Source organism: Triticum aestivum, chromosome 2B (genome assembly GCF_018294505.1).
Source record: "Triticum aestivum cultivar Chinese Spring chromosome 2B, IWGSC CS RefSeq v2.1, whole genome shotgun sequence".
Taxonomy (NCBI): Eukaryota; Viridiplantae; Streptophyta; class Magnoliopsida; order Poales; family Poaceae; genus Triticum; species Triticum aestivum.
This window is the reverse complement of record NC_057798.1, coordinates 51,105,049-51,176,570: the sequence shown is the minus strand read 5'-3', so window position 1 is coordinate 51,176,570 and position 71,522 is coordinate 51,105,049. Positions and strand designations below refer to the sequence as shown.

Genomic DNA, 71,522 nt, shown 5'->3' with positions numbered 1-71,522 from the left:
ATCAGATAGCAAGTGCTAATAGGGGGACTCAAGTTTGACGGAGAGAACGTCAGAACCCAAAGAAACCGGGTGAGCTAATCCTGGACCGCTTATTCTGGGCATTCGCCCAGACTATACAAGCATTCAGGCACTGTCGCCCAGTATTATCAGTTGATGGTACCTTTCTCACTGGAAAGTACAAGGGCACACTATTGGTGGCGATTGCAGCAGATGCAAATAATCAGCTTCTTCCTATTGCATACGCACTGGTCGAGAGCGAGAACAAAGATAGCTGGTTGTGGTTCCTGGGCTGCTTGAAGATGGGTGTCGTGAAAGAGCGTTTAGGTGTTTGCATCATCTCTGATCGCAACACAGGATTATTAAGTGCTCTCGACATAATTAAGCAGTCGTCAGGAATAATTTTCCCCTCAATATTTTCCCGCCAACGCTTTCCCTCCATATGTTCCCGCCACCCGTTTCCCGCCAACGCTTTCCCTCCATATGTTCCGGCCACTCGTTTCCCGCCATAGATTCCCGCCAACCCTTTCCCGCCATACTGCACTCGTTCTTTCCCGCCATTTTCTCCTCTATACCTATAAAATCCCCTTCAGATGGAGGTGGATAAGCATTCGAGTGTAGTCGAGATATCCCATTATCCTTTCGATCGTAGTTTTCACCCTGGGATGAGCAGGACTCTTCTCAGGCTAGCTACCGATTTCAGGATGGACAATAGGATAGTTCCATGGGACGAACTCACCGGTAGTGACACCATAATGAATGAGTTGGATCACCAATTATGTAGGTCTGGGTGGCCTGAAAGGACCTACGAGGAGGTACGTAAAGAACTTCTTAGGTTGCATGCAAGGTGGAAGAATGTAGTGGAGCCGAAGAGTGAAACTTTCAGAAGGACTGCAGAAAATTATCCATTTTTATGGACTGAGGAGAGCGAGGATGAAGATGATATCTTCATGCCGCCGCTTCCGAGTGCTGCATCGTCAAAGGGCAAGAGTTCAGCATCGTCTAAGGGCAAGAGTACTGCATCCTCGAAAAGCAAGAGTTCTGCATCGTCCAAGGGTAAGAGTTCTGCATCCTCGAAGGGCAAGAGTTCTGCATCGATGGAGGATGACGATGATGACTTCATGTAGTATTTATGCTGTATTGCAGTTCTACCGTTTAATTCGGATGTACTTGCATTATTAGTTTGTACTCTCTTATTGTAGGGCATTATGTTCTATTTTAATTTTATTTTGTAGTTGTTGCACGATGTTCGATATTAGTGGAGGGAAAGAAAATGCCACTAATTTAATTTTGTAGTTGTTGCACGATGCCTTCATGTAGTTTTTATGTTGAAAATAAGATACATCGTAGGAATAAAGCTCCATTTAACTCCTGAAATAAAGCTACATTAAAGTGCAGAAATAAAGATACAAATGATTGCGAAATTAAAAATACTACCACAGGAATCTACTGAGTCCAGCGTGGATATTTTCCTTTTCCATCGCCAGCTTCTTCTGCTGCCTTGGCCTCACGAGCCCTTTCTTTCTTTCTCTGCCTCTCCGCCTCACGAGCCTCCTTTCGCTATCGTTCCTGCTCCTCCATGCGACGAGCCTCTTCCCTGTTTTTCTTTCCTAAATCTTGGAAAAAAAAACTCTCTCTCTTGCTCTGCTTTCTCCTCAGCTTCCGCCTTCTTGCGTCGCTCTTTCGCAAAGAAACTATTCCACGCACGGCGACTTCTTTCACGAATCTCAGTCACTGCCCCAGCCGGCTTCTCCGTGTCAATCCAACGATAGTACATGCACAGAGGCAGAGGAGACTACAACAAGAAACAAGAATGTTACTAAAGAATCAATCAAAATACCAACAATATCTATTCGTGATGGTTACAGCATACCGGAGGCTTGTTGAACTCCGAAATAGCTACGGCAGGATCTTCCTCATAATTGGCGCACATGAAAAACTTCATGCCCAACCAATCTGAAAATTCCGTCACCTCCTTCACCTTGCAAAGATCGCCACACTAACACCGCAGGACTGCCACCCCCGGAGGCAAACTTGCATTCTTCATTTTCCTCGGCCTAATGCTTTGATCCGAACAAGGCAAACTCATACCGACTGACAAATGTGTTACGCACTTTGCGCACTGGCGATTTCGAGGATGGCTGGACGAGAGCCTCGGTGTCTCCTTTTATATGCTCAGACGATAAATGATGGCGAGAAAATAAGCGAGAACAGAGGAAATTAGGCGGGATATTTTAGGATCCCTGTAGTGTTGGCACAACAGGGAACCTCGGATTCCCGCAACGAGTGAGTGTATTTCTGCAGTGCCATCACGTCCTCTCAAGCAATAGCCAGCATGCACGTGGGAATTAGCTAAGTCTGCAACAGGGAACCTGTCATCGCGCATGACTCAAGCAAAACAAGCAAAAGCAGGCACTCAGTATCAATTTTCGAATCATCGGAATGAGCGAAGTTTGTATCGGAATCAGCGCCGGCAGTCACGGAATCAGTGTCGTTTTCCCGCACATGCAGAAGAAAAGATGCCGCCAGCAACAGTGGCGGCGGGGCCCGCACCTCGCCTTCCGTGCAGCAGGCAGCATGCGCCAGTAGCTGCTGTTGGCAGGGGTGGCCGCCTCAGCCAGTGGCGGCGAGGCCCACTGGCGGGCCCGGGCGCAGCAGAGGCTGTCGGCCCGCCAGCGACCGCGCCAGGGTTGGCCGCCTCGCCCGGTGGCGGCCTGGCCCACCTGGCGTCGCCCGTTCCGTCGCGGCTGGGTGTACTGTGGGAAAGCCGTTTCGGCTGGGTTGCCGCCTCCGGCGGTGGCGGCAGGTGCCACGTGTCGCCAGCCGCGCCTGCCGCCACCGCTGAGGGGGTCCTTTTTTGTCAAATTCATCCGGAGGTAGTCTTTTTTGTCAAGTCATCTCGGCAGGGGGTCCTTTTGGACAAAAAATCCGGCGTGCCGCCGAACTCGTGGTGGAGGTTGTGCCTGCATCTATGTTGTTTTTTATTTTAAAATAAGAGAAGTTATGGCAGTGGGTTTTAGGCCGAGCTAGTCGGGTATAAATCCTTGTACTCTTTAGTCCTTGTACGTCCAGGTAGTGTACAAACAGAGTAAGAAACATGATGCCTATGTCAAAACGGTTGGTGGACCTATCCGGAGATTATGCTGTCATCCATGTTGGGTAAAAACCTCTGTAGCCACCTCCTCCAACCGCGTACACACCGCCTTGAATAGCGGTTGGTACTCCGCACGTTGTAGCATAGACCACATATGAAGCGAGTGCGTACAACGGAAGATAACTTGCAAAGGGAAGTATTTATGTCATTAAAAACCAAATCGTTTCTACATAGCCAAAGCGACCATATCAAGGCATACGCTCCCACCCTTATTAGCGTTTTGAACCCATTTGAAATATTGTCCAACCAATGACCAAAAATATTGGCAACACTTGTGGGAGGATACAAATTTGACGCTATTTGGATGACTGACCACGTAGAACGCACAAACTTGCATTAGAAAAAACAGGTGTTTGATTGTCTCGTCATGAATACAAAAACAACACTTCTTACTTTTTGGCCAGTTGCATCGTGCGAGGTTGTCTTTGATTAGCACAGCACCTCTATGAAGATACCACATGAATATTTTAACTTTTAGTGGAATCCTTGCCTTCCAGATTTTCTTGTTATTGCTCACCTGTACCTCAGAATGCATAAGCGCACATTGACGAGGACATGTATTGGGGGTAGGGTAAAGGCCTGGCCTAAATACCCTACCCATGGACACCGTACACTTTGTATTGGGTCCCTGGGCCAGATCACCGTCCAGATGTACCGCAGCTTGAAAGTCACTCGGACGGCAACAACCACTCGGAGCACGGCACTCCACTCGACGAGCTCATTCCACTCGTCCGTGTAACTCACTCGGATTTGCGAAGACCAATAGTCAGCATGACGGTTTTGTAGTGTGCAGGCATTATGGCATTGATGCTCCACCGTGTAACATAAGGGGTGATGGGATGGCGCACTCTATATAAGCCACCCCACCACTAGACTAGGGGCTCTTTTCTTCCACCTCTCTCTCTTTTCACCATTAGTCTCACGACTTAGCTCAGGCATGGGGATCCGTTCCTCTCTCACACACACATTGTAATCTCCGGATATATACTCAGATAGAACAAAGCCTCTCCGGAGCACGAGACGTAGGGTTGTTATCTCCACCGTGAGAGGCCCGAACTCGCTAAAACCACCGTGTCACCCATATGCATCTCGATAGAACATGCTCTGTTGCCTTATACCTTATTATTGTCGGAATCGTTCCCACGACAGTTGGCGCCCACCTTGGGGCCTGGCGTCTATCGAGCCATGGTGCAAATAGTTTTTCCATTTATTTTCGGCAACAGCTCAATGATTGGCTTGCTGGAATTCTGGGCATCGCGCCATTAGTACAAACACAAGGATCAGGGAAGTATCTATTTGATCTGGTCTTTCTTTGAATTAATTATCTAACAATGGGTTGATCTTTTTCTCCTGTAGGATCAGACATCACCAAAGCGTGATCAATCATTAAACGAAAAAGGAGGAGAGATAATTCATCCTTATTCAGCGCCGCAAGGCTCCTCCGCCCGTTCGCTTGCCCGACTATGGTTTTCATGCCGTGGAGGCGCCCGCCTCGCCGGCAGCGCAAGGCTCCTCTGCCCGGTCGACTGCCCGCCGGCGGCCTCCATGTCGCGGGGCTTCCCCAGCCGATCACCAGCTTGACGGCTGCGTCCGCGCCGTGTAGGCATAGGCTCGACCGACGACGCGAGACTCCTCCCTTTCCGCTCCGCGGCCGCACGAACCTGGCCGGCAGCGCGGAGCTTCTCCGCCCGGTCAACTGCCCGCCGACGGCCTCCACGCCACAGGACATCCCGAGCCGATCGCCTGCTCGACGACGGTGTCCGCACCGTGGAGACGTACGACCGACCGGGGACGGGAGATTCCTCCCTTGCTGCTCGGCAGAGAGACACAAACCTGCCCGGCAGCGCGGAGCTCCTCCGACCGGGCGCCTGCCCACTGGCGGCCTCCACGACGCGGGGATCCTACGTCGGGCTGCCTGTGGGAAAAGGAAACACCCATCGCATGCAATGCTTCAATTTCAGCTTAATTAGTACTGACGCCATTTGCATGCAGATTCTGGACTTGGGGCAACGCCTTCAATGCATTGGACATGGGGACAACTCCTTCAATGTACGAACAGTAAAGACGAGACTTGCCTGCTTCTCGCGTGTGCCTATCCGTGCTCTCGTGTACGTGGCTTGATTTGATTGAAATAAAATAAGGCCCGGCCCCACCCTCTTAAAATCAGGGGGAGATGATTAGATTAGAAAAAGAAAAGAAAAAAAACGCAGGATGAAGTGGGAGTACGGATGGGAGCATGGGGAGGAAGCAGGCAAGCTGGATCCGGAGCGGAGATGCTATAGATAGCGGTGTTTCTAGATTGACAATCGTGTAAGGATTCTAGCACCTTCAATCGTGGGTGGTCTGTCACTAATTGGATTTCCAGCACCACATATGATTGTTTCAAGATGTCAAAGATTTGCTACTACATGAGATGGAATATATAGTAATTTACTCATTAAAAATTTCACCACGCGGTAGGCGTGCATTGAGCTACCAGCAGTAGTTTATTCTTTCAATCGACACTGAGCAATAGGGCTAGTCCAACATCTACTCCTACTTATACCGTTCACACGCAGGTAATTAACTTTCCGCTAGCAGTAGTAATTTGCAAAGAAAATGGCCTCTACGGAAACCACTGGCAGCAGCAAGAAGCTGCGTGTGCTCCTCATCCCCTTCTTCGCCTCCAGCCACATCGGGCCCTTCACCGAGCTCGCCGTTAGCCTTGCGACGGCCAGACCACAGGCCGTAGAGGCCACCATCGCGGTGACGCCGGCGAACGTGTCGTTCGTCCGGTCGTTGCTCCAGCGGTACGAGAACGGCAGTTGCATACCGGTGAAGGTGGCGACGTACCCGTTCCCGGCCGTGGACGGCCTCCCGTGGGGCGTCGAGAACCTCGGCACGGCCGCGCAGGCCGATGCATGGCGCATCGATGTGGCCGCGTTGAGCGATACGCTGATGCGCCCCGTCCAGGAAACGCTCATCAGGGCGCAGTCGCCGGACGCGCTCATCACCGACGTGCACTTCATGTGGAACGCCGGCGTCTGCGACGGGCTCGGTGTGCCATGCGTCACGTTCAACGTCATCGGCGCCTTCTCGACGCTCGCGATGCGCCATCTACTGGGTCGCGTTTCCAGCAGCGAGCCGGAGGTGGTGACTACCATCCCTCGGTTTCCGGACCCCGAGATACGAGTACCCACGGTGGAGCTGCCGGAATACTTGAGGAGCCAAGGGAAGGGTGACCAATCCATCTTCCACCGGCTCTATGCGGTGCAAGGTGACTGCTTCGGGCTGGCCGTCAACACATCGCCAGACCTGGAGGAGCATTACTGCGGGATGTACGTGGGCAATGGCTACGCGAAGCGTGCGTACATGCTAGGCCCCGTGTCACTACGACTGCCGTCGTCACCGGAAGCCGACGACTCACGGTACACCGACTGGCTTGACTCGAAGCCAAGCCGGTCGGTGGTGTACGTGTGCTTCGGCAGCCTCGCCCACGTCTCCGACGCTCAGCTGGACGAGCTCGCTCTCGGGCTTGAGGCCTCAGGGATGGCGTTCCTGTGGGTGGTGAGGATGGACAAGTGGTCTCCCCCGGAGCGGTGGCGCGAGCGTGTTGGAGGCAGGGGCATGGTGGTCACCGCCTGGGCTCCGCAAAGGGCTATCCTGGGGCACCGGGCAGTGGGGGCTTTCGTGACGCACTGCGGATGGAACTCCGTCCTGGAGACGGTGGCGGCGGGTGTGCCGGTGCTGACATGGCCCATAGTGTTCGAGCAGTTCATCACCGAGAGGCTGCTGACGGAGGTCCTAGGGATCGGGGAGCGGCTGTGGCCGGACGGCGCCGGCGTTCGAAGCACGAGGCACGAAGAGCAGGAGGTAATCCCCGCCCAAGATGTGGCACCGGCATTGACGACCTTCATGCAGCCTGGAGGGCCGGGGGATGCAGCGAGGAGCAGAGTCATGGGCCTGGCCGCTAAGGTTCATGCCGCGGTGGCAGAAGGAGGATCCTCCAACCGTGATCTGCACCGCTTGATAGATGACCTCATGGAAGCTGCCGGTGTCGGTGCCGGAAGGACGACGATATGAAGTCAGACTTGTTCAAAATCCTTTCTTTTGCTGCTTTATTATGATTGAATGATGGTCGGTCAGTCTCACCAACTATCTTATCTCACCTGTATGCCTGAGTTCGTCTATTTTTGAAAGTTGTTTGCTTTTCTTCTTTTCTTTTCTTTTCTTGTCTTTACAATCACTTTTTCCCTTGTAACAAATCCGAACGAAGCCTTAATAAATGATGTGTCTGCCGCAAATGAATTGGCCGTGAACCAACATGTGGTTGGATGGTTATAGATAAGTTGCCATCCAAAGCATTCCCTTCCAAGGACAACTTTGAACAATTTGCTAAAGATGTAAGGAATAACCAGTTGTGTGCTTCTAGCAAGTTCCTCCCTAATACTAACTGGCGCAAGTTTAACAAGGACCCAAAAGATGGAATGGGGCCATGAAGCGAGTTGTTTGGAAGATCAAGCGCTTGAACATTTGACATATTGGCCAGCGAAGCAGGGATCAGACCTCCAGTCTGTTGCTTTCCGTAACCAATGTGAGATGGTATCAGTCCAAAAATGCCATTGCTACCAACACTAAAGTTTTTGAATAATTGCATGTTGTAAAGAGGAAACGGAACATTACCTGATTAACTGTTGAAACTTAGGTCAAGGTCAAGCAGTTTTATAATGCGACTCAAACTTTCGAGAATTAATCTTGATATCCTATTTTGGCCGAGCAATATAGAAGTGAGGGAATAAATATTTTCTATTGATGGAGGTATGCTTCCAGACAGGAAGTTCTAAAGCGCCCGAGCCTCCCCGTGTCGCTCCTGAGCGACTCTAGAGGCGCACCCAGCCGCCACCCAAAGAACCGTCGGCCAGAATTAGAATCCTCACCGCCGCCGGAGGAGGCCGTCCAATGGTAGACGACGGTGGCGGGGCACTGTCCCATTCCCTCCCAACCTTCCTTGGCTTCTGGTCTTGTTCGTCAGCACGCTCAGACCCGGATCCAGTGGGCAGGTCCCTACTCATGAATAGCCTTAGTGGCAGCCGCGAGAGGCCGACAGATCCCGTCCCCAGAGGTATCTTCTCGTGAGGTTTGGGCTGGAGATTGCTCCATCTCGTGTTGGTGGCTGGCCACGTCCTACCAGATCTGGCAACAGCCGGTTGGGATTAGTCCACAACGATCGGAGTGGCAACTGCCATCCCATGATGCGAAAGCCTTGCGACGGAACGACGATGCTTAGTCCATGTTGGTCCCTGTGGTGAAAACTTCAGGCTGCGGCAACGGCCTCATTCTGGATTGCGGTGGCTGCCGAAAGAGTCTTTGTGAGGTTTCTTCATCCAGATCCGGTGGTTGATTCTGGCGATGTGTAAACTACAGACAACGGCTTGAGAGCATCTCCAATAGCCACGCTTCGCGCCACGCGCAAAAAACTTGTTTGCCGCGCGCGCTTCGGCTGGTTTAGCGCGGCCGCCAGCGCTGGCTCCAACAGCCGCTAAATGCATAGCGCGCGCCGCTCCAGCAGCGCGCTGAAAATGCAGCGCGCGCGACTTGCCGGGCATTTCACATATATGGCATTTTGGACACAAAATAAGTTTGAAACATTCATCAAAATGCAATGAACATGTGAAATTTAACACAAACAAGTTAATGAATAAAAGTTCATGCCCACAAGTTCATCCAACCAAGTTCAAAATGCAAACTAAAGTTCAAGACACAAATGAAAGACACATCAATCCTCTTCCTCGTCTTCGTCCTCATCTTCTGAAGACGATTCTTCCGTCTTCGAAGATGAATCTTCCTCCCTCACCTCATCACGCACCGCATCACGTGAAGCTCCGACGGTGTTGGCAAGATCTTCAACGGCATCTTTATGGGAATGTGTGTGAGGAGGCACATCGAAAGACATTCCACCCATGGCGGCCGAAGGTGCACCCATGCCTCCCATGAGAGAAGCAAAACTCACGCCTCCCATGGCGGCCATAGCGTCGGAGGGTGCTCCAAAGCCACCCATGCCTCCCATGGCGGCCGGAGGTGCACTCATGCCTCCCATGGCGCCTAAACCGCTCATGGTACCTCTGAAGCCACCCATGCCTCCCATGGCGCCAAGGCCACCGCCACCCATGCCGCCAAGGCCACCGCCAATGCCACCCCCACCCATGCCGCCAAGGCCACCGCCAATGCCACCCCCACCCATGCCGCCAAGGCCACCGCCACCCATGGCGCCGAGGCCACCGCCACCCATGGCGCCAAGGCCACCGCCAATGCCACCCCCACCCATGCCGCCAAGGCCACCGTCAATGCCACCCCCACCCATGCCGCCAAGGCCACCGCCACCCATGGCGCCGAGGCCACCGCCACCCATGCCGCCAAGGCCACCGCCACCCATTGTGTGGATCATGGCTCTTTTTTGGATCAACACTTCTTCACGGGCAAGATTGACATACTCTTTTTGCGCTTCATTGAGGTTAGATGTGTCCAAGAAGAACAAGTGTTTCTCCCATTCCAACAATCTAGTTCGCTCCTCATTGCTCACCTTCCTCTCCTCCTAAGCCACCTTCCTCTCCTCCGCCACCACCCTCCTCTCCTCGGCCGCGGCATCTTGTAAGTGCATCTAATGCCCCTTAGTGATTTTGCTGTGTTGAAGACTTATAGGTTAAGAGACTGATGCATTTGTGAGTGTACACAGGTCTATAAGTCTACGAGGAGTTTGATATTTACAGAGAAAGTCAACCCCTAAAAATGAAGTTCTTCGACTGAAGACTTTGGATTTCTAAAGACTTTTTGAAGACTTTGAAAGTGAAGAAATTGATGTGACCTTGAAGACTTGGTAATCATTCGAGGAACATGAAGCGTGAAGACTCTTGTTTTTACTATTTCATTTTCTCTTTTTTGAGTCATAGGAAACACCGTACTGTTAAAGGGGGTCGAGGAAATACTAAGGAAAATTTTCCATGTGATGCTCAACTCAAAATCCTACACCTACCAATCCTTTCGAGTGAAGCCATTGGAAATCTCGCACAGTTCAGTCATATTCTTCAGTGATAGAGACAAAATTCTTCTGGTCTATGAGGAATTTGTTCTGACTGAGTTAGGAATTCGCCAGTGCGGATTGCCTACAAAGTGAGGAACATGATAGCCCTGAGGTATTTGAGAGTCAAATATTCCGACTGTTGCTGTGCTACGCGCCAGCTGTCCCAAAATATCTACCCACCTAACGGTCATATCAGACAAGAGCATTTATGTCTTATCATGTCGGGCTGCTCCCCGGCTATAAATAGCCGCCCCCTACAACCACTAGTTGGTTGGCTGCTCCAAGAGAAACTGACACTTGTCATTTGAGAGCAACCCATCCTCCGAGGACTTTGAGTGAAAATTATCAAGTGAGGAAATCCCAAACCCAAACCTACAAACCCCAAAGTGATTGAGCATCACTAAAGAGATTGATCCTGCGTGGATTCGACGCTTGTTTCCTTTGAAGACTGTGCTTCTTCCAGACGGTTAGACGTCAAGGTCTAGAGCATCCAAGAGAAATTGTGGATCGCCGGGTGACCGAGTTTGTGAAGGTTCGGAAGTCACCTGAAGACTTACCACGAGTGTTTGGGCGAGGTCTATGTGACTTTAGCTCAAGTAGAATACGGTGAGGACTGTGTGTCCGGGACTGGGTATCCTCGAGTTTAAATACTCAGCCGCTCCAACCAGATGTACAACTGAGACAGCAGTTGGAACTGGTCTACCAAATCATTGTCTTCACCAAGCCTACTAGTTCTATTTCTTCAACTCTTTCATTTCCTCATCTCTGTTGTTGTGTGCTTGTTCATATCTGTTTCAAGACTTTTGACTGAAGACTTTCCAAATTTCCTCAGTTCAATTTCTTTAGTCTGTCCATCTTCATCTTGTGTTATCATGTGTTTACGCTTTTTGTACTCTATGCTTGTCTTCATTTCATCATGATGACTATGCGTGTGTTCTGCTATGTTTACTTTTGAGTACTTATTCCGCTGCAAGTAGTTCTTCATTTAGGAATTTCCTCACCAGCAAATTCCTCAGTGAAGAATTCATAAAAATCGCCTATTCACCCCCCTCTAGTCGATATAACGCACTTTCATATCTTGGTTCCTTGCCATTTTCCTCACCTCGTTGGCTTCTTTTCTTGCCTTCACAATAGCTTCCATAGCATTTTTGAGTTCATCATCTCCTTTCCTCTTCTTCTTTTCGGTTTTGTCTTTCTTGCACCCATCCGGTCGTTTTGGCTTCGAGTATGAAACCGAGTTGGGTGTGGGGCTTTTCTTGTCGTCATCACTTGATGCATCATCCTCTTCCTCCTCCTCATCATCATTCAACTCAATTGTTCGCTTGCGTTTGTTGCTCAAATGCAAATCATCCAAACCATCACGCTTCTTCCATTTCTCATCATCCTTCAACACTTCATAGCAATGAGGCAACGTAAAGATCCTTCCTTTCTTGATCTTCCCCATCTTGGTTGTCCTCTCCTCTTCTTTGAACAAGTTTTGTGCAATGTTGTACTACATGAAAACAAAGCAAGTTAGCACTTCGGACACCAAAAACAAGTATGATGAACATGTATGAAATGCCACTTACTCTATCGTCCTCATTTGTGCCACTTGGGTTCAACTTGTCAACCGACTTTTGTGCGGCCGCCCACTTTTGATAATCCGAGTTGATTGTCGACCATCGAGACCGAAGTGATCTCTCGGAGCGGTCAATTCCACTCACGTTGTGAGCATCAAAGTGTTCTTTCATCCGCCGCCAATAAGCATCTCTACTTTGATCACCTCCAACGGATGGATCCCTCAACACTTGCAACCAAGTATTGCATAGTAAGATGTCATCTTTGTTGGTGTAATTGCCTGCTCTTCCTTTCGGCGCATCGACAATGCCCTCACCCTCCTCGTCCACCTCGAACTCATGGTCTTCGAAATGGATGTCATTGGTTTGATACCTATGCGAATTGTTGGAGCCAACACCCATAATTGGCATGTATGCATCATCGTTGAGAGGACAAAGTTTTTTGAACAATGCAAATAAGCTATCTATATGATGCATTGAAAAAATAACAAGAAAATAAAAGTTGGAATTTTTTTTTACCTTGGGGGAATTTCATCGAACACGTGGTGCGCGTCGGCGGCCGGCTCAATGAGTGAGCTCGCCGGCGCTTCGGTAGCCGCCGTGCCCGCCAAACGCCCTGCAAGCTTCTTTTCCCTCGCCTTCGAGCTGCCGGAGCCGTCCGCCGTCTTGTTCTTCTTCGTGGATGTTTTGCCCTTCTTCGGCCACGCTGCATTGGGGAGCTTCGATGGTGCGGCGGCGGCACGGGACAGCACCGGCGCGACGCCACCCGTCGCCGTGGTCATCCGCGGCGGCAAGAAGAGGCTGCGTGCGAGGCCGATGCTCGGCGGAGCTCCGGCGGTGGCGACGCCAACGCTCCCCGCGCTAGGGTTTTCGGCGGCGGCGGCGGTGGGGGGGTCACGGCTGTACAATGGGGTGAGTGGGGTGCCAGCGCGTCCGTCCATGGGTGCAGTTCGCCGGCGCCGGCGCACGCGGGGCATAGGAGGAGGAGAGGAGAGAGTGCGGCGCGAGCGCTCGAATGTGCCGCGCGCGGAACCGGGCGCCCCAAATACACCGCGCGAGATAGCGTATCTGACCGCGCGCCCAACTCCTTATACCGTGCGCGCGGTTATTGCGCGCCCGCTGGAGCCACTCGTCGGGTTGCGCGCGCGCTAAAATGGCCTATTTTGTGACGCGGCGCTTGTTTAGTGCGGCTGTTGGAGATGCTCTGACACAAAGGAATGGTTGTGCCGCGACGGCGGTTGCACATCGCATGTAGCTGCCGAGATCGTGGAAAATGGTGGTGACAACACATGAGCGACATCGTTGGTGGTGCTACTTGAGCACCCAGTCTCGAGCTACGGGGCAAAAGCCTTGGTCTGACCCGAGTTGGTTGTACCAGGCAATGACAACGTCTTAACGTCGTTACCTTCTTAGAGGCATTGCTCGAAGATGCTCGGACTGGTTCTTTAGGGTGAAAACTAGATTCTGACCTTGCGTGCTTGGATCCGGTGACGACAGTGCTTGAGCGTCGCTCCCTTCCTGAAGGCGTTGTTGTTGAAAAACTTTGTCATATGTGTGGTGTCATGAGATGGTTGGTGCGGATATTGTCATTGTTGTAGTTTACCGACCACAGATCTAATAGCTTTGGGTTTACTTTTTTTTTCCTCGCCTACTTATAGCTTTGGTCTTATATGACTATGCTATTGTTGGCTTGTTTTTGCGTGTGCGCGTTGGTATTGGCTGTGTGCATCCTAGATATACAGAGGCCGGGTGTATGCTCATTGTGTTTGTGTCCTCTCGATGCTTCATTTTAAGTCAATAAAATTCACTCTTTTTTGGAAAAAAGAGAGGAAGTTCTCTGTCAGGCAAAGAAATTTGAGAATCTGTTTTCTCACTGAGATAGCGCTTCAACGAGAAGTCAGAGAAAACATCAGGTTGAAGCAAATAATGATTTTGTTAAATCAATGACGATGACAACATTCTACACATATTTGCACGTTGTTTTACTAGACGTAACTGCACCATGTACCATCATAATAACAAATTCAAATACTACTGCATCTATGTTCACGTAGAATCATATGTTGAAACAAATGAAGAATGTTGGCACAACACTAGCAAAGATCAATACTAAGGATCGCCTACCACATCTAACTGGCAGAAAAATGGTCATGAAACAAATCTATAAAGTTATTCAAGAGTGGTAATTATTTCATCATGTTATTCTTAAGATTCTTCAGAACGTATATATAGTTAAGTATTTAGATGGATAGGTTGGTGTTCCTACACTCACATTTTCACTGACATTGCTATTGTATTTACAAAGAAAAGCAAACTATGCCCATTATTGCCCAACAAGACCATTATTGACTGCTTCCACATATTTTTGCAAGATAACAAAAGAGAAAACTTGCACTGGTGCCTACTTATGAAATTTGCCTTCTTTTGGGCTGCGGAGGAAACTTGCACTGGTGCTCAATGCTTAGTTGCCTGGAAAAATGTGTGTAAACCAAAGAACTGTGGTGGTCTAGGCCTAAAAAATCTTCATCAGCAAAACAAATGCCTACTTATGAAATTTGCTGTAAAAGCTCTCTTACCAGACACAACACCTTGGTTAGACTGGATCGCCTTACAACACCCAAATGCCCTCATTGCTCCACAAAATAGTCACTCCTTTATTTGTCGAACAATAAATCAACAGCTGTCAGCACTTCATGCCATCTCTTTTGTACTCACAAACTCTGGCACTAATACGTACTTCTGGCTTGATACTTGGATACACAACCAACCCCTTGCTACTTTATTCCCCTGCCTATATTCACACACCACTATACCACTAGCTCGTGTGGCTGCTGTCCTGAATCACGGTTTGGAAACAATCCTACGGAACCGCCTAACATCTGATGCTGCTACCGAGTTGTGCGTTTTGTTGTCTCTCTTGCAGGATTTCGGTTGTCGACAGGACCGGACGAGCGCTACCTCAACGGTGGCTTATGCTTCTCCACGAGGGCAGCATACGCGCTAACCATGGGCTCCCACGATGACGACGACGACGTGCATGCCGTTGCCATCTGGTCTTCACGCGTTCCAAATCGCGTGAAGATCTTTGCATGGCTCCTGTTTCGGGATCGACTCAACTCAAAAAGCAACCTTCAGCGCAAGCATATCGTCACCGACTCACTATGCCCGCGCTGCGGATATGATGGTGAAACCAGCTCACACATATTCCTAAACTGTCCACTTTCACAACGTATTTGGCAACGGATCGGCATCTCTCCTTCGACTACCATTGATGGACTCTGGAACTGCCGCCTACCTACACAGGTAGATGCGGTAATCTGGCACTCCGTCCTCCTCATCATCCTATGGAAGATTTGGGATTCCAGAAACGCTATGACCTTCAAGCAACAAAATCACCACAGTATCCTCACTCTCAGGAAACTCGTGGATGATCTCATGCTCTGGACGCACCGGATGAAGAAACCGGTGCACAAGCAGGCTGCCTCCTCCTGGCGTTCCTACCTCTTATCACGATTACACGTGCTTATGTAATTCCCCTTGTAATCAGTCTGACGATGGGTTACAAACTTGAGAAATATATTCAGGTGGGGAGCTCCCCCCCCCCCCCCCCCCCCGGTGATTTTTCAAAAAAAAAACAAAAGAGAAAAAAAATCATCTATGGTCACTGGATTCGAGTCCGTGTCTCACTTTGGTCATTGTACTTCAGAGTACCCTAAATACAATTACTAAAGTAGCTTAAGCGCCTCAATATGGTCGCTAGTATGACTTGACATACACATTTCACTTAGTTGGCATACAGTTGACCCGTGCAACTGCCACGTGGGCAACAACTATGTGGACAACATGGCCGGGCGACGTGACATTTTAAAAAATAAGCCTGACGGGCCACACCTATCAGATGGGGTGAGAAACAAAAATCAGAACTTATGTGCCCGTGGGGATTTGGTCCCACCCCACCTCACACTATTCATGTCCACATTATGGAGCGTTATGTTATCATACCGCATACCGACGTACTCCCTTCATTCTGAATTCTAAGATGTTCTATTTTTTTCTAAATCGGTTATATATAGACACATTTTAGTGTGTTTGTTCGTTCATTTCAGTCCATATATAATTTATATTAAAATATTCAAATGTCTTATAATCCGGAGCAGGTTGTACTAGTCACTTGGCTGCTGAGCGATTGAGCCAGTTAGCTACTTGCAGGTTTGAAGAAGACCTGGCGGTCAGGCAACCACTGGTTTCCGGTGATGAAGCGCTCGACGGTGTACTTGGCAGCATCACGCGCATGGATGACGCGGTGACAGCCACTCCACTTGACGCAACGCTTCACCTTGGAGGTAGCCAGGGGTCATAGCTGCTGTATTCCATGTATTACAGGTGAACGTCACGACGGCCAACTTCACCTGATCATCCTTGTTTAAGGGCGCCCAGCCCTTCCAATCCACCCAGCCCGTACCCTCCATGAGCTCGCCGAGGTAACTCTGCATAAACATGACATGGGTGTGGTTCATCCACGGGCGATCAAGCTACGTCTCAATATTGTTGAGGTCCTCGTTGTTGACATGCCCTCACGCTGCCAATGTCACGGTCTGGTCAATTGCAACCCTATCGGTCACCACATTGTAGTTCGCAAGCATCAGCTTGAGAACTAAAATGTGACAACCCTGGAGAACAGCTTGGTGTTGCCCCAAATGATGTCGGTGGTGTCGTGTACCTCATAGTCTTGTCAAACTGCGTCTTGCTCTTCACCAGTAGCGCGTCCTGAAAGCCAACAAACTTATACCGGTAGAAAAAAAAATGAACTTTTAGGCCATGCTTTAGAATTTTAGGGGGAGGGGGGCATAGGTCCCTTAGTAGCCAAATAATCTGGTTAATCTATACTCCCTCAGTAAATAAATATAAGACATTTTAAATTACTATTAAAACATCTTAAAGTGCGGCCTACTTTCACCCGTTGTAATCAACTGGGACAACTCACTTTTTGTGCCTAGTTACTTCTTTTATTCTTCTTGTTGGCATCTTCTCGGTCTGGTTTTATTTTATTTTTGTTTTGTTTCGCATTTTATTCTTCGTATTTTTTTCTATTTTATTTTTCTTTTTATTAAATTCGTGAAGTTTTTTTTCTTCCTTTTTTTGAATTTGTGAAGTTTTTTTTAAATCCGTGAACTTACTTTCAAATGAATACATGTTCTGAACTTCGCAAACTTCTATCAATAAATGTTCATAAACTGTTTTGAAATGTTTGCACAATTTAAAAAAATCATAAGATTTTGAAAAAGTTCAACCTGTGTTTAATAATGTTCATCGGGTATTAAAAGAAGTCAGCTTTTCCCAAATGGTCAACATGTATTCAGATAAATATTCATCATGTATTTGAAAAAAATATTTAACATGTGTCTAGAAAATGTCCAGCCTATATAGAGAAACTGATTAACTTGAATTTAGAAAGTTGACATGTATTTGAAAATTTGAAAAAGAAAAAGAAAAGAGAAAACTGAAAAAAAGTAATTCATTATAAACTGATAAAAACATAAATAAAAAATAAACTTGCAAAACCTTCCCAATACTGGGCGGAAGGTTCCTACACCGGTCTGTGCCGGTCCAGGGAAGCTTCGGAAAAAAAAAACACGTGCACAGCTCCTAATGGACTAGCCCACTCGAGCGAACTCTATAGGCGAGCGCTAGTACCGTCTCAGGGTAACTAGACATAGCATTTACTTAATTTTTTAAAAAAAATCACGGTGTATTAAAAAAAGTGTAGTGCAAATTTGTTAACTTAATTTTAAAAATATTTCATATCATCTAACCAAAAAAATCGTATATTTACAAAAATGTTCACACGTTTAAATATTTTGTGAAATTTTATAAAATGTTCATGAAAATATAAAACAATGTTCGAATTATTTGTAGAAAAGTTCATAGCATTTAAAAAATTGATCGTGATATTTGAAAAAGACTCGCATGTTTAAAAGTTGTACATGTTTTTTTAGAAAAATGTTTATGAAATGTAAGAGGCGACTGCATCACTCCCGTCGGGCACTTGTGGGGGCGCCCCAAGCATTCATGGATTTAAAAAAAGTTCATCAATTTTCATAAAACAAATTCTTGAATTTGAAAAAAATTGCGGGCTTTAAAGGAAAGTTTGTAAAAGCTGAAAAGAGTTCATGTATTTGAAAAAATATTGACGGATTTGGAAAAAAATTCACGGATTTGAAAACAAAGTGCAGGAATTTGAAAAGTACACAGATTTAAGGAAAAATTCATGAATTTAAAAAAAAGATAAAAATATAAAGAAAGAGAAAAATAAAAAATAGAAGAAAATTGGACAAACAAAAACCGAAAAAATCCAAGTAGACTTGTGTTGGTTAGGGTTACAATTAAAGAAGAAAAAAAGAAGGTGACCAGACACAACAAGAAAATAGTGTGGTTGGTTACCACGGTTGTACTAAGGGTATAGGTGCCGTGTTTGAATCTCGTTGGGCACTTATTTTTTGAAGGTCTTACAGAAGAGGGACAAAAATGTAAAATGGGTTGGTCCAGGGGCGTTACATGCATAGGCCGCGTATCGAGCTCGGTACGGACTGCATGCTATTAAAAAAGACCAACCTAGCCTTTATTATGACGGGGTATGAAGAGATCTCCACCGTTGATGTGTTTAGCACCGGGAGGGGTGTACCGAAGCAGAAGTGATCACTTTATGGATTCAGTTGTTACCTATCTTTTTGGCAAAGTAGCATTTCTTGTGTAAAGAAATCACCGTGTCCTTTTTGCCGTGCAAATCTGAAATGGTTGGCATTCAAGCTTCTATTCACTATATGGATCTTTTTGGCCAATTCATGCTTATTGGAACTGCCCACAGTAAGTAATCAACCAATACACCATTTTCCAACTATAATTACATCATATCATTATAAATATTTTATCCTAATCATGTTTGCATATATGTTGTGTAGCTTTGTAAATAAACGTAACTACAGTTTGGATACTCAATGCAAGACTCTTTAACTCATGGATGAATTACAGGAAATTTATGGAAGTGTATATTGAGGGCGCTTCCACAAGAAGCCGGAGTAAACAACAGGTTGAAAACAGAACATGTTATGCACTTGCACAGTATCCCCCCCCCCCCCCCCCCCGGGCATGGCTTGCGTTAATTAAAACTTTGGTAGGGAAAAGGTCGTTTCATATGGTTTTTGAAAAATAGCGAGTATAAGTGCACACACTCACACTTCGCCTACCGAAGAACAATGTCATGGAGACTCAAGATTGACTTAAATGAATGCCTTGGCAGTGCAATGATGGATCATACAGTATTAATTTATGTTACTATCTTTTTTTTTCAACAGTCTTTGTTGTCATCTCCACCTAAAAAAAAGAAGTTTTATTTGTCTTGCCCATACTTGTCTACCTATTCAGTAATTTCATCCCTTTCAAGTAACACCATCATGGGCCTCTTTAGTGTTCCTCTCCTGACGTAAAAAACTTATTCAGGAATTTCATTCCTTTCAACATTTAACAATAATGGGCCATGGACAACTCAAGCATATGCAACCTCATTCATGCAAGGAGATAACAGTTTGAGAGCAAAAGAGGATTGTTCGTTATGTCATATGAATATCTTTCTTTACTTTATAATTGGCTACTGAAGGGGAGCCTTGGCGCAGTGGTAAAGCTGTTGCCTTGTGACCATGAGGTCACGGGTTCAAGTCCTGGAAACAGCCTCTTGCAGAAATGTAGGGAAAGGCTGCGTACAATAGACCCAAAGTGGTCGGACCCTTCCCCAGACCCTGCACAAGCGGGAGCTACATGCACTGGGGCTGCCCTTTACTTTATAATTGGCTACTGATGCAGGATGCAATACCTTAAGACATATCATTCGAATATTACCCATCAGGCTGTAAATTAAACATATCACTTCATCGGAAAACACCTTTACATACACCCTTTGCAAATAAATTAGTGCAAGAATTTGACAATACATACACGTCAATATCAAAATTAAAAATAATCAACAAATCTGGAACAAAGAATGGTTGATATTTCCAATATCCTACTATGACTAACTGCAAATCACATCTCTGTCTCCACAGTTTGTTTCAGATTGTCAAATAGATTGGGTACAATATGCACTGTACCAGTAAAAAAACACATTCTTAATACAATGAATCAGTATGCTCTAACATAATTGATATATTCATTAATCATCATGACAGTTAAAGAAAAGAGGCTCTAATGTCAGAAAGTTTTGCACAAACGTCTTTCATTCCGGGCCTATCCTTTGGAGATTCCACGGTACATGACAGCCCAAGGGCAACCAAGGGGACAATATATCTCTGAATCCATCCTTCTGCGCACCCTTGATGCTCCTCATGCGCCATATGAGGATCAAGAATCTCTGCAACTCTGTCGGGTAACATAGATTCACAGAACTTACAAAGGCTAAGTCCATCGACAAACATATCATCAGTAGGTCGTTTTCCAGTAAGCAATTCCAGTAGAAGCACTCCAAAACTATACACATCGCCGTCTACAGAGATCTCGCAACCCATTCCATACTCTGTGAAGATGTAATGTGTTTAGATAATACACACACATATGATACAAACTATAATTAAGTGGAAACAGAAAAGGTAAAACTCACCAGGTGCCAGGTATCCAATTGTCCCTCCAACATCATCCAGGCTTTTAGGAATTAGCAGACCTGGTGATAGAAACTTCGCTGAGCCAAAGTCACTGAGCCGCGCAGTCATGTCATCATCCAAAAGGACATTGTTTGGCTTCAAATCACAATGGATCAGAGGAGGTGTCAGTTCGTTGTGGGCATAATCAAGAGCAGAAGCCACATCTGCTGCTATGCATATCCTCTGGCCAAAGCTTAGCCCTTTATCTGTGATTCCATTGTGTTGGTCAGAATGCAACCATTTCTCTAGGCTGCCATTAACCATGAACTCGAAGATTAGTGCTTTGAACTCATGGTTTTGTGAATCCAATGTTGAGCATAGGGTCACAGGTCGCATTATATTTCTATGGCGGGTGCTTCGTAGCACTTCACACTCAATGAGGTAACTATCATATCCACCAGGTTCACTCAAGTTGAATACTTTGATGGCAACTAGGCTCCTGTCGGACTTGAACCTACCAACATAAACTGAACCAGTACAGGTTGTGCTGATAGTATGGACCGAAGAAAACCAGTTGGTAGCTTTAAGAATGTCCTGGTATGACACTCTCTTCAGCTTCTTATCATCATGGCACGGGGCTGTATGCACTTCTCTTCTATTAGGAAACACCTTGGACACAAGATCCCATCGTGAAAACGAAAACAACCCTTTCTTCCAAAGAGTGAGCAGAAACCATAACAACACCATGGAACCAATACTAAGTGTTGGTAGTACAATTAGCAGCGAGGTCGTCAGCAATGACAGATGGTGTTTTGATTTAGTCACTGAAGCTGAGATGCGAGGACAAACTGGTAATGCTGGCCTAAAGGAATTTCTTATTTTTATCAACTTGGAGGAATTTAAACAGAGTCCCTTGTTGCCACCCAGAACTACTGCAGCATATTTCTTAAAGATCCCACTAGTAGGAACAGACCCTTCCAAGTTATTGTAAGACAGATCAAGTTGCTTCAGCATATCAAATCGCTCAAAGAATTCAGGCACGGCACCAGATAAGTCATTATGAGAAAGATTAATATGTTGGGTTGATACTAGTAGATGCCATCTTTCTGGAATCTGTCCATGAAACTTGTTTCCTTCCATGTGAAGGGATACTGGACCACCACTGCTATGTGTACCAACTACCAATGGTAGTTCCCCTGTGAGACTGTTGTGTGAGAAGTCCAGACCCAAGGAGAGTGGAGGACTAGCAAACAATTCGGATGGTACTGAGCCATCAAGACTATTTCGAGACAAGTTTAGTTCAAGAAGCCCCGGGCACTGACCTAAACTACCAGGTATGTTTCCACTCAAGTTGTTATCATCAAGATAAAGCTTGCCCAGTTGAGTAATGTCACCAATTGAGGGGGGGATCTGACCTGATAATTTGTTCTTTGACAGATTTAGGACATATAGGTTTCGTAGCTTGCCAATGGTAGAAGGTATGCTTCCAGAAAGAAAATTGCTTTCCATCCCAAGCAAAGTGAGATTAACAAGATTGCTAATCTCAACAGGTATGGAGCCCGAAATTTGGTTTGACCCAAGCGATAAATGTTCTAGTCTCCTGGAAAGATTAATAATTGATATAGGTAGGCTGCCATTTAGAACATTCCCTTCCAAGGACAACTTTGTCAGCTGGGTGCAATTTGCTAGAGATGTAAGAAATGACCAGTTATGTGCTTCTAGAAAGTTCATTCCTAAATCCAACCGACCCAAGTTTGCCAAAGAACCAAGAGATGGCACAGAGCCATGTAACGAGTTGTTTGAAAGATCAAGTGTTTGGAGATTTAACATGTTGGATAGTGAAGCAGGGATCAGGCCCTCCAACCTGTTGCTTCCCATGATAAGGAACTGGAGGTTTGGTAGTGAGAAACCAATGTGAGATGGCATCTGTCCAACAAGGGCATTGCTGCACACATTAAAGAATTCAAGTGATGTCATGTTGTAAAAAGACAACGGGACGCTCCCTGATAAGCTGTTGAAACTTAGATCAAGCTCAAGCAGTTTTGTAATGTGACTCAAAGTCTCTGGAATTAATCCCGATAACCTATTTCGGCCGAGCAATATAGAAGTGAGGGAAGAAACATTTCCTATTGAAGGAGGTATGCTCCCAGAGAGGAAGTTGTCTGTCAGACGAAGAAATTTGAGTGTTGTGACCTTATGGAAATGTGGGATGGGACCAGTGAAAAAATTCATCTGGAGATCAACGACGGTAAGCTTGGATGAATTACCAAACAAAGTAGAAGGGATCTCTCCTGAGAGGCTATTACGTGACAGTATAAGTTTGCTGAGTGAGGAGCTACTGGCTAATGAGAGAGGGATTTTGCCAGTAAGTGTGTTGTTTGCAAGGTCGACATAGCTAAGAAAACTGCTAGCGCCTAGTGAATCAGGGATGTTACCTTCCAGATTGCTGCCTGCAAGAATCAGTGTATGAAGGTTTGGAAGCTTACCCAACTCTTCGGGGATGGTTCCTGACAGATGATTATCAGCAAGGTTCATCCGAGAAAGAAATGTCAGGTTGCCCACGCATCCAGATAACTGCCCACCGAGACGAGCAGCGGTGAGGTTAAGAGAGACCACCCGGGGTGGAAACTTGGTGCCGCAGGCGACCCCTTTCCAGCTGCAAAAGTCAAGCGAGCCATTGCCCCATGAGTGTAGGATGCCAAGGGGATCAGAGTTGATGCCTGACTTGAAGCAAAGGAGGGCATGGCGATCGATCTCAGACATGTTTGCTTGTGCTGCAGCTAGTATTGAGGTGTTGAAACAGAGAAGGCTGAGCAAAATACAGAGCATACGCAAGACTGAAGGCATGATGTCGATGTGAAAGAACAACAGGGAGTGCTAAGGTTTGAGGTTGGATGATCTTGGGTGAAGATGACCTTTGAAGGATTTGTGTACCAGACATGGACGCCAAGGCATGCTTGACTGGACACGGCAGGCCAATGTGAACGTGTGTGTAAGGGAAACAAAGACCTCTGAATGAGAACGCGTGGACTGCTGCAGACTGCGACCGGTGGAGCTGTGGTAGGTGCAGAGGACTGCAAACAGCACAAGGGAGCGGTGAGATCCCTTCAAACAAACGTCATGTTCGTCCACCCAAATCCAAACGGCTCGCTCGTGCATCCCTTCTTCCTCTTCAGAAAAGAATGATGCTGCATTGCAATTTTTCAGTCAGCGTTGTGCTATCATGCTCGATGATTGAAAATGCTTGGTTGACTGGAGCGTGGCGGATTGGGAATCTGCTGGAGGACTGGACTTACCGGATGCTGGGAGATGACGGCGAAGCTCCCCATAGGGAGCCGCCGCCGCAGCAGCGAGGGCTAGCCCCGCTAACTGAACTGCGGAGCGAATCCGACGAGCTGCGGCTGCGGGCCCGGAAAGAAGGAACCCCCGGGGAGGCGCGGCGACGGTGGGTAGGTGGCTGCCGGTGGTGGCGTCGTCAGCGCGGTGCGGCGACCCGCCCGGACTCGGGAGGCGGCGACCGCTCGTTGATTCGGCGAGGGGACTGGTGGAGGCGTTGGACGCCGGGAAGGAAGGCAGCGGACGACGGCGGTGAGTCCGCTGTCGGATGCGGAGGGGAGCAGGAGCGTCAAGATCAGACGGCTGAGGTCACACCGTAAGGCCAACTCCAAACGCCCGTCCGATTTGGATTCTAAGCCGACTGAAAAACCCAAAATCAAATCTGCATCCGCTTGTTGAAATTGGCCTCATCTCCTCTCACCCCAACTAAATCTAAGAGCATCTCCGGTTCGACAAGTGTGGCGAACAGTAAAATCAAATAAAATTGCAAAAAAGAAAATTGATTTTTTTTTGGCATCTAAAGATGCTCTAGCGTGTGATGTGGTTGGCAACATTCGTGGTGTTTGGACATTCTAGGATGTCGTGACAAAAAAAAATTGACCGTGAAAAAAACTTAGAAAATGAACACTATTTAGACCTGATTTGGTTTTTTTTTGCAGGTCCTTAAATGTCCAAACATCATAAATTTTTGCACAACTGGCCATCTTTAATGTCAAAAAATACACGTTTTTATCTTTTAAATATTTTTAAATTTAGTTTCAACGGGTAGATGAGCATGAGCTCAGACGTCAATTACCGCAACTCCTATTTCCTCCCCATATGTTCGGATGGACGAAAATAGCTTGGATAAGGGAGAAAGAAAAATGCCATCCAACTAGAGCTATTGGACCAATTGTACACTTGACAGGCTAGAGGTTTGAAGCTCGGCCAACATTTGAAGTTTACGACGACGGAGCTGAAGCTCCTCCTGTTCACCGGCTGAAGCTCTGCTAGCAGCAGATGTTTATAGTGACGCAAGAGATGTTGTCTTTGCTCCTCTTGTTCACCGGCTGCTCCTCGGATCCTTTGCAGCTGCCTGTCCACCCCTCTCGTGTCATTGATCTCATCAACCTCTCCTTAGTTGGTCATCACCTGAATTTGTGTCATACTATTTTTGTTATTGTCATTTGCATAATGTCAACTTATAGCTGATGCAAATAATGAATGTTTTCTATTAACACCCAACCTAAAACAAAGCTAACTGTAATAAATTAGAGAAGACAAATCAATAGTTTCAGTGATGTTACCAAAGAGTTATAAAATGTTATTGACAGCATACATCATAGCTTTACTGCATTGATATTCATAATTATTTTAGTGATGAACTAAGCTTTATTTGCCTATTATATATTTTTGTCTTTCGCCAAACTTTAAATGATATAACCTTGGCAAGAGGTATACCAAACCTGCACAACCTCGGGTTGTAGTTCTGCCTGATCTATCTCCTCCAACACCCATAACAGACCCAAAACCAGTAAACGAAATGATGTATTAAGACCAGGAATAATTCTCAGGATTTTACTATTTTTTCATAAGAACAGGAGGTAACAAAATCAACACTCTTACTTCTAAAATAATGGCAGACAAGTGTTTGAGAAAACTATGAAAAAACTTACTCAAACATGCTATCCTGAGACAATTTCTCTGCGCTGCTGCCTGGTTGTCAACCGCCCTGGGACAGTTACTCTGAGCAGCCACGTTGTCTGCACATCTTAATCCCTTCCACAAACCATTACCTAGTCAAATTACTACATTAATTAATGGCAAGCTTGTTTCCCTTCCTTTTTAGCCAGAAATGGTACGTGAATTGTCAGCATGGGTACAACACTGAATCAATATATAGAAACCAAAGGCTACACGAACGAACATCAAATATATTGATAAGATAAAAGATATTACAACCTATCCACAAACTGGTAACCGTGTCTAATCTAATGAATTCTGCTGCAGCTATGTACATGCTTGCCACTGATCAAAACCACAAATTCGGAAGCATGAACTGGCCTGATGCAAGCAGAGTAGAACGCATATATTCAGAACAAAAACTACCACGTAGGTTCACTATGAATAAAATTTGCATGTACACATTCTCTGCAAAATAATGGAAAACATAAAGGTGAGCGGCATGCATCACTACATAAGAACCAGAGCTAGAATTAACATGATTTCATCCATTATGTCTAAAACATTACATGTCAATGACTCGACACAAAACCTTCAAATAGCATAATGAAAGGAGTGGAATGACATGATCAGAAGTTTGGTTCAGTCAAGTTCATGACGAAATTCACTCTTCCTTCAAAAATTTATGCAAGGGGAATCTTGTAACAGAGTTTGAGTCCAATGGAACAAGAGCCATCTCATTTCAACAAACTAGAACTGCAACAAAAATAGTTTATGTTTTTGTTATTATAAATTGCTCACCTCTCTAGAAAACTCTGAGGGGGGATGTCAACAGCTAGGCATTTCACGCCATCGACTTCCATGTCATTAGAGTATAAATTAGTAGACGGATCAAACCAAGATTTGCATACCCAGTAATTCGTCAAAAGCTCTCCACCAAAGCAAAAACTACCAATTTATGAAAAGCACTACCAAGCATCCGTGTGGTATTGTGCTATGGTGTACTGACCAGAGATGGTTCTGATTATTTATAATTAACAGGAAATAGACAGAAGATCACAAGCAACTTAAATTTATGCAACCATGGTCAATATCCAAAATGAATATACGCAACAGAAAGGCGGGAGGGGGTGGCCACCGGAAGAAAGGCCATTCTATTGATGTACTTTCCTTCAAAATTTCAATGGAAATTCCAACGTCGTATGTTATATATATCAGAAATGTTAACCAAAGGGCACCTTTCTTCAGCAGAAGTTCTAACTGATCAATGATCAATAGTCGTGGAAACCTCCTCTCCCAGTACATACAATTATTTTGAGAAACCCACAGATACAAATCCCTCCCTCCGTTTCTAAATATAGGTCTTTTTAGAGATTTCAATACACACTACATACGGATGTATATAGACTTACTTTAGAGTGTAGATTCATCCATTTTGCTCCGTATATAGTCCATATTGAAATCTCCAAATGGACTTATATTTAGGAACGGAGGGAGTAGAACATAATAGATAAACGACTAACATTGTAAAATGTTGAAACACATAACCGATTTCTACAGAACCTTGACATGATTCATAGAGTGTAAACTATACACCCTAGAGCCGACACCAACTAACATTAGTAACCTTATCAATGGCAACATCAGTTCAGAAGCAGTACTGTTCTGTGTTGTGCAGTTATGTGATTTGTTTTTCTATATAACTAAATAACATACATGATGACAATCCTATCTATGGCCTGAGACTTGTTTTAGAGATCATGCCAGTGTACAGAAAGATACCAACACCCTATATAATCTATAAAATGGATGATCATGCATAAAGCAGATAAGCAAATCATTCCAGAACACCTCGTCTTTTTGAAAGAAGCAAACTGCAACCCATCCAGATATAGCCAACTTGAGATGTATATACGAATCAAACCTGTATGGGAAAGCATAGTCCAAGCAGATTCCATTTTAATCTCTATCCAAAGTAAGGTGTCTCTCTTCAGCACACCATTTTGTTTTAAATCGTGAAAAGGCCAGTCGGCTGAGTTACCTGCAAGCACACACACATAATTTGCTGCATCATCACATACCTCTAGCATCCAGTCAGAATAAAATGATGTGTTCATCAGAGAGAGAGAGAGAGAGGGTGAACCTGGACGGGTGGAGATGGCATTCTTGGCTGGAAGGCGCCGCGGGCGGAGCAATGGCCACTATCCGGGGTGAGGCGGCATGGCGCGGTGACAAGCAGGGAGGCGACCTTTTATCTGTACAGGGAGATTGTGGAGTGAAATATTAACAGCTGGAAATGTAAATTATATAACTGAACTTACTATAATGGACACACCACCGAGATCCCTGTGGTTACTTACAACAACATTCCACCATTTTCTTGCTATGGAATGAACCAAGTGTTCTGCATACTGCAATAGCCAATTAAATCTTCAGAATGGTTACAAATATAGTAATATGTCGTCCAATCATGAACCTTAGATCTCTTCAAATATGCAACGCAGGTATAACTGTATAAGTCAACATCAGAAAAAGGTTAGAGACTAACAGCAGCATCAGAATCACTGGTTAATCCAGGGATGACAACTAAAAGGGGTGTCCAAGAATCTTTTGAAATGATCCCATCTACAGCTGCCAAGCTAAAAATGCCACACACCACCATATCTGATATATAGATTAGAAAAAAAGGGGATGAAGATCTGCCGTACCTGGGAACATGTAGAGGCAGGGAGCTTGAGTTCCTACCTGGTGCGTGACTGGTGGCGAATGGACGGGGCACCAGAGGCGGACGGCGGCCAGAAACAACGGTCCGCCGGAGCGGCGGTCCTCGAGTTGGCGCGCGGTCCGGCACTCCTCCTGCCGATGGCGACAACTCCGGGAGGAGCAGATGCGCCAGCAGCAGTGGCGGCTCCTCCGAATATGGTGACGCGATGGAGAAGTGTGGCAGGGGACGGATCGACCTCGTCCGGGTGGAGCTCGTCCTTGACTTCATCGGGACGAGATCTGACAGGGCCGTCCGCGGTGGGGCTGGCGGCGGCAGACGAGGGAAAGGGAGAGGGAGAGGAATCGGGGATGAGGACTGGGGGCTGCGCAATCTCTTTCTCTCTTTCTTCTCGACGAAGGGAACCTTTTTGTCTCGTACCGTTGCCGACGTGGACATCGCGAGTGCCCGCCCTTGATGCGCAGCTGAATGGTTTTAACTAGGGGTTGGGGCGCCACCTGAGAGGAAGCTGTGCGGTGCTAGGTTGGCAGCTGCCCATTCCAGTTTCTTTTTTCTATCTTTGGTAACACATTGACATAGCATTTAGGAAGTTGCACTATAAATTTTGAAGGAGCTAAATAAATGACACTCAAATACAAGGAGATTAGGGAATCTAAAACACAAAACACTGAAAGACATGATATAGAATCAGAGGCCACACATACTCATGAAGTAATGAATTCAGCATTCAGTTGTTACATGAAGTGCTACACCAAAACAATAAGAATACAAGGACTCGAAATTTAAGGGCTTCAAGCTGAATACTCAAATTGTAAAGTCACCAAGAAATGCCACTCAGTTCCATGGAGATCTTTGGCTACCAGTTCTTGACATGGTGGATTCTGAGACGTGCCCTACAAAGCAACAAGAGGAAGACACTCTTCAACATGTCTCCTAAGAACAGAGACAGGGATACATGCAGAGGAGACGGAGAGCTTGTCTCCAAGTTTAGTCACCAAATTTGCATTATCCATTCTCCCTTTTAAGAGACAACGGAGCCAATAGTCACATTCCTATGGACAGAGATCAGGCCATAAGAATTTAAGACAAACATATCAGCACTAAAGTATATGGGACATCATTCAAAATTTTAGTAAACCTTTCATACAGACCCAAGCAAATCTAATACTTAACCGGAGATGGTGAAAAAATGATGGAAGAGGAGGTGCCGCCGCTTACCTCGCTGCTGGTGCCATGGATCTAGAGCTCGAGGGAGAGGGGGTGCCGTTGCTTCCCATCTGCCTTGCCTAATCTCGACTGGGAGAGGGGGGCTCCTAATGTTATGCATGTTAGACTTCTTCAAACTTCCCAATATCCGACACTCATATTAGGATGGCTGGTTGGATCCTAATCTTTAGAAATGAGGCTGGTTGGGTCCTGATCTTTAGAAATGAGGCTGGTTGGGTCCTGATATTTAGAAATGACCAGCAGTCCCTGATCTCAGCTTAGCAAGGCAGAAATAGTTACAACATGAATTTAGAAATGACATCTAAAATTCATATAAGAGACCTATCTCAATAGCTGCACATACATAATAACAACAAGAATATGTGAATGTCAATGAAAGCACAATCTGAGCATCAAAGATGGCCTGAAGGAGCACAATCGAAATATACGCAAATTGTGCACCTCTTAAGATGTATCCATATGATATTGTTTATTGGGTTTCACCACTTCCTTTATGAGCACGTGAATTCACTCTACAAACTTAGTTGTTGTACAACCTGTGCATTCCATAGCCATATCAGTAACCATGCACTTAAATTCACTACTAAAAATCTCTAAGACATGAGTCAGCTTTTAGCAAGCCTACGCATGCCACGGACGACTCGATTTGGAGTTTCCTTCAAAGGGAAGGAATCGAGACGAAGAAATTTTTCTATGGAAGCACCTGTGCTTCTAACATTGGTAGATGACATATCTCCAACGAAACTTGAAATCCATGAGGACACAGCCCAGTAAAATTGTAGTAATAAAATATAATCAACAAACTAAATTAGAAACTATCTCAATGAGCTAGAATGGTCCAAATTTTTGTAAAAATGAGGCAAACCATTGAATTCATTAGGCATCCTTTTGTAGAGGCATATACTGAGAGGAGGATATTTCAATTTATTGTGCATTAAGGCAACATTAGTACCATGTCGATAAACAACCAATGTTCACATCGTTACATCCTCAATTATTCTCGTCGATTAGAGAGGATATCTGTGAGGAAACATTTAATATCACCTATCTTTTCTACAGCCTAACAGAGAAAAAGATGTAGTTTGTCATTGAAGAAATTGTTCCTTTCATTAAAAACAAAATTTAATGAGCCAAGATTTATTTGCTAAAATCTTAGGCATGGGTGGGTGTATTTATAGAAGTCTTATCCTCCGAAGCATAAGTAAATGTATGTTTATTGAATATTTTAATTATACAATCACTAAAAGGTAGAATAGAATAAAGTGAGAGAAGGGCAAAATATAATAAAGAAATTAGCTAGGGGTATTTACCTACTTATGCCTTGATCAAATTCCCTCCTCATGCCGCTACATTATTGATCTTGGTAGCCTGGCAAACCATGGAGGAGGTCCGAGATGCCGGCGTTTCAGTTTTAAGCTACTTATGCTTGCATCTAGCGGACAATATATACTTCTAATTTTCTGTTTCTAAAGATTAGGCGGAATCTTCAAAGGAACCTACAATTAGTAAATAGTAGTTGAAACTTTAAGACATTCTTCCATCTTGAAAACTGAAATAGAGCGAGGCCCAAGGACTCACTAGTAGATGCACATAGTTCAAATTTTGTGTAAAACACTTGAGGTGATAAAATCAAATTAAGCAAACTACTAAAGAGCAGTACCTCCATTACAGCAGAAGTTTTTTTATTAACTATGATGCATCTGACACAAAAAGGCACAAATTAGCAGGGAAGACAAAAATGGAACTGGATTATTAAAACTAATTTGGTTAGTAAAACCAAAGTAAAATTAAACCAGCTTACCTGGCACCTGGTGTGAGTTTGCATACAGATTCTAAATATGCAGAAAGGGTGTTACTTACTATCCAAGATTTCACTGTCAAGCTTAATCTTGTACTGGTGAAAATAAAAAGGAAAGCATCAAAGGATTAGTACCAGAAGTAAGTTCATCTGCAACTATATAAATTATTAATGCAATCAAGCCTAATGTTTGCTATATCTACTTTTATAAAGTTCGGATGCCTGTTCCTTGTATCAAATGATATTTGAACTTTGTATTTGACACTAAGTACATAACACGGATACTACAGCAAGCAGGTCTGTACAGTTTTTCTGAAACCCAAAGCAAAAATCTTGCAGTCTGAATAATTATGTCTTTAGAGCTTAATGTTCCTACCAAAAAAAATACAGAGCATGTTTGCACGAAACAGGGTTCAGTCAGAGTCAGGAGGATATCATCCGTTGAGTACTGCCTATCCGCGGCAGCCAGAGCTATGTGTGCCTAACAAACAAATATGTAAACAGATCTGTTAACTCCAAAATTCCAGAACCTATCATCATGTCAACAAAAATGATAGGAGAAAAAACATTTATATGCTTACAAAGTGCATACAAATTATCAAAAAAATATGAACACGGTAACAACATTGAGAATGAAATGAACAGAGCGGTCTTTGCATATATGGGCAGAGAGAGAGAGAGAGAGTGAGAGAGAGAGAGTGACACAGATCAGGAGTTAAAGGGGGAGAAGGATTGACAGAAGCTCACCTTGACATCAGCCATCCCTCGGTGACGCTTCCCTGTAGATCCATGAGGCTACTGCTCCTTGTCTGTATGGTCGCTCCTCCAAGTCATGAGGCGTCCGCTGCCTGGGTTCTCGAGCCTCGCTGCTCCACCCCCACCACAGACTGGATGCATGGTACATGCATCAAAATGAATAGAGTATCCTCGCCCTCAATTCCTCAATGGCAGTCTTAGATTGGCATCGATGAATGATTTTTATCCGTACGAAGGTTTGTCGGGGGTGGATCTGTAGTTTCTTTAGTTTGGTGATGGAACAGTTTAGGTACTGCTCTTCTTTCACAGTCCTGTTTTAACAATAAAATGAAAATAACCATATTAAGATTCTATGTGAACCTGTGTAAGCATTGATACGATGAAAAGAAATGTTAACATAGATAACACAAGTTCGACGTTTTTTCTTTTTGCATAGGCATGTACTACCATTGACGGTAACTATTTATTAAGATTTAACTAAGATAAAATACAGCATATCAGGAGGAGCTCGGCCAGCAGAAGGAAGGCTCTATCAGAATATTTATTACCTTAAACATATTTAGGTGAAAATATCTTCCAGCGTTCATACTCATGAGCTTCAAGCAAGTGTATGTAAAACTCGATTTATCACGTGAGGTGAAACGGTTGACCTCATTGGACCAAAGGCATGAAAGAACCTTCGGGCACATCTGCACAATTGTTATACACTTGATCAATTCATTTACTCATAGGAGAATTAATCAAACATAAGTATGTCACACCCTAGCTAGTCATGCATTAGAGTGTTGCATCATGTTTATTCTTTCATCAGAAACCTGAAATGGGAATGACAGAACCCCCAGTCCCCTCTGAAACCAATTAGGGTTTACTAAAAACTTTTTCAATGAACCTGAAATGCCCTTCTAAAATGCCCATCATTTTTGTCTTGGTTCAGAACCTCTGCCAAAAGTGATGCACATTTTCCTAGGCCATCTTAGGGTTTGTGAATTAAATCATAAATATTTGAATTTGGGCATTTAAAATTATATAAAATATTTAAATGCTCAAATATCCCCAAACTAAAATGTTTCATGTTGGAAATAATCCAACTATGGACCAGGAGTAGTTTGGTGATTTTAGGAGTTGCCTAAGTATTTTTATTAATTCAACAAAGTTGCAGAAGTATTAAAAAAACAGAAAACAGAGAAAAATAGAAAAACTTACCTGGCGCCAGCACCCGGCCCACCTGCCGGCTCAGCCCAGCGCCGCTCCAGCGAGCTGCTTGCCGGCCAGGCAGGCAGGCAGGTGCCCGACGGCGACCGCAGCGCGCGCCACGCAGCTGACTGCCGCCCTGCTCCACCTCCTCGCCTCGGGGCTGGATGGATGAGCTCCACGCAACGTCGTGAACCCGCAGGACACCTCCATTCTTCCCCAACCCCTCTCTCTCGCGTTCCCTGCCATGGCCGACGCCATCGCCGCCACCCCCTCGCCGTAGCCACGCCCTCCGTCGACCGCACGCCGTGCCGCTGTGTCCAGGAGCACCGCTACCCTCCTCTCCTTCGAGCAAGCCGAGCCCCGAGCGCTCGCAAGGCCCGAGCCCACTGCATCGACCTCGACCGAACCGCCGTCGCCGGAGATCCCCTTCAATGCTGTCGTCGCTCCGGTCCGTCCCCGGCCGCACCAAGGGCTTCGTCGAACTCCCCGTGAGCTTAGCCATCTTCCCCTCCCTTCCTTTCTTGCTCCCGAGCCGTGTAGCGACCTCCCGGAGCTCAACCGCACCCACCACCGTGGAGCTCGTCGCCGACGTGCTCCCGGTCACCCTCCGACCACTCCACGGTGTCCATCATGCTCACCGCGTCACGTAGCACCTAACTAGCTACTCCCCGCACCTCACCGACCCCCTCTTGCGTCAAGTTCGACTTCGGCCGAACCCCGGTGGCCGCCAAAGTCGTCGCCGGCGCCAACTCCGGCCACCCCGACCCCAACGGACTCCACCAAGAGCTGCGACTCGTCCTCAGCTCCACTCCGATGGTCTCCGCGACCCATTTGGTGGCCGAAACGGCCAAAACCACTTCCGCCGCCGCGTCGGGCTCGCCGACGGCTAAACGCCGGTGCAGCCGACCCGGGTTTGACCACGGGTGGGCCCTGGTTGACTCCCCTGAGTCAATGACAGGTGGGGCCCAGCCCTGTTAACTAATTAGGATTAGTTTAAATTAATTTTAGTTTAACTAATCACACTGACACGCGGGACCCACTGTCAGGTTTGACACGGACGTGTCCCGTTGACCTGCTGATGTCACACTGACGTCAGGCTGACGCAGTAATTGATTTTCTGGATTTAATCTAATATAGAAAATTCCAGAATATAATTTAAACTTCAAAAATTCATAACTTTTATTCTGTAACTCCAAATCAGACAAATTATATATGAAAAATGATCAAAAAAATCCAATCTATCCATCTGTACTATTTTCATGCATGACTAAACAAGTTAACTTGATGTTTAATGCAGAACAAGGAAAAACACTTTAAAGAACCATGTTTGAGTTTGAAAATTTGAATCTTTGATTCAAATTGGTTCAAACCCTTCTGGTCTTAGTTGCATTAGCCCAACACACTCATATTGCCATGTTTCATGCATGCATCATATTGTTGCACATTGTTTGGTGATGGTTGTGTATCGGTGTTCTTTGCGGCAGGATCTGCCTCCGAGGAGTACCGTGATTACCCTAACGAAGAACCGTATCAGTGCATCGAACCATCAGGCAAGCAACCAACCATTTGATCATATCGATACAATCCCATATTCTCGCTCCTGCTCTCTTTTACTGCATTAAGACAACGCGTTTCAAACTGCTGTGTGCTACGGTAGTTGAACCCATTTCCTCTGCATGACCTGTCATTGCCACAGTAACTAGATGAAACCCACTAGCATGTGTAGGAGTTGATTGAGCCATATGTATGTGTTGTTCCTACCTTGCTATGCCTGCTATGCTTAGAGTCGTGTCAGGTCTGGTTCATCTGGGTGATGGGCTAGAGTGAAATGATTATGTCGGTAATGAGAGTGGTGTGGTGAACACGATTTGGTAAAGGTATCGATGAGAGGCCATGTAGGAGTACATGGTGGGTTGTTTCATTGAAGCCGACCCTAAGCACTGAGATCTGTATGTGTGATTTAAGATACAGCTACTACCATGCATTGGGCCCTGAAATATGACCCCGCTCGACTTCTTATTCACCCTAGCTCTCTGTCCAGGAGTTGCAAGTAGTTTCTGGTGTTTGTAGCCTACTGGAGGCCGTGGACAGCGCTGACCGTAGGGGTGGGCTGTGATGCGGTAGGTACGTGGCTGGGTGTACCGAATACCCGTTAGGTATCTCGGGAACCCTGTTCACATCGTTCGGGGCCGTATGGGAAGCCTCGGCCGGACTTCCTGCGGATGGAACCTGGATAGGCGATAAACCTGGACTAGAGACTTAGGTGTTTAGGTAGGTCGTGGTCTACACCCACGTCGGCTTTCGCTTGAAGTCTGCCGAGCACATGTCGTGTGCAGACGCTAAGTGGTGGAAACATGTATGAAGAAGTACACCCCTGCAGGGTTATCATGATCTATTCGAATAGCCGCGTCCGCGGTAAAGGACTACTTGGTTGCCTATACAGTTCATAGACAAGTAAATGGAAACTACTAAAAGCCTCAAGATAAGTGTGAGTGCCGAGGATGGCTCTTCCGTAGGAAGACGGAGGTGGATCCTCGGTAGTGTATTGAAGTGGTGAGTAGTGGACTCGTGTACGCAAAACCATTTCAAGTTGGAGTCTCGTAGGATAGTCTAGCCAAGAGTCAAAGCTGGCTTGCTGCAAGAACCCCACCAACCCTTCTTGATAATGTGCATGTATGTAGGACCTGATGTAAGTCTTGCTGAGTACCTTTGTACTCATGTTGCTATAATCTACATTTTTTACAGAAGACGCTGCAACCCCTTCTGATGGGTTCTTCGTAGACGTTGACATCAATGAGTAGGCTAAGGCCCAGGTGGTGATCCTGAGCTTGTGAAGGACCACGTAATATAGCTAGGCTTTCCAAGCCTCTTTTATTTTACTAGTTGTCTGTACCCAGACAAGCTACTTCCGCTGCTGGTTTGTATGACTGTATGACTTGAATGCTGGGTCGTGTGACCCGTATCTATGTGTATGATATGTATGGCTCTCTGAGCCCTAAATAAAGTACTTGTGTCGTAGAGTCATGTTGTGATGCCATGTTGTATTTGCACATATCGAGCATACTGTGTGTATGTTATTGAAATGCTTGGTATGTGTGGGATCTGACTATCTAGTTGTTTATCTTTAGTAGCCTCTCTTACCGGGAAATGTCTCCTAGTGTTACCGCTGAGCCATGGTAGCTTGCTACTGCTCTGGAACATTTAGGCTGGCCGGCATGTGTCCTTCTTCGTTCCTGTGTCTGTCCCTTCGGGGAAATGTCACGCATTGAGTACCGGAGTCCTGTTAGCCCGCTACAGCCCGGTTTACCGGAGTCCTGCTAGCCTAGTGCTACAGCCCGGACCCACTTGCTGATGACCGACACGTTCGAAGCTGGGTCATGGATGCCTGTCCCTGTAAGTCTGTGCCACTTTGGGTTTACAACTAGTCTTGTCAGCCCGGGCTCCCTATCATATGGATGCTAGCGACACTATCATATACGTGAACCAAAAGGCGCAAACGGTCCCGGGAAAAGGTAAGGCGACACCCGTGGGGATACCGTGCGTGAGGCCGCAAAGTGATATGAGGTGTTACAAGCTAGATCGATGTGACATCGAGTCGGGGTCCTGACAGAGTAAATGCTACTTACAACTCGGTAGAACAGGATCTTGGTCAGAGGCATTAAACTTCACAGGCCCTCAGACTGATAAAAGTAAAATTGCCCGTCGATAGCAGTGTGATTGTACTTGTTTAAGCACTTGTTCTGAAGAACTTCCTCCCAGACACAGGTGTGATCGTAGTGCGCTGAAATGGCATACTCTGCTTTCTTTCTCCATAAGAAATACTTAATGATAAGCATTGAATCAACATTAAAATGCAATTTGCTATCCAACCAGATGGAGTACATAACAGGTAAAATGTGTTATGTTAGCCATGGAACCCAGTCATCTCCACAACAGACAACTTCTACAATGGGTTAGGAGCTTGCATATGAGGCATATCAATAAACCTATCAGCCTTGCAAGCAATTTGTCAGCAAAATCCGACTCTATGCCAAACATACCAACTAAGCATATGCACAATCTTAGGAGAGAGAACTTACATTTAGGAACACATTTACATCAATATTTATGATGTCTCCATTCTGCAGAAGAAACAACATTTTTCATCCCACGGTACATAGGCATGACATAAAAATAAAGAAAGGAAGATGCACATTTCATCCTACAGAACCTGCGGCTGTGTTGAATCAGGTAGTCCGTGGCAGGCACACTCATTTACTTTTAGGAAATCCGCCATAGCCAAGTGGAGAAGGATAAGCACCCGCCTCAACTATCATATGATGCACTGCCCTGTCGATTTCATTTGTAGTAATTGATGGCTGAAATGACAGTGAAATAATTATTGTTATTAAGTGTACAATGCAGACTCTTCAGATGATTTAGGTATAAAATGATTCTAGTTATCTATGAAAAAAGGAATATACCTTAACCAATGTTCCTGCAAAGTCGCATTCCAGCACAGCCACCACACAACGACCCCTCACTCACAGACTGGTGGCAGCGAACGAAGAGAGGACACCGCACGCGCTGCGCAAAGGCTTGCAATCCATCGCCATGCTTGTCCCTTGGATGATCTGGAAGCAGCGCAATGAATGTGTTTTCGAAAACACACGGACATCGATAGAAGCATTAGTGGATAGGATTAAAACGGAAGCCAAATGTTGGGCACAAGCTGGGGCAAAGGGGCTCAGGGTAGTCCTGCCCACGTCCTGGGATGTCCACTAACCGAGTACACAGTCTTTTGTAGCCCCAGCCTCCTAGGAGGATTGTAAAATCCCTTCTCTTCAATGCAATGAAACGCAAAGCTCTTTGCGTTTTCTCGAAAAAAAAATGTTCCTGCAAAGTTCAGTACACGGGAAGCAAGTTTGCAAGCAGCTCTCATCCCAGCGATACCTTCGGCATTGTGTATTTGGCGCACGACGGGTAGTTCTTGCAGTATGTTTGCACCCACATAAGAAGGTCTTAATTAGAATGTGCTCTGGTACACAAATTTGGGAATAGACCTTTCCACACCTCAATGTTCTTTCTCTGAATGAAGAAATCAAGCGTAATAACACAAGATGGACTTTTTTGCAGCAGAGGAAATCAACATAATTTCTGAATGCAAGCAAGTGGCAAATAGATAGGTAGCAATATCTCTTGGTTGGTAGATTGAAAGACAGTGTGTCGATTGTTACACTTGAGCAGCTAAGAAATGAAACAAGACCACAACATTTTATTTTCATGGCAATACACGAGTGTGGTGCAGTCCAGTTAGAAAAATGTGATGCGTAGATACATGCATACAATGGATGCATGCACACGCAATTTGGTTCAGTTTCGGTCATCCAAAAAACTGAACCAAAAGGTCACACACACACACACAAACGTGTTGAACCAAAACTGAAGAAAAACGTCCAAAACTGCAGGTGTCGATGGGAAGCTCACCTCACGTCCAGGCGCTGGCTGCTCCACCTCCTCTCCTCTGCTCTTCTCTGGCCGCTGTACCACCCACCTACAGAGAAGTGAAGAGAGAGACAGGGTGAGAGCAGAAAAGCAGAGAAAGAAGCTGCCTGCACATCACTCACTCACGCATCACAGGAAGAAGGAAGAAACCAAGAGGAAGGGCAGGAGGGATCTGACCTAGGGTAGGGCGCCATGGGTGGGGCTCGCTAGTGTTTCGGTCGGCGGTTAAGGTCGGACGCGGCGGCGTTCCTTCGTGGGGGAAAGAGGTTGCTTCGCGGTGGAGGAGGAAGGAGCTCCAGCCGGCGGCGGTCCTCTGCTGGCCGCCGCAGCCCGACGGCCACGGTGGCCGCGCCGCCCACCGCGACTTCGCAGCCTGCCCACCAGCGCCCATCTCATCCGTGGTGGCGGTGGCGGCGGCGGAGAAGCAGGGGAGGGGCATGGGACTGGAGGAGAGGAGAGGAAATGAGAGAGAGAGAGAGAGAGAGAGAGAGAGGGGAAGTGGTTTCAAGAATGGGGGAGGTGTTATCTGCGCGCTCACTCACAGCAGCCTCGCCCAATTGGCAACTGGAGAAAACGAGGGCAACATCCAAAGGCTGAATTTCGTGTTTTGACCCTTTTTGCAAACAAAATCAAGATCTGACCCCGTTCAAAAAAAATCGGGATTTGACCCTTTTGCTACCGCCAGAGCCCCTGGCGGTAGGGTTAGATAGGCTACCGCCAGATACCCTGGCGGTAGGGTGTGACGGAGGGAGACGGGGGCCGTCACCGCGCGCTGACGTGGATAAGTACCTTACCGCCAGACAACCAGGCGGTAAGCTGTCTAACCCTACCGCCAGGGGCTCTGGCGGTAAGGTGTGGCAGGGTTTTGCCGTGCATGCCTTCTGTAACGAGATATGCAAGCGTCCTGGCGGTAGGTTCACCCTACCGCCAGGGCTCACGGCGGTAGGCTGTCTGACCCTACCGCTAGGGATCCTGGCGGTAGGGTCCTGTGTTTCGTGTAAAATTTTGTAGACATAAGAAGTTTGATCACATCCAAATAATGTGATCACAATTTCATAGAAATATGCAAGGGCCCTGAACATAAGAACCAATAGGCACAATTTCATAGACATAAGCATAATTAGTTTTGCCATTACAGATTAAGAAACAAGTACCAAATAACATAGTTTGATCATAATTTCATAGACATAAACATAACATAGTTTGATCACAATTTCATAGACATAAACATAACATAGTTTGATCACATCCAAATAGTTTCACGAAGCCAAAATAGGTAGCAATCAAACATGACGATCATCAGCAGCCACACGCATATATTGTTTAGATGATATCGATGACGATCATCATCTTCAAGCCTTAACGGTTGGTCTTCCTGATAGTAATAAGGATGGCCTGTCCAACATGAAGATTCTTGTCAACGAGGAAGCTCTTCCACCCATCTGTGCTTAAATGTGTGCGACCGTCCGTTTCCACGCCATACGCACAAGTAGTGACGGGGCCCCTTGCGGTAAGGCGTATTCCAGCATAGCCTTCTTCATCAGCCTCGATGCAACAACTCTCAAATAGGCTCTTTGGCAATTTCTGAATAAGAAAAACATATCAATTGATAAGTATGGATTATTTAAACTATTAACAATTCCTTGGATTCTACACTAATAACATACCATGACATGTCGATCGATCATGGTACTTGTCAGACGGGTCACGAATGGTGCCCCGATCAACTCAGCACGTGGCAGAAAGTTGTCCCATAGGTTGCACACCTCCCGTTCGCTCAGCCTCACTCTTTGAGCACAGATGGCTTCCTCAAGTGGGTCTTCATAGTCATCATCCTCATCAAGTGGTGGTGGTGGCGCCATGTTCCTTATATAAGCATTGATTGGATAAAGTTAATTAAACATCAATATTTGTTCTAATGCAAGCAAAACAAATATCTACAATATTCACACAATAAATCATCACATATGGCTATAAGAAAGACTATGGTTCATCTAGGTTCTAGGGTTCATCATATCAACTAGAGAGGGTTCCTCGTATGGCTATAAGAAAGACTAAACCTAGGGTTCATACATTTGCAACTATATGAAATAGAAATACACACATTTTCACACTATGCATTAACCACCTACCAATTTTGCAAAACATACATCTTCACAAATTTGCAATACATTAACCATCTACGAATTTTGTTATGCCTTTATCCTCACAATCTTGCATTCAACATACAGAAAGATTTCTTATAAAATTCATATACACATCACAAAATAAAATGGACCAACATATATGCATTCACCAACATATCCTCACATATCTTGCAATTGTTTCACCCACACATCCTCACATAGGCCTACTACTAAATCATATACTCCTAAACAACTAAAACATCATAAAAAAATCAACACCAAAACCTAGGTTGCACCTAGTGCCAAAAATAACTCCAAAAATAAAAAACCATTGCGAAAACTGATTGGAGGGAATGGAGGAGCTTACCGGCCTCTTCGATTTGCCCCAAAGATCCACGAAAATGGTGGAGGGAAGAGGGAGATCGAGGGAGGGGATCGGGATGAGGAGAGAGGCGGCGCTCGACTCTGTTCGAGTCGAGGGGAGGAGGAAGAACGGGCTGGTGGGTGGGGTAGGGCCCGCCCGCAGCATCACTTGCCTCTTCGGTACCTACCGCCACCACCTCGGGCGGTAGGCCACCGAATCCTACCGCCTCAGACTGTGGCGGTAGGCCCTTTCCCCCGCCAGTACGCGCCGACGGCCGTCAGTCGCTGTTAGAGGGCCTACCGCCACTGATGATGGCGGTAGGACGTGCAAACATACCGCCGGCCCTCCTGGCGGTAGTCAAAAGGGTCAGATCCCGAAATAGTTTCAGACAGGGGTCAGATCTCGAATTTCTTTGTAAAAAGGGTCAAAACACGAAATTTTGCCGCATCCAAACGGCAACTAGTTTGTTCATTGGCGTTTATTGAGTCCGACGTGGCACACGCCAGAGGGCTACCCTGATGCACACCTTATTGTTTTGGATAATGACTGCATGCACACGAACAAATAGGGGTTCAAAGTGGGCACTGTCGAAAGTGTCCTCGGACAAGTAGGTTCAGTTGGAGATACTCTAAGACACTGCAATCATATGAAAGTTAACAGGTGTATCAGTTCAAAAGACAGGTTAATAGGTGTACTGTTCAAAGTTATTTTTTTTTATCAAGAACCAAAAATCATTTCTCAAAAATCCAGGGCAATGAATTATTAATAATACAATCTCACCAAAACTTGCAAATGCACATATGTACTGCAATATACTTCTCTGGATACGCAGATTAATAATTGGGATCACATGAACTCAGCTTCTAAAATATCATGTCTAATTGAGCTTCCAACATAGGGAGCTCCAATACTGAACATGTACTCTTTCTAGGAATTCAGTATTTTGATAACTAGAGTTCTCATGGCTTTCCCACACTAAATTGTGGTCTGTAGAACCAATTTTTACAGCAAAGATATTCACACCTTATACTCTTATTCAAGAACTTGTAGATCTGCAAGTTAATCAGCAGAACTCAAAGAATGCCTCTTTCAGAGACAAAATTCTGGCACAGACTTCTCCCATTCCCGGACGATCTTCAGGCAATTCCATAGAACACAGGAGGCCAACTTCAACCAAGGGTACCATATATCTCCGCATAAACACTCTGTCACACGGATGTGTGTGACCGTGAGACAAATGGGGATCTAAAACCTCTCCAAGTCTACCTGGAAATGCTGAGCTCACAAGCTTGTGCAGGCTCAGGCCATCTGTGAATATTGCATCCGTCGGTCGCCTTCCGGTGAGCATTTCTAGAATGAGGATTCCAAAAGCATATACATCACATCCTGGCGAGACTTTGTATCCCATACAATACTCTGTAAAATCAGATATAGCATTGTTACTACAGGAGAAAAAAACAATAAGAAAATACTCGAAACAAAGTTGAACTCACCAGGTGCGATGTATCCAATTGTTCCTTCCACACCAACCAAGTCTTCTGGACTACCAGGGATTGAAGAGAGAAACCTCGCTGACCCAAAATCACCAATCCTTGCGGTCATATCATAGTCCAGAAGAACATTTCCGGGCTTCAAATCACAGTGGATTAGAGGAGGCGTTAACTGGTTGTGCATATAATCCAGAGCCAGCGCGACGTCCATCGCTATTCTTATCCTTTGGCCCAAGCTCAGTACTCTCTTGGGGCTATTGTTGTGTAGCTTCGGATGGACCCACATATCCAGGCTTCCATTGGCCATGAAGTCAAAAACTATAGCTTTGAATTCATTGTTCTCTAGGTCTACTGTCGAGCATACGGTGACAGCTTTGACAAGATTGCGATGGCGGGTGTTTCGCAGCACCTCACACTCGGTAACAAAGCTATCACGTGCACCATTCTCCTCAAGATGGAATAACTTGATGGCGACCAGGTCCGTGTCAAACTCAAACCTTCCAATGTAGATCGAACCTGTGCGACTTGAGCTGATCTTGTTAACTGGAGAGAGCCAGCTGGTAGCTTTAATAATGTCACTATATGAAACCTTCTTCATTGTCTCCTTGTAGCATGGAGCTGCTTGTGCTTGCCTTCTCTTCAGAAGAGTGAAGACAAAGCATATAAAGTAGAGCAAGGCAATAGCAATGGGAGGAATTATTTTCACCAATAGGAGTGCATTCTTCCTCTCAACAGCTGACGCCATGGGGCAAAGTGGAAACTGGAATAAGGTGGTGGTTACACTTGCACAAAGCTCTTCATTGCCATCCAATGCCACCGCACTATGATTCTGAAAGATGCCACCAGTTGGAATCGGCCCTTCAAAGTAGTTCATAGACAGATCAAGTTGCTGCAAATAACTCATGTTTGCAAAGAACTCCGGAATTTGTCCAACAAGGGACTTTTGGGAAAGATAGATCTGATCGACGTTCTTCAGGTTACTGAAAGACTGAGGTATGCTTCCATTAAGCATGTTACTTTTCAATCTGAGAGAAGATAGTTCAACACATTGGCCAAGTGAAAGTGGAACTTGGCCAGACAATCTGTTGAAGGAAATATCGAGTTGGAGAAGTTGAAGCAATGCACCGATTTGTAGCGGAATTGATCCTGTAAGGAAGTTGTTTGATAAATCCAAAGTGACGAGGGTAGTGCTATTGGTAAGCTCACTTGGAATTGGTCCTTCAAGATTGTTAAAAGATAAATTTAGCATGTCCAGTTGCTTGTAATTTCCTAAAGTTCTTGGGATGTTCCCACTCAAGTAGTTTCTGTCTAGATAAAGCTTGTTTAGCCGAGAAAGATTACCTATTGTAGATGGGATCTGGCCAGATAATTTGTTCTCTGATAGGATTAGGACAACCAGCTGGCCTAGGTTCCCAATAACAGAGGGAATAACGCCGGAAAGCATGTTTTGGCCCATAGCAAGCATTTGGAGGTTTCGAAGGTTAAAAATCTCAACTGGAATTCTGCCGACAATTTGATTGTTTCCAAGATTTATACGTTGTAAACTTGTGGAAATATTCCCTACAGATCTAGGGACACTTCCACTCAGCTTATTCCCACTCATTTCCAACATTTGTAGCCGCGCACAATTTGCGAGAGAGATAAGGAATTCCCAACTTTTAGCCTCTAGTAAGTTATTTCGAAGAATTAGTAGGTGTAAGTCAGATAAGGATCCTAGAGATGGGACTGTTCCAACTAGGGAGTTGTTTCCAAGATCAATCCGGCGGAGGTGCGATGCGTTTGCAAGTGTTGAAGGTATGCTTCCAGAAAGTCTGTTAGATGAAAGATCGATAATTTGGAGGGCTGACATCTTATGGAAGTCTGGAATATGGCCAACAAGATTGTTTTGTGCAAGACTGACCTCTCTAAGTGATCTGCTAGTGCCTAATGATCTAGGAATTATACCTACAAGATTGTTCTTTCCAAGTTTCAGAGATTGTAGGTGTTGAAGTGTGCCTATCTCCTCAGGGATGCCCCCAAAGAAATGATTTTCTGAAAGGTCTACCTATTCTAGTGATGTAAGGTTAGCTATCCAAGGAGATAACTTACCACGAAGTTGTGCAGAGCTTAAGTCGAGTAAGACCACACGAAACGGACGAGTTGTACCGCAAGCGACCCCTGGCCATCTGCAGAAGCTGATCGAGGTGTTCCATGATCCCAAGACACTGTGGGGATCGCTGGAGATGCTGGACTTGAAGGAGAGGAGGGCCTGCAGGTCGATCTCCGATTCGTTGCTGATGGATTTTGCGACGCCGCTGGACGACATTAAGATAAGAAGATTGGTGAAGAGAAATAGGATGCCATTTGGAGAAAGAGAGCAGAGAGTTGTTGCAGGTGCCATGTCTAATGCAGTGCATCTTGTCCAAATTCCCTGAGTTATATGTGTCTCCCAAAGTAGGCTTGGACACTTGACTAGTTGGCTTGGTGCTGTCTTTTTCTCTGGGATCCTTGACTTGGTGTTGACTTGACTGTAATCTCTGTCACAGACCAAGACTCCTCGGTGGCAGAACAATAAGTGGCTGAGAAATGACACGGTAACTTTGACAAAGACAGGGAAAGAAAAAGGTGTGCAAAGACTGGTCCATCAAGTTGATTTATCAGCACTTGCTATTTGCTATAGGTTATGCTGCTACGCAAAACCGAGAGCAGTTTTCGGTTCAGTTGAAAGTCTGCTACACGTTTACTGTAGACTGGTCAAGAGCGACCCGGCCACACAACTCTACTGAACTCTTTCGGTTATATAGAGGTCCACAGAAGAGGGATTCAGTCTATCTCCCATCAATCTCTTAACCGAAGCCGAGAAAGCTTGTTCAACCTAGAAAGATTACATATTAGCTTGGTGCTGTCTTTTTCGGGGCCATTACTTGACTTGGTGTTGACTTGACTGTAATCTGCGTCACAGACCATTCTTCAGTGGTAGAACAATACGTGGATGAGAAATGACAGGGTGAATTTGACAAGGACAGGGGAAGAGGAAGGCGTGCAAAGACTGGTCCATGAAGTTGATCCATCAGCACTTGATATTTTGCTAGGCTGTCGCTGTGCTACTGCCAACCCAAGACCAGTTTTCGGTTCAGTTTTCTGCAGATCGGTCAAGAGTGACCCGGCCAAACGACTCTGCTGAACTCTTTCAGTTATATAGACAGAGGTCTACAGAAGTGGGATTCAGACATGCATTCTGTATTCCTTCTCTTGACCAAACAAACGTAAACACTTAGCAAGAAGTACTAGACATTGTTAAGCAACTAGACATCCTTTTTTTTTTTTACCAAGAACAAGGGCAGGGCATTAAAACAAACACGTGATGTGCAGCGACAACACCAGAGGGAGTAAACATCCTCTGGTGAGAACAAACACGTGATCTTTTGGCCTAGGGAAACAAACTGGTCGTGGGAATGACACAAGGGGCCAATGTTAACAGGAAGTATAGGACGTCGTTAAGCAACCATCCTTGGTTTTGACCAAGAACATGGGCAGGGCATGAGAACAAACACGTGATGTGCAACAACAGCTCCCTCCACGTTAGCTCGATGCAAGACGAGAGGAGCAAACAAACGGTGAATGTTTGGTTGAGACCATGGTGGACTGGACTCTGTATAGCTGCAAAACAAGTTAGAGGAGGCCAGGGAGTAAAAGTAGACCTCGATTCAGGGCAGCCATGTTCAGGCGTCAGCTCCTCTTCTCCGCCGCCCCAGACATGCACCTCCTCCGGCCCGGCCTTGACGACCAACGAGAGGAAGGAAAATAGAAAAGTGACGAAGGTTTAAGCAGGCCCTTTGTTGAATTCTACCAAGAACATGGGCAGGGCATTACAACAAGCAGGTGATGTGCAGCACCAGCTTCCTACTCAACAATGGGCAAAAGAGACGGTCGTCAGGTTTGCTTGAGATGTGGTGGGCAGCGGCGACTCTTTTGTAGCTGGACCAACAGAAGAATAGGAGGGGGCCGCCGCCGGCGCGGAAAGCCAGAGACGGACGGCGAGGGGAGGGACAGAGAGATGCCTGCCTGCCGCTAGTTCACCGAGTTTGCCTTCTTTTTATCACTGATGAAGAAATCCCAGCGGCCCAATGACAGGCCTACCGAGCACCCTTCTGCCGAAAAGAAAAACACACACACAAAAAACTGTTGGACATTATGAAAATTTAGAAAATTGTTTTTTACATGTAAAAAATCACAAAACAAACACTTAAACTTTCCATGAATAAATAAAAATGTCCATGCTTGAAAAATTCATAAAATTGTCATGTGGACATTATGAAAAATCTATAAATTGCCATGTTTGCAATGTTATAAATTTGACGTGTGACCAGTAGTTTTTTCTTACAAAATTGCAGTGTATATAAAACGATTTTTTTCGGGAAAACATATTGTGACGGCATGATAACAAGTGCTAGCCATGGCAAATTTGAAATTTTTTTAGGAAAACAAATTGGTAATTTTGCCGTGTCTCATCTACACTTCTTTTCCAACATTTCCCATGTCGATCAAGACTCCTTTTGGAAATTAATTTTAATTTTTCCATGCCAAACTAAATATCCCTAACTTGTCTTCCCGTGGCAATTTATGAAATGTCTGTAGGAAAACAAATTGCTAATTTTTCCATGTCTCGTCTACAAAAGTCTTCCAACATTTTCGATGGCAAAACAATATTCTTTTTGTTGCCTTGGAAGTAAAAAAAATCATTTTTGGCATGTCTAATCATGTTTGCGTACCACCCACCTTTTCGGTCGGCTGCCCCCAGGCCACCCCACCGCCCGTGGCACCATCCCTCAGCCCCGCCACAGCTTCAACACTCTTTCCCCCATCTTCTCCTCCGGCGTCAATGCTGGATTCGGCCGAATTCATTGTTGTTGATGTCGCCATCCCAAAGGCTCTATCCGTCGTCGGTGAGCCCTATGTGGTTAAAAATGGAACCACATAAGATTGGGGAAGCAGATGGAGCCCTGGGAGCGAGCCCATGCTCGTCGATGGTGCCGGAATGGTCCTTCCTCCCCGCCACCGCGGCCGAGCTCCCCGCTGCTCCAGCCGACCTGGCCTTCAGCTCCCAACCCTGACTATGCACTCTAACGAGTCATCACGCACCAACAGTGCCTCCATCCGATCCACCTGAAGGAAATATGCCCTAGAGGCAATAATAAAGTTGTTATTTTATTTTCTTATATCATGATAAATGTTTATTATTCATGCTAGAATTGTATTAACCAAAAACTTGATACATGTGTGAATACATAGACAATACATAGTGTCCCTAGTATGCCTCTACTTGACTGGCTCGTTAATCAAAGATGGTTAAGTTTCCTGACCATAGACATATGTTGTCATTTGATTAATGGGATCACATCATTAGGAGAATGATGTGATGGACAAGCCCCATCCGTTAGCTTAGCATAATGATCGTTAAGTTGTACTGCAATTGCTTTCTTCATGACTTATACGTACATATTCCTTTGACTATGAGATTATGCAACTCCCAAATACCGGAGGAACACCTTGTATGCTATCAAAAGTCCCAACGTAACTGGGTGATTATAAAGATGCTCTACAGGTGTCTCCGAAGGTGTTTTTTGGGTTGGCATAGATCGAGATTAGGATTTGTCACTCCGAGTATCGGAGAGGTATCTCTGGGCCCTCTCGGCAATACACATCACGATAAGCCTTGCAAGCAATGTGACTAATGAGTTAGTTACGAGATGATGCATTATGGAACAAGTAAAGATACTTGCCGGTAACAAGATTGAACTAGGTATGAAAATACCGACGATCGAATCTCGGGCAAGTAACATACCGATCACAAAGGGAATAACGTATGTTGTCATTGCGGGTTGACCGATAAAGATCTTCGTAGAATATGTAGGAACCAATATGAGCATCCAGGTTCCACTGTTGGTTATTGATCGGAGATGTGTCTCAGTCATGTCTACATAGTTCTCGAACCCGTAGGGTCCGCACGCTTAACGTTCAATGACGATTTGTATTATGAGTTATGTGTTTTGGTGACCGAAAATTGTTCGGAGTCCCGGATGAGATCACATACATGACGAGGAGTCTCAAAATGGTCGAGCGGTAAAGATTGATATATTGGAAGGTTATATACGGACACCAGAATGGTTCCGGAATGATTCAGGGTTTTTTCGGAGTACCGGGAGGTTACCGGAACCCCCCGGGAAAGTTAATGGGCCTCATGGGCCATAGGGGAGAGGAGGAGGCAGGCCACGGGAGGTGGCGCCTCCCCCCCAAGGGAGTCCGAATTGGACAAGGGGGAGCCCCCCCTTTCCTTCTCCCTCTCCCCCTCTTTTCCCTTTTCCCCTCTCCGTTGGAAGGAAGGGGGGAGCTGGGACTCCCCCCACTTGGCGCGCCCCTAGGGCCGCCCCCCCCCCCTCCTCCTTTATATACGGGGGCAGGTGGACCCTAAAGCACATCAATTGTTTTAGCCGTGTGTGGTGCCCCCTCCACCGTTTACTCCTCCGGTCATAGTGTCGTAGTGCTTAGGCGAAGCCCTGCGTGGATCACATCACCAACACAATCACCATGCCGTCGTGCTGACGAAACTCTCCCTCGACCCTCTGCTGGATCAAGAGTTCGAGAGACGTCATCAAGCTGAACGTGTGCAGAACTCGGAGGCGCCGTACGTTCGACGCTTGATCGGTTGGATCGTGAAGACGTTTGACTACATCAACCGCGTTAACCTAACGCTTCCGCTTTCGGTCTATGAGGGTACGTGGACACACTCTCCCCCTCTCATTGCTATGCATCTCCTAGATAGATCTTGCATGATCGTAGGAAATTTTTTGTAATTGCATGCTACGTTCCCCAACACCTCCCATAAAGCGTATAGTGTCGGTGGCGATGCCGCCTCAAATCTGGTAAGCCTCCGCTCTTTTTACGGGTTGCCAAGTGTCATGTTGTTCAAAGAAAAAAACCCAATCGAGACTTCTTCGCTCGTGCAGGGCATGGAAGCAAGGTATAATACAAATCCCTTTATGTTTGCAATTAGATATACTAGTAGAATGCCCGTGGGTTGCTACGGGCAAAATTTGGAAAAATGTAGCAAATTGATGACTACGGGCAAAAAATAATGTACATCCGAACGCACCTCCACATTGGATCCCTCCCACCCTAGACCACTTTCTCTTCAATCATATGCATGTGTTCGGACAATTTGGCGATACGGCTACGTGCACATGAACAAATAGGGGTTCAAAGCGGGCGCTGTTAGAAGTGTCCGCGCAGGCGCGCACAAATAGGTCTAGTTAGAGATACTCTAACACACTGCAATCATATGAAAGTTAACAGTTGTGTCAGTTCAAAAGACAAGGTAACATGTGTACTGTTTAAAGTTATTTTTCATCAAAAACCAAAAATCATTTCTCAGAAATCTAGAGCAATGAATTACTAATAATACAATCTCACCAAAACTTGCAAATGCACATATGTACTGCAATATACTTCTCTGACCACCCAGATTAATAATTGGGATCACATGAACTCAGTTTCTAAAATATCATGTCTAATAGAATACACATACTAGTTTTTCGAACATAGGAAGCTCCAATCCTGAACATGTACTCTTCCTAGAAATTCAATATTTTGATAATTAGAGTTCTGGTGATTTTACCACACTAAAATGTGATCTGCAGAACCATCTTTTACAGCAAAGATATTCACGCCGCATATTCTTATTCAAGAACGTGCAGTTCTACAGGTTAATCAGCAGAACTCAAAGAATGCCTCTTTCAGAGACAAAAGTTTGGCACAGACTTCACCCATTGCCGGTCGATCTTTATGCGATTCCATGGAACACAGATGCGTGTGACCGTGGGACAAATGGGGAACTAAAACCTCTCCAAGTCTGCCTGGAAATGCTGAGCTCACAAGCTTGTGCAGGCTCAGGCCATCGGTGAATATTGCATCCGTCGGTCGCCTTCCGGTGAGCATTTCTAGAATGAGGATTCCAAAAGCATATACATCACATCCTGTCGAGACTTTGTATCCCATATGATACTCTGTAAAATCAGTTATGGCAAATAGGTCAGTCCATTTTTTCTGCACTGTCCGATGTACAAAGAACGTGCAGATCGCCTTCATCTACCTCCAGCCAGTCAGTGTTGACGATCTTCCTCGAAACGCAAGCGACCACCGACCCAGTATTCCTCCCCTGCCTGCGCCCTCCCCTCGACCTCACCGCACCGCCGTGCTTGGCGCCGCCCCCCGGCCATCCATTCAAGCCCCGCCGACCTCCAGATCGGGCGCAAGCAGCTCCTGCGCCCCACACCCCTATGATAGACACCGATGCGCCGCTTCCCCGGGGAACAGGCGGACTAGGTGCTCCGCGCGCCTAAGCGGGTGCTGCTTCTTTTAATTGCGGTTCGACTGACCCTGAATTGAAATCCAGGCGGGCTACTGACCTCTAGCAAAGGTGAAATAGTAAAAGGGAGAAAACCTTGTGCATTTAGTATCACGAAGAAGATGCAATAAGAAGCGTTCAACTAGTTTCTTTCGTGGGATGAATACGGTGTGAGAGGAGACATAAGATTTGCACGAATAAGGGAAGAGGAGTACCTCTTTCTGCTGGCAGTGCTGTGTCCTCCTTCTGTTTTTCCGATGATCTTATTGTTCGCAGGAAACCAGAAGTTGTGGAGGACGGTGCAGCGTTGGACGAACCCATGGCCAAGTTGTTGAGTGTGGTGCGGTGGCCGTCTGTCGGCGGCAGGGAAGCAGATTCGAGGCGGCGAACGACGGCGTAGCGGGAACAACTCCGGTGCGGTAGACGGTTGCGACAGTGGAGCCACAACAGTGAGGCGCAGGACGGCGTGGTCGGAGTGGTTCTGGTACGGCGCACGTCGGCGTCGGCGTCGTGGAGGCAGCTCTGCCTCGGCTTCAGCTGCTAAGTCCTTGAGGGCGTTGCGGTTGCGGTTGCGTTGGATGACGACGTCGGGGTACCGGCTCCGGCGTGATGGAGGAGGGCGGCGGTGGATTGGCCGCTATGGGGTGGAGGACGAAGGAGGCTAGGGTTTCGCGGCTGGTGGAGAGGGCGTTTTCGCGCCCACGGAGTATGAATGGGGAAACGAAGGGAGGCGGGGAACTAAGGGGAAACAATGTTTCGGTTTGAGACACGCTTGTTTGAAATTTGGGAAAAGTTACAAACTTTGCCCCCATCTAAAATTTCGGACATATTGCAGGTTGGGGGTAGGACAGTCATGTCAGGTGTCCCAAATGTGAGCGGGATAGATTTTGACCGAGCGCATGGGTGTTTAGGCGCCCACGGTGTATGAATGCTTCTCGGAGGCGGTTGAGACTGGCGTCTTGGTGAAGTTACAAACCTACCCCGGTTTAGGCCTTTGGACATCGGGCCGATAGGCTACACAGGCCAGAGTGAGGGCAGTAATTTCCTACCACCAAAACATTAGTCTCGCGCGGTTTTGGGTGATTAGAGGCCTATTTGGCGCTTCGTTCAATATTTGGGAGCAGAAGCATTAACGTTTTCGGTTCTCTTGAATTGAACTTTCAGGATTTGTCAAACTTCACAAATCTTTACTCTTGAAAATCCTAAAGCTATGATTATTTTGGAATGGAGGGGGTACATTTTAATATACATTGTACACGAGTATATATTAAAAAATATGCAACTTACCTCAGTTCATGCATGGTTCCAGGTATAATCTCCTTGGTTGCAAAAAAAGTTAGATATGCGTATGAATATATATAGCATGTTCAAACTCACAACAAAGATTGATGCCCTCTTTTACATCTGATTTACAAATGCCATTATCTTGGGTTCAAATAGATGAATGCACTTCATATGAATTCGAATCTTCGAAACCCCCTTTATGTTGAATTCAACATGTATTTTATTTCGTAGCTAGCAATTTGGAATGTATCCATGTAAGTGACAAATGTGTAAAGTGCTTCACATTAACAACATGGAGTGCACTAATTAATGTTTATATATGAATTGCAAAAGCATCCATTGCCTGTATTTCAAACCGCTCTCACTCTATGGATCAATAATATGAAATAAACACATGCACATGCTAGAATTCAATAGAGTATGGGTGTCTGATAGACCGATTTTCGTCCATACGCAAATTTTGCAAAATTCATGATCTCATCCAAATATAATAATGCCATCTATATTTTAATTTAATGCGTAGAACCACCTTTTACATGTAGATGCACTATGCCTCACCCCGTTCTCACAAACACGTCATATATCTCTCTATCTAACGCATAAGTGCACATACTTTATATGCATCGGCATTTCTCTTTCACACATGCTCACAATCTCTCTCAGGGTGTCGGGGTGTCTCACGCACATGCTCTTTCACACATGCACGGGCGTCGTTGCTGCCGTCCACGCCGCCGCCTTGTACCGCGTATCCCGTTTCTGTGTCCGAGACTTCCATGCCGGCGGCCGCGCCATGCAAGCAGCGACAGAAGCCGGGTGCGCGGAGAGCGATGAGTCGGTGGCCAGCGCCTCCGCGTCCGCCACCATTATCGAGGAGAAGTAGAACACGGGAGGCCGCCGCCGCTTGGGTCCCATGAAGGCCACCGCGGAGGCAACACCGGCGTACACAACAGGTGTCTTGCCGGATCCTTTTGTTGCGAGGACCTTCGTCGACCCCGCATGGGCTCCACGGAAGAGGGGAATGTTAGGATGGACTTGAGCTGGTGCCGGCCATGGCGAAGTAGTGGCCGGTGATGAACTCGAACCGGTGCCGGCCACCATCATCTTCGGCACCAGCCAATGATATCAGTTGGGCAATGGGGGAAGCAAGCCGTCCTTTGCGCTGAAGCATATACCTCCGGGGCTCCCAGCAGTCCGGTGATCATGCTGCCCGACATGAGGAACACAAATCGATCAGCGGGCGACCATTTAGGCCAGGTATTATATACCTGTGCTGTCCAGAACTAGCACCGTGTAGTTCATTTGAATATAATGAAATCCGTCATGTTTGTGTGAAAACCCGATATTTTATATGATTTCTGTCGTTGTTTATATGAAATATCAGTTTGTCTATGTGTTTGCGTGAATTTCGTCCGGTTGGTTGAGTTGCTGTCATAATGTGTGCGGCTACGATTGAATGGCGTAATTTGCAGGTCGTTGGTCGGACTGCGGGCTGCTCGGGCGGCGTTGTGGGACAAAAAACACAGCTCGTGCGAGCTCGTCTCCAACGTGCGCGCTGGAGGATGCATGACAGCATGAGCACCCGAGCCATTCCTCGTTCATCGGTGGCAAAGGCACCGATGGACAAAAGGGTCGCCAATATTTTGGCTATCCCGGGCAAAATCCAAACAACCCCTCCCAACAGATTCAAATCCCTTGTTCGTCGTGGAATTTTGCCATGTGTTATTTTCATGGACTAGCAAGATGCCCGTGCATTGCACGGAACACCAAGATGCATTTTTTTACAAACTCCCGCATGCATTCAAGGGATAATTAATGTCCTGCTTTGCTAGTACTACGAGGCAAACACCATTAATATTGCATCGATTAGTGTTAGTGGCCTTGTATATCTGCAAATTGTAATTTTGATAGCGGCCCATTGTATATAAAAATGGAGGGAGAAATATGAGAGATAAGGTGAGGAGGAGTGGGGCGTGGTGCCGTGGTGGTGACTGGTGGTCGGACTGGGCGGAGGCATGGGGATGGACGGCGCATTATGTCTAGGTTTGTATCTCTCTCACATACACCCACGTAGGTGGGGGACATGCACGAAGAGGTGCACGCACGGCGCACGTACTCCCATCTCTTTCCCAACCACACCCGCGCGGGTACACGGTGGAGCTCATTTCTGTATGACAAAGGCAACCCACGTGGTAATTTGGCACGTGTACTGGTTGTCCACTTGGTGGAGGGAGGATCGTCTACCACGGGTGAACAAATAAATTGCGACTTGACGCGTTATGTTAAATTAAAAAAAGAGGCAAACCATGTGAGGCCTACCTTAGAGGCAGGGCTCTATACACTGGAGTACTTTTGATGTGTCCCGTCAACTCGCAGAACAAGGAGAAACTTGCTTAGTACACCATCTCCCCCGCCCACGGGCGCGGTGGCTCGCAGGATGAGGTGAAGCTTAGTACTACTGTACACCTTTACGCCCGCTCCCTCGCCCATGCGCGCGATGGCTCGCAGCACGAGGAGAAAATTTTACTACTCCCTCCGTTTATTCCTCGTCCCTACTACTCCCTCCAGTCCTCTTTTGTTTGCGTCTAAGGTGAAGCCAGGATACCAAGGAGTGATTGTTTCGTTTGAAATTGGACAGTTCTATCCCTGTTGTGCTACCAAGAGAGGCTGGGGTTAGTTTTTCTAGGCATGCATGCCATTGGTTGAGCCTGCCCCACACCAGAATTCTTGCGTTGCATGCATCTCTCTGTCTTTCAAGTCTGCATGTGTCTCACTCTTCCATGCCTGTATGTGTGTCACTCTATCTGCATGCGCACGCCTTGGGAAGGGGCGATTGGTATGGGAGAGAGAGAGTTGGGAGTTACTGCGGCTGCACATGCAGTCAAAGCGGAACAGATGGGAGGGGTACCAGTGGAAAGAGCGGGGTAAAGAAGTTAAGGCGCAGAGCTTTGAGGGAAAAACTGATTCTTTTTAGGCGCAAACCAAAAAGGAATGGAGGGAGTACGTACATACTTTGGTTAGTACTCCCTCCATTTACTTATACAAGGCCACTATAAAAAAAATACATTTTGCATCTATACAAGACCACAAATAGTAATCGAGCCTTTCCAGTTTATGACTCAATTTCAAAATCTCTCCAACCAAGGTAGACGGTGAGTGGTCGAATTAATTTTGTAGTATGCACAGTACGCTTATTTTTCTCAAGAAGTTATGTTTACTGAGGCATTAATTAGAACGAATGCATGAATGACCACTAAATTTCCATGAACTTGTAAATGCATTGGTTAGTTTCCGCTTGACACTGCTTGCGTCGGGTGATCTAACGCACCTCGAAATCCAACATGTAATGGTACTACTACTAGTATAGTAGAATTGAGACTTATTAAACGGAAAAACGATTGTTTTTTAGATGAGCCCTATAAACCCTAGTGGGTACGTACTCCGTAAAAACAGATTTTTCCAAAACTAAGTCGCTCCCTTTCATCAATTCTGTAGTATACTCCTGCGCTGACGCTCCCTTTCATGAATTCTGTACTTTCTGTCACCGACATGTGGGACATATAGCAACCGGGTCGACGTGTCAAGCACCAAATAACAGTGCAGAACAATAGGGGGACGCACCCCACTCGTACCGGCCCAGTAGTAGTAATGAGCAATGAGACGTCAAATCACAATGCCGCACCTTCCCAGACGAACGAAGCAACCATTATTTCACACTTCGGTTCGACATCATCTCAAACCACGTACTAGTATTGCTTCTGCCTCAAGAGGGACACGCACATCGCCTTGGTACATCATGATACGTGGGACCGCATGACAGGCCATGCTCCCCCGCCGATCGCTCGGTAAAATCACCTCATTTTTACTATACTTCCTTCGGATTGGTTTACTACATGGCATGCACGTCGTTCTATGTTGAGAATTTAACTGGCTATATATATATATATATATATATATATATATGTGATGAACAGTATGCTAGCCTTTTAAAAAATGTATACTTTTGTACAGTAGTAGTACCTCCGGCCTGGTTTATTAGTCCCCTATGTAGTTTGTGCTAAATTTTGACCAAAGATTTAAATGAAAAAATGTTAGTGTATGTTAACAAAAATTATAACGCTGGGTTCATATTTGAACATAGTTTTCAAATATATAATTTTTTGTGACATGCATGAACATTTTATTAGTTAAATTTATGGTCAAAATTTGGCACAGATTACAATGAGGACCAATAAACCAGGACGGAGGTAGTACTCCACTATCGATGGATTGCGCCATGGAGCAAAAATTGAAATATAAAAAAAAGTGGTACATATAGAGAGCGCTCGTCGCCAAATTATGCATATAGTACTATTAAAAAAGCTAGTACGTGCTTAACTGGGGTGCTAAATTCTATTAAAAAAACTAATACTAGTATGTACATACTGAAGAGTTAAAGTAACAAGAAGAAACATAACGTAGTTCTGCTGGGGGCTCATCACAACACACCCCTGAAATTAAACTAAGCACACCAGAAATTAAACTATGCAACTAATCCGGTAGACACTGCATTAAAAGTTTAGAACCACCATGAGCAACGACACTGCCACCTTACTCGGAATCTTCGTCCACGTCCTCGAGTTCGTCCTTGTCCCTCTTCCTCTTGGCCGATACTTCTTTGCTTGAACCGCCAACTTGGCTGTTGCTCTTCATCGAACCCTTATAGATATTGAAACAAAGGTAGCCATCCATTGCAGCGTACTGGATGTGGTCTATATCTAGTACATTCCGCTGCCATGCATGACGATGAAACGTGTATGGAGGTTTCTCCAGTTTACCGTACGAAGGATGAACCATGGCTCCTGCCAGGGTCAAGATTGAAGGCTGATGAGAGGGCACCAGCCGATTCTTCTGGAGGTCGAAGGGGTTGCCTACAACGAGGCCTATCCGATGCAAGACTTCTTTGTCGTTCTTAAAGTCTACAGTAACGAATTTGACTGTTTTGTCCTCGAGGAAGTTCTTAATATCCTGGCACTCAACGTCGGTATGGCATATGTGGTAGACCAAGCAAACGTTGTGTACGCAAACCTGGATCACGGCGGGCTTCTTCCTCTCTTCGTCCTTTAGATCCTTCTCTCGTCCCACGACTATGGTGTACTCAACATCTAGCCCAGCGACCCACTCATCATGTGAGTTTTCGAACATGTGTCTGAAGCGAGAAAGGCATCCTTTCACCGTCGCGGAAGTACGGGTGTAGATGATGTCGAACTCATTGCCGGTGATGGTTCTAACCTTGTACTCACCGCTGATCGGGGAGATTTGGGACGCCATGGATTTGGGAGGAGGGTTAGGATTAGTGGAACTGCCGTAATATACTAATGTGAATGGACGGGACGACTAGGAGCGAACCGCCGTAGTATTGAAGGACGTGCGGGGACGAGTAGGAGCGAACTGCCAGCGTGCGAACGACAGGGTAGTGGCTTTCCATTCTCCCATGATACGGGCTTCCGAGAGCCATTGGATCTGAGATCGAACGGTTGCATGGTGTGACTCTAGACCTATGGGTGAATATCCTATCCTGGAGGGTTATTCTTAAAATTTTTAGCAACTTAGCATGCGACCGTTTGATCTCAGATCCAAGGGCTGCTAGCAGCCCGTATCATGGTCGTGCCTACCACGACCGTCGCGTCGCTCGTGCGGTCGCGCCCTTGGAGATTTAACACGGTGCGTTAGGCTATCTGATGTTGGCATGTCATACATAGTTATCACTTAGTCACTCATACTACAATAAGGTTGGCTATAAGTGTTTTTTTACTCCTCTCTATCTCTTTCTTGGTACTCCCTCCGTCCCATAATATAAGAACGTTTTTGACACTAGTGTAGTGTCAAAAACGTTCGTATATAATGGGACACAGGGAGTACTAGTATTTATTGCATTTGCCAAGGAGTGACCTCTTCCAATGAAATGGTGTTGCTAAGTTTGCTTCATTTAATTAGCTAAAGACTCAAAATTGTCTTTTCACCTAGGTACACGCGCTTAGCACCGTTTCTTCCTTGAGTCACCAAACTAGACTCTACTTGATTAACTTGCCACATCAGACTTTATGCCTATGTGGCAAGCTTAAGCACCTGTAGGAGCAAATAAATACAATAGTGCGCTTTACATGGCATTTTTGCATATGTGGAGGAAAGAGAGGCAAGGAAAAAGTGGAGAAGTGGGCTCTCATGCAAGAGCCAGCCTCTACTACTACATGGTGGAGCATTGGGAGAGGCACCTGTATGGAGGTGGTCAGGAATCGGGAGACTCACGCCGGTCGTAGCGCCACAGTTAAAATGATAAATGGCAAGTCAAATCACGGGGCCCCACCTGTCCAACAGTAACTCGCTGTCAAATCACACAGCCCTACGTTTGCAGCAGCCTACTCCCTTGTCTTCTCGCGTCTCTGTCGAACCGACTAGGCGGAACTGCCCCGCCTACCACGCAGGAAAAGCCCCGCCCTCAACTTTTAAATACAACTACTCCCTCCGTCTAGGTGAGTAAGTCATCTTACGAAAACCAAATAATCCCAAAATACTAAGGCGCGGTGCATTAACTTCTACCTCGTTTCTTGTTTCTTCACATATCAACCAATAAGAATGCAATGATATACTTTTTGTGACATAGTAACTCATATTTAGTTAGTCAAATGGATGACCTAGAACTACGTGCATGCTCTATAAATCGAGACACCTACAAGTAAAAATCCGAGACGGAGAGGGTAGTTCAGCACGTATCTTTTTAGATCAATATAGTCGGGATTCACCAAGGAGCAAAACCAAGTGGTAGGCTGCTCCTGTCGTGTTGGCGTAGCAACTTAAGCAGGGTCAATCCGTACACGAAATGGCGACACATTTAACAGGACCCCTTTGGCAGACATGTGGCTCATCCACCATCTTGTTCCACGTGCGATGCACCAAATTACAGTTCGGAGCAGCGGTTGGAAGTGGAGGCACCCCGGTCGTAGCGCCGCAGTAGTAGAAAATGAGCGATGAGGGGTCAAATCACAAAGCCCCACCTTTCCCGCATTAAGCTGGACGGACGTAGCAACCATCATTTCACTCTAGCACGCAAGAGCATAAAGAAAAGAGAAAACAATGATGCGTGCGACAGCTACCTAGGGCACCCTAGGGTAGGGGTCTCCACTACAGATCCTTTTTTTGAAAGCGCCTCCACTACAAATCGGCTTCTCCCTCGTCCTCTTGAAGAAAACCGATGATGAGTGCGGCGGTAGGGTTTGTAGGAGTACTACGGCGTGCGGGGCCACGTCGTAGTAAACGGGTTCAAATCGACGCCTTAAATATGTGTGGGCCGCTTGGTTTTACGGGAACGAGGCAGCATTTTGGGTTCGGGGACCAGTGGAGATATAGCACGTACAAAAAATTGTGGACGTAGGTTCGACCGAAAGGCAATGATGCATGGGCCCTGCATTTTGATATACCCGGGGCCACGTGAAATTTACTACTCTACTCAAAACTAGTAAGGTACACATGTATTGGACGCATGAGATTTCGAAACCAAATTATGAATAAATACACACTATAGCATGTAAAGCTTTGAGTCATATATGCATGATGTAGATGTTCGTTTAGTTCTTATAGTTCATCTCTTTTAAAATCAATTAGTTTTATAAAAATGTTAAGATTCATGGGGTTGTGCAATGTAAATTATAAAGTAAAAAACAAATAATGGCAATTCATTTAGAAAAAAACTAGCAGGGTCACTCGCGCATTTGCACGGCTAGATTTTTCATCGAATCGTATATTTGTTTCTTTTATCTTCCATAGTGGTTTTGAAATCTTTATATGGAATATTGGTTTTGTAATGATGTTTGTGACATTCAATGGTATATATCTAATCGTAAAAGAACTGTGTTCGTGTCAGGAATAAAAAAAGAACTTCTCACCTACATACAACATGAAACAACTTATATAGAATAGCTTATCATTTAGTTATTTCCTTGTCGAAAACTGATATTTTCATGTGAAATTACAATATTAGGATGTGATTAATTTTTGAAAAAATATAAAAAAATTCCTACAATGCAGACTCAACAAATATGCTTTGGATATTGTTTTAAATATCCTGTCAAGCTACATTCGGTATTACATCAGATTGTAATTTAACTTTTCAAATCCAATTTTCCTTTTTCTGCCTAAATAATTTTTTCTTCTGTTTTTGCATAGTACACACTTTGTATAGTCTTATGTATATGTACTATACTTAGATATCCACTTTTTCTCGCCCAAAGACGTGGCTATCTCTACTGGCGACCACTAATTCCTGCAAATCCATCCGCAAGTATTTGTTTAGCTGCTATCATTATCTTCCTCTACTCTTAGACCCCACACGGTTGCATATATAAGAACCATGCACGTTACTTTTTCCAGGATATTTATCATAGAAATATGTTCAATACTTCTCCATATTTCCAGCTTACATTAGATATGCCCACATGGATAATTCATATGATTGTTCCTCCTGTTCAGTATTTGATTTTCTTGTGTAAACCTCACTTTAATATCCCTATTACTATAATATCTCGGTTTTCCATTGCAGTTTAGGTTAAGGTTATGTTTGGCATTACAGTAGATTATTCAATTAAATTTGTGCGACAAAAAACGCTGTAGTCGAAATGTGTGTCTTGAGAAAACATTATTAAATTTAGACATTTATTCATGGAATATATTAGTTTTCTGTAAGGACCTTGGTAATGACACTGACATCTACAACATAACATACAAAATTGTAACTTCATACTAATTTTCAGATTTTCCTTGGGGTTTCTTCTTACAATCCTCACTCAGTGCGTATTTACTTTTTACTATATATGACTTTCCGGGGAACTTCCGAATGGACAGTGATGGCTCGTAATTAACCATGTGTCATCACCCATCACATACTTCATCATTGATCGTGTTTCAATTGTGTTCTCTGCTTTCACGAATCCACCTCTTGATCTATTCTTGCGACTATCTAAATCATTGTACCCATCTCTATATATTCAATTTTATTGTTAAAATATTTTATTACACATTACTCTTGTCATAGCTCTTTTTTTATCACTTCTGTATCATTCTTCTCGACTGAAAATATATATGAATGATAATTTAGACATTGTCTCGGTCTCTAGCATGCATCTTTGACTATGTTTTTATACACATATGCTGGTAGAAAATTGCAAACTTCTATACTATGAATAAATTTGATGCTAAGTTGCGATGAAGATCAACATTTTATAAGATACATTAATCTATCTAGCACCAGTGTCATGCAGTCAATTACTTTTATCTTCAGCATTTTTTGTGACATACCTTCTTCTATTTAGAATCTTTGTTGGCATCAGTTTTTCCCCGGAAAAAATGCAATCAATCTCTTTTACTTTTAGCATATGTACTTAACAGCTGAGGTGCCAGTGATAAAGTAAAATTATTTTTATTTACTATTTGGTGGATCCTCTGTTTTTATAGCTATGAATATCGCTGCCTCCATATAGCGTTTTGCTGATATATCTGGATGTGTGATGCATGGCTCCTAGTCCGAATGTCAGTTCTTTTTTTAACCGGACATTCCTTTTTGACAATACGTGACTGAATCGTATTCCAGTTGAACTTTCTTTTCATGTACGTGATGTGATGGAGTACATCCGCTAGGCTTGCCGATGGAAGGTGGCGTATGGAGTATGAACTCCTTTTTTAAAAGCTGACTATGTGATTTGCCTATGAGTTGGCCTTGCCGTTCGCCGTGTGGACTCTGTATGTCTTTACGCCGCCAGCAACTTGGGGTCAACAAATCACTGCCGTTCATTTATCTTAACCTTGTAATTTTTAATCTCCTCCGTTCGTTTTCTATCATTTTAATAATATATTAGTTTTCTGTAAGGACCTTGGTAATGACACTGACATCTACAATATAACATACAAAATTGTAACTTCATACTAATTTTCAGATTTTCCTTGGGATTTCTTCTTACAATCCTCACTCAGTGCGTATTTATTTTTTACTATATATGACTTTCCGGGGAACTTCCGAATGGACAGTGATGGCTCGTAATTAACCATGTGTCATCACCCATCACATACTTCATCATTGATCGTGTTTCAATTGTGTTCTCTGCTTTCACGAATCCATCTCTTGATCTATTCTTGCGACTATCTAAATCATTGTACCCATCTCTATATATTCAATTTTATTGTTAAAATATTTTATTACACATTACTCTTGTCATAGCTCTTTTTTTATCACTTCTGTATCATTCTTCTCGACTGAAAATATATATGAATGATAATTTAGACATTGTCTCGGTCTCTAGCATGCATCTTTGACTATGTTTTTATACACATATGCTGGTAGAAAATTGCAAACTTCTATACTATGAATAAATTTGATGCTAAGTTGCGATGAAGATCAACATTTTATAAGATACATTAATCTATCTAGCACCAGTGTCATGCAGTCAATTACTTTTATCTTCAGCATTTTTTGTGACATACCTTCTTCTATTTAGAATCTTTGTTGGCATCAGTTTTTCCCCGGAAAAAATGCAATCAGTCTCTTTTACTTTTAGCATATGTACTTAACAGCTGAGGTGCCAGTGATAAAGTAAAATTATTTTTATTTACTATTTGGTGGATCCTCTGTTTTTATAGGTATGAATATCGCTGCCTCCATATAGCGTTTTGCTGATATATCTGGATGTGTGATGCATGGCTCCTAGTCCGAATGTCAGTTCTTTTTTTAACCGTACATTCCTTTTTGACAATACGTGACTGAATCGTATTCCAGTTGAACTTTCTTTTCATGTACGTGATGTGATGGAGTACATCCGCTAGGCTTGCCGATGGAAGGTGGCGTATGGAGTATGAACTCCTTTTTTAAAAGCTGACTATGTGATTTGCTTATGAGTTGGCCTTGCCGTTCGCCGTGTGGACTCTGTATGTCTTTACGCCGCCAGCAACTTGGGGTCAACAAATCACTGCCGTTCATTTATCTTAACCTTGTAATTTTTAATCTCCTCCGTTCATTTTCTATCGTTTTAATAATATAATAGATAATCAATTATGATATAGAAGATTCTAGAACAAAGGAGAAGTGCTTGTGTTTTGAGGTTTGTGCATTATGCTTAAGTTCAACTATGGAGTCTTCTAAATTGTACATGTGGCATATCTGGTGGAATGTTGATGATATCCCACGGCCAGTAGTGCTCGGATTTGCCCATCTCTGCACTGTCGGGTTAGCTTCATCCAGCGACCATCTTTAAAAGTTATTGCCACACTATATAGTTCTTGTGCCATAGTTGCATGTTTTGGAAAAAAGCTACTAGTGGGTTGTACTATCTATTTAGAAATAGAAGATGTATACATGGAAGTTGTAGAGAAAGAGATGACATGGAGGATCTCAATTCCTATGAGTAGGGATTAAAAAAGAGATGTCATTTGGTTCACGTTATAGGAACTTTTCTATTGAATCTAGAGATGATATGTATCTCAATTCCTATGAGGAGGGATTAGTAAAAAGATGTAATTTGGTTCGTATCATAGGAACTTTTCTATTGAATATATGCTAATGTTTATTTTCCTTTGAAATTAAGGGAGTATAGGAATCCATTCATATGAACCAAGTGGCTCTAAAGCTATAGAAATGATATCATGTTTATTTCCTTTGAAATGTAGAGTACATGAATCTATTACTATGAACCAATTGGCTCTAAAGGAAAAAAATCCTATAAAAATCATATCATATAGAGTTCCTATGATATTCCTCGACACTAAAGGATGGTTGAAATTGTTGTGGGTGATACGATGGTCTTTCTTTGTAGACTCCTCACCCATCTTTATAGTTACCTCTCGAAGATGAATGAAATGATATACATAGGGTATTCTACATGTGCAATTTGGTACACGAAAACTCGGAAGTTTGCGAGGTTCTAATTTTCAATAAAGCTATATGCACTGTATTTCGGAACGGAGGGAGCATACGGCAGTTGCTAACACTCACGTGGAAGATTTGTGTGTAGGAGAAGTGGCTGTTCTGTTAAATGACATGGCAAAACTGACATTGTCGGATGCCGATCTAACGGTTCTTACGGCGTTCGTCAGGAAAAGGCTTGTGGTGAACGTTTGTCGGATAATGATTTACAGACACATGCATTGCATTGATACGTGCCCCCTCTCTCTCACGCACACGCATCATCACGAGTCACAACTCTCCCGAGTCCTCTCACAGACTCGCACGTGGCACCCATCGTCTATCTACAGGTAGACGTCATGCACATATGTGCTCTTCACACCCTACCCTCAGAACTTATAAAAAACAAAAGACGGCGCACACATTTTATTTTAGCTCACACGTCACGCTCTTATATTATTACTCTTGCGGCGAACGTTCTTTGGGCATAGTATATATTGTACTCTCACGAAGAGAAGCGGTGCACGAACACACTAGTTCTCTCACACCCACTCGCGGGTACACGTAGAAGTGCATTTTTTTGAAGCCGGTACAACAAAATCACTCCACTATATATAAAAGCAGGAGCCTTAGCGCTTGCTTTACTAGGGTTCCTCTCGTTCACTCTCTCATGCTCTCCAGATCTAAGCAAGACATAGGTGGCCACACTCTCTCTCTCAGCTCACGGCTGGTCACAAATCCGGCCGGACAACCTCGACTGGGGCAGGGGGTGTAGGTGCATCGTTCACGCTGTCGTCGGCGGCGAGGGAGGAGACCAACGGCTGCCCGCGCGTCCCGATCGGCGGCCGTGCCATTCTCTCCGAGAGAGCGCCGGCTCGGGAGGGCCTCCGACCCCTTCTTCCTCCCTGCGGTATTGTGGCCAAGATGCGGCCTCCCGACGCCGTCTTTGCCACATGCCGACGACCCTCAGGTATATATTCCTTCGAAACCTGCCTTGCTCTACTGCCCCAGCTCTTCCCCCTTCGCGTGGATCCTTTTCTACTTCTGTCCATTGTTCCAAAGCCACCTAGACTTCTAGTATTATTAGAAGTAAAGTTAGTTCATACAGTCAAGTCAAAGCGTTGGTTCAAACAGGGAAGAAAGTGGGAAAGCTGTAGCATGAATCTAGGACTTGGTTCTAAGAGGAAACGGGGGAAAGTAGTAATATTTGTCACTGTTTAAATAACCGTATTTCGTATTTGCGCAAACAGGGATGTCTGTCTCCATATCGTTTCGGGATGTCTTTCTTCGTATCGTTTCTATCTGCGCAATCAAAAGCACATACCTCAGTTTTAGTACAACTGCGCAAAATGAGATGGCTATCCCTCGTTGTCGTCGTCTAACCTCCAGTCTTCAAGGTATTCCTACATTGGTAGTAACTAAGGTAGAATGACCAACGCAATCTAAAAGAAGCTGATTCGTATGTTTTACTTCCTGATTGTAGTGCAGGGATGAGCAAAAACAACTGCATCCTAGCCCGGAATGCACTTTCTGCCAGTTCTTCCACGGAGCGTGGACTAGTTGGCACGGCTGCACGGCAGTTTTTTGGACAGGTGCGCGGACAAGAGGCATTGTGGTTTGCTTATTTCTGCAAATAACGGTGCTTAAATTTAGTGAAATGCACAAGCATTTCAACTGGTCAGTACACTACATGATTCAGTTCAGCATTCCAGCTGAGACCACAATTGTATTTGGTTATTCTGGAATGAGAGAACCTAACCCTGGATGGTGGCAACAAGAAAAAACCAGAGTGAACTCCAGGAAATTTAAGCCTGCCGGGAGGCCCTTTGCTCAGAGAAGCCTTGCTTGTTTTTTCCTGATTTGTAAACCTTCTCACAACTTTGTCTTTTGCTGTGAACTAGTATATGTTTGTTATGTTCTATGAATCATTGAGATGTATAAAACTGCTTAACTTGTGCTTTTCAAGATTTTTATGAAGACGAGTTTAATGTGAGTGTTCCACATGAGCGTTGGACTAGCGTTGAACGTTTGGGATTTATTACATTGTGGCCTCAATTAACTGCATGAACCATTGTAACAAGATACATAGTTGCTTATATGTTAGACAACAGATTGTTGATTGTTAGCTGGTCGATAGCCTAGTGTTGAAGCGAGCTGGGCCAATGTGCCGTGTTTTGCACAACTGCTTACAAGTGGGGTAGCACCAATAGTGTTCACAAGTACTCCCTCTGTCCCATAATATAAGATTGTTTTTGGCACTATACTAGTGTCAAAAACGTTCTTATATTATGGGACGGAGGGAGTACTTATGTATACGTCGGCGCACGATTCTCGAATGAGTGCTCTATTTCATCAAAACACACACTGCTCGTATGATAAACCGTGATAACTTATGTCTTACCATGCCATATTCATGAAAAAACTAGTGAGGACGCATCTGTTTCGGCAACAATTACAATGGTTCTCACATGATTCACGGGCACACAAAAGTAGCAGCAGTTCCCATAGACGGATTCAAACAGAGTACTAGCCCCAGAGGGGTCGATAACAGGCAAGGTTCGGATAATTAGACACAATCCAAACTACTATTAAACACTAGCTGGGGCAACTATTTCATGCCTCGATCTAATTTGGGCTGGACACAAGACGGACCTTGCCATGAACATCATCGAGGACGTCCCACAGCAGCTCAATCCTGTGAACCTTCATGAAGACAACCTTGTGGCCTTGCCACTGATAAACTTGTTTGTGGAGGCATGCCACGTCATCTTCCTGCGTAAGCTTGACAAGAACAGTATGCCTCACAAACGAAGGAGTAGCTTTGAACTTCTTGTGCTTCAGTACACCCTAGACAACACGCCTGACAACAGTGAGGCTGGAATACACCTCTTCATTGGTATAACTGCAAATGGCTTCCATGATCCAACAGCCTAAGAACACTGTTTTCCCAGTGTGTATATTCAGGTCGTCCGCCTCATAGCGAGTGACATGCACAACCACACAATCCTTGTCTGCATCAGGGCTCTAATTGAAATAGAAACAAATTCTGAATTACTTTTCAGTATAAGAAACACAAGTTATTTAAACCACTATGTATAGCACGGCATCGAAGCTAATAAAATTTTGCATTATTAATCACCACATACTTCCTTTTCTAAAAAAAATCACCACATACTTAGATGAAAAAGCACAATCGAGATCGGCAAAGAAGGAAATCACCTTGGGCATCTCAGCAGGGGGGGGACACATCCTCGAAGGGGGAAAACTGCTCCTGCAGTGCCACGGGGGCTGTAACCTCAAACGGGGCGTTGACCATCTCAGTAGTGGCCGTGAGCGTATCTGGGGTCGGCTCGGTGGTTGCCTCCATCTTCTTGGAGCTCCCTATCTTGTGGGGATCAGCCTCCCGCGTCTGCTCCAATATCGGTAGATCTTTGCCTGGTTCTCCTTGGTCCATCATGAAACTGATGAATACTAGGTGACCACTGAAAGGAAAACACAATCGCAATGACAATGAAACAAAAAAGAGAGTGATGATCGGTTACTGCTTTGCAAAAGTTCTTTTTTTTCTCTGAACGAAAATATACCAACATCACGAATCCGCTTACCTTCCCTTCGTTGGGAGAGAAGAAGAGTGGTAGATGCGAGTGTTGCCTTTCTTGAAGACGGTGAGGGAGAAGGGGATTCAGCGAAGAGTGAAATGATGGTTGCTTCGTCCGTCAAACTTAGACTGCGGGGAGGTGGGGTTTTGTGATACGACGGCTCGTTACTGCCGCGCTACGACCAGGTTGACTCTCCGCCTGCATACTGCCTTCTAATTTGGTGGATGGCATTTGGGCTCGCGCGCTGCATGGCCCACATGTCGGTGAACAAAAGTATACCGACATTTAGTAGAGGGAGACGTTTCAATGACCTAGGAGGAGCCAGAAGCGGTAGAGTGTCTCCACTGTACTAGTAGTAATTGTTTTTCTGGGTAGCTGTAGAGTGTCTCCACTGCACTAGTAGTAATTGTTTCTCCGGGCCCAAGACAAAACAGCCAATCCACACTAGTAAATAGTAAAATCAATTCAAAAGGCACTACCCACACCCAGCACACCGCCCCCCCAAAAAAACCTGGGTGCTCTTCTTCCTCCTCGCTCCCACCCACCTCACGTCAGCTCGTTCCACTTGTACACCCAAATTCCTCATCTCACTCCTACAAAAAACTCCAGCTCCCTTTCTTCCTCACTCCTACAGAAAACCCCCAGCTCCCCTTCTTCTTAGCTCGCACTACAACTAGGTTCGTCATTCGTTACTCTGCTCCAATCCGTGAGCGCGACGCGACGCCCTCGAGGAAAATGGAGTCGGCTGACCCCAGCGCCAAGAAGATGAGGCTCCCGCCAGCGGCGACGCCTATTGTAGATCTCGCACCCGGCTGCGCGGGGAGAAGCGGTGACTGTTGGAGAACATTGCAGAAAATTGAAATTTTTCCTACGGTTTCACCAAGATCCATCTATGAGTTCATCTAAGCAATGAGTCAAGGGAGTGAGTTTGCATCTACATACCACTTGTAGATCGCGTACGGAAGCGTTCGAGGGAGCGGTGATGATGGAGTCGTACTCGACGTGATTCAGATCACCGATGACCAAGTGCTGAACGGACAGCACCTCCGCGTTCAACACACGTACGGTACGGGCGACGTCTCCTCCGTCTTGATCCAGCAAGGAGGAAGGAGAGGTTGAGGAAGACAGCTCCACCGGCAGCACAACGGCGTGGTGTTGGTGGAGAAGCAACACTCCAACAGGGCTTCGCCAAGCTCGTGACGGAGAAGGAGAGGTGTTGGGGAGGGGAGGGGCTGCGCCTTGGCTTGTGTATGCAGCCCTCCCCTCACCCCTCTATTTATAGGGGAAGGGGCAAGGGGGGCCGGCCCCTCTAGATGGGATCTAGAGGGGGGGCGGCGGCCAGGGAGGGGGGACTTGCCCCCCAAGCAAAGGGGGCGCCCCCTCTAGGGTTCCCCCCAACCCTAGGCGCATGGGCCCAAGGGGGGGGGGGGGCGCCCAGCCCTCTAGGGGTTGGCTCCTGCCCCACGCAGCCCATGTGCCCCCCCGGGAGGGGTGGCCCCTCCCGGTGGACCCCCGGAACCCTTCCGGTGGCCCCGGTACAATACCGATATGCCCCCGAAACTTTCCGGTGTCCGTTTGACAACTTCCCATATATAAATCTTTACCTCCGGACCCTTCCGGAACTCCTCGTGATGTCCGGGATCTCATCCGGGACTCCGAACAACATTCGGTATTCACATACAAGTCTTCCTAATAACCCTAGCGTCACCGAACCTTAAGTGTGTAGACCCTACGGGTTCGGGAGACATGCAGACATGACCGAGACGGCTCTTAGGTCAATAACCAACAGCGGGATCTGGATACCCATGTTGGCTCCCACATGCTCCTCGATGATGTCATCGGATGAACCACGATGTCGAGGATTCAAGCAACCCCGTATACTATTCTCTTTGTCAATCGGTATGTTACATGCCCGAGACTCGATCGTCGGTATCCCAATACCTCGTTCAGTCTCGTTATCGGCAAGTCACTTTACTCATATCGTAATGCATGATCCCGTGACCAAGCACTTGGTCACTTTGAGCTCATTGTGATGATGCATTACCGAGTGGGCCCAGAGATACCTCTCCATCATACGGAGTGACAAATCCCAGTCTCGATCCGTGTCAACCCAACAGACACTTTCGGAGATACCTGTAGTGTACCTTTATAGTCACCCAGTTATGTTGTGACGTTTGGTACACCCAAAGCACTCCTACGGTATCCGGGAGTTACACGATCTCATGGTCTAAGGAAGAGATACTTGACATTGAAAAAACTCTAGCAAAACGAACTACACGATCTTGTGCTATGCTTAGGATTGGGTCTTGTCCATCACATCATTCTCCTAATGATGTGATCCCGTTGTCAATGACATCCAATGTCCATAGTCAGGAAACCATGACTATCTGTTGACCAACGAGCTAGTCAACTAGAGGCTCACCAGGGACGTATTGTGGTCTATGTATTCACACATGTATTATGATTTCCGGATAATACAATTATAGCATGAATAAAAGACAATTATCATGAACAAGGAAATATAATAATAATGCTTTTATTATTGCCTCTAGGGCATATTTCCAATAGTCTCCCACTTGCACTAGAGTCAATAATCTAGTTACATTGTGATGAATCGAACACCCATAGAGTTCTGGTGTTGATCATGTTTTGCTCGCGAGAGAGGTTTAGTCAACGGATCTGCGACATTCAGATCCGTATGTACTTTGCAAATATCTATGTCTCCATGTTGAACATTTTCACTGATGGAGTTGAAACGACGCTTGATGTGCCTGGTCTTCTTGTGAAACCTGGGCTCCTTGGCAAGGGCAATAGCTCCAGTGTTGTCACAGAAGAGTTTGATCGGCCCCGATGCATTGGGTATGACTCCTAGGTCTGTGATGAACTCCTTCACCCAAATAGCTTCATGCGCTGCCTCCGAGGCTGCCATGTACTCCGCTTCACATGTAGATCCCGCCACGATGCTCTGCTTGCAGCTCCACCAGCTTACTGCTCCACCATTCAACATATACACGTATCCGGTTTGTGACTTAGAGTCATCCAGATCTGTGTCGAAGCTAGCGTCGACGTAACCCTTTACGACGAGCTCTTCGTCACCTCCATAAACGAGAAACATGTCCTTTGTCCTTTTCAGGTACTTCAGGATATTCTTGACCGCTGTCCAGTGTTCCTTGCCAGGATTACTTTGGTATCTTCCTACCAAACTTACGGCAAGGTTTACATCAGGTCTGGTACACAGCATGGCATACATAATAGATCCTATGGCTGAAGCATAGGGGATGACACTCATCTCTTCTTTATCTTTTGCCGTGGTCGGGCATTGAGCCGAGCTCAATCTCACACCTTGCAATATAGGCAAGAACCCCTTCTTAGACTGATCCATTTTGAACTTCTTCAAAATCTTATCAAGGTATGTGCTTTGTGAAAGACCTATGAGGCGTCTCGATCTATCTCTATAGATCTTGATGCCTAATATATAAGCAGCTTCTCCAAGGTCCTTCATTGAAAAACACTTATTCAAGTAGGCCTTAATGCTGTCCAAGAATTCTATATTATTTCCCATCAAGAGTATGTCATCTACATATAATATGAGAAATGCTACAGAGCTCCCACTCACTTTCTTGTAAACGCAGGCTTCTCCGTAAGTCTGCATAAACCCAAACGCTTTGATCATCTCATCAAAGCGAATGTTCCAACTCCGAGATGCTTGCACCAGCCCATAAATGGATCGCTGGAGCTTGCATACTTTGTTAGCATTCTTAGGATCGACAAAACCCTCCGGCTGCA

At 45.4% G+C, this 71,522-nt stretch overlaps 4 protein-coding genes and 1 long non-coding RNA gene across 26 annotated transcripts; 1 reads left to right on the top strand and 4 right to left on the bottom strand.

Moving 5' to 3' along the window:
- The first annotated feature begins 5,742 nt into the window (after positions 1-5,742).
- LOC123040346 (UDP-glycosyltransferase 73C4) lies at positions 5,743-7,417 on the top strand. The gene has a single exon (XM_044463218.1). It carries the CDS (start codon positions 5,750-5,752, stop codon positions 7,211-7,213), a length of 1,464 nt encoding a protein of 487 aa, XP_044319153.1. The 5' UTR covers positions 5,743-5,749; the 3' UTR covers positions 7,214-7,417.
- Positions 7,418-19,788: 12,371 nt separating this feature from the next.
- Positions 19,789-28,538, bottom strand: LOC123043409 (probable LRR receptor-like serine/threonine-protein kinase At3g47570). 22 transcript variants are annotated; one of them, XM_044465858.1, is made up of 8 exons: positions 27,750-28,537; positions 27,533-27,644; positions 27,314-27,430; positions 26,191-26,245; positions 25,383-25,502; positions 23,688-24,874; positions 20,412-23,579; positions 19,789-20,327 (listed from the first exon to the last, which is right to left on the bottom strand). In XM_044465858.1, exons 7-8 carry the CDS (start codon positions 23,236-23,238, stop codon positions 19,984-19,986), a joined length of 3,171 nt encoding a protein of 1,056 aa, XP_044321793.1. In that variant the 5' UTR covers positions 23,239-23,579; positions 23,688-24,874; positions 25,383-25,502; positions 26,191-26,245; positions 27,314-27,430; positions 27,533-27,644; positions 27,750-28,537; the 3' UTR covers positions 19,789-19,983. The 22 variants fall into 22 exon arrangements, with proteins under 22 accessions (XP_044321793.1, XP_044321789.1, XP_044321785.1 ...); XM_044465854.1 differs by lacking the exon at positions 27,314-27,430 and adding an exon at positions 27,241-27,313 and having other exon boundaries at positions 23,688-24,858; positions 27,750-28,534; XM_044465850.1 differs by having other exon boundaries at positions 23,688-24,858; positions 27,241-27,430; positions 27,750-28,533.
- A 1,832-nt stretch (positions 28,539-30,370) lies between these two features.
- Positions 30,371-31,922, bottom strand: LOC123040345 (uncharacterized). The gene is made up of 4 exons (XR_006418133.1): positions 31,884-31,922; positions 31,140-31,617; positions 30,999-31,038; positions 30,371-30,834 (listed from the first exon to the last, which is right to left on the bottom strand). It is a non-coding gene; the product is annotated as an uncharacterized lncRNA (long non-coding RNA).
- Positions 31,923-39,716: 7,794 nt separating this feature from the next.
- On the bottom strand, positions 39,717-41,203 carry LOC123040344 (uncharacterized). Its single transcript, XM_044463217.1, has 3 exons — positions 41,064-41,203; positions 40,238-40,436; positions 39,717-40,154 (listed from the first exon to the last, which is right to left on the bottom strand). Exons 2-3 carry the CDS (start codon positions 40,430-40,432, stop codon positions 39,930-39,932), a joined length of 420 nt encoding a protein of 139 aa, XP_044319152.1. The 5' UTR covers positions 40,433-40,436; positions 41,064-41,203; the 3' UTR covers positions 39,717-39,929.
- Positions 41,204-41,893: 690 nt separating this feature from the next.
- Positions 41,894-46,599, bottom strand: LOC123043408 (receptor kinase-like protein Xa21). Its single transcript, XM_044465837.1, has 2 exons — positions 42,554-46,599; positions 41,894-42,476 (listed from the first exon to the last, which is right to left on the bottom strand). The coding sequence occupies exons 1-2, from the start codon at positions 44,397-44,399 to the stop codon at positions 42,124-42,126; spliced, it is 2,199 nt and encodes a 732-aa protein (XP_044321772.1). The 5' UTR covers positions 44,400-46,599; the 3' UTR covers positions 41,894-42,123.
- Positions 46,600-71,522: the final 24,923 nt, after the last annotated feature.

Coding starts and splice junctions, on each gene's coding strand:
- LOC123040346 (XM_044463218.1), top strand. CDS start 5,750: ATGGCCTCTACGGAAACCACTGGCAGCAGCAAGAAGCTGCGTGTGCTC.
- LOC123043409 (XM_044465861.1), bottom strand. CDS start 23,238: ATGCCTTCAGTCTTGCGTATGCTCTGTATTTTGCTCAGCCTTCTCTGT. Junction 20,328..20,411: donor AATTGGATACCTGGCACCTG/GTGAGTTTTACC, acceptor ACATCTTCACAG/AGTATGGAATGGGTTGCGAG.
- LOC123040344 (XM_044463217.1), bottom strand. CDS start 40,432: ATGGCGCCACCACCACCACTTGATGAGGATGATGACTATGAAGACCCA. Junction 40,155..40,237: donor TGATCGATCGACATGTCATG/GTATGTTATTAG, acceptor TTTCTTATTCAG/AAATTGCCAAAGAGCCTATT.
- LOC123043408 (XM_044465837.1), bottom strand. CDS start 44,399: ATGTCAGCCCTCCAAATTATCGATCTTTCATCTAACAGACTTTCTGGA. Junction 42,477..42,553: donor AATTGGATACATCGCACCTG/GTGAGTTCAACT, acceptor CTGATTTTACAG/AGTATTGTATGGGATACAAA.